Genomic DNA, 72,089 nt, shown 5'->3' with positions numbered 1-72,089 from the left:
TGTGTGTGTGTGTGTGTGTGACAGAGTTCAGTGAGACCATGGAGGAGAAGAGGGGAGAGGGGGCAGAATCGGGAGGGAGTTAAGCTTCCTGACAGCCTGATGGATGAAGCTGTCCTTCAGTCTGCTGGTCCTGGCCTGGAGACTCCGCAGTCTCCTCCCTGACGGCAGCAGCTTGAAGAAGCTTTGCATTGGGTGCGTGGGATCAGCCGCTATGCAAAGGGCTTTTTTAGTGAGACGGGTGCTGTAAATGTCCTGGAGGGAGGGGAGAGAGACACCAATGATCCTCTCTGCAGCTCTCACTATGCGTTGGAGGGTTCTATGACAGGACGCATTGCAGGCTCCAAACCACACAGTGATGCAGCTCGACAGGATGCTCTCGATGGTGCCTCTGTAGAAAGTGTACATGATGGGGGCTGGTGCTCCTGCTCTTCTTAGTTTGCGGAGAAAGAAGAGACGCTGCTGTGATTTCTTGGCCAGTGCTGTGGTGTTGTACGTCCAGGAGAGATCCTCTGTGATGTGCACACCCAAGAACTTGGTGCTGCTCACTCTCTCCACAGACGCTCCGTCAATGGTCAGAGGAGCATGTTGGGTGTGCATTCTCCTGAAGTCCACAACAATCTCCTTCGTCTTCTCCACATTCAGAGAGAGATTGTTGTCAACACACCACGTGGCCAGGCGTCTCACCTCACTTCTGTAGTCGGTCTCATCCCTGTTGCTAATGAGACCCACCACCGTTGTGTCGTCCGCAAACTTGATGAAGAGGTTGGAGCTATATGATGGAGTGCAGTCATGGGTCAGCAGAGTGAAGAGGAGGGGGCTCAGCACACATCCCTGCGGGGCCCCCGTGTTTAAAATGATGGTGCTGGATGTATTACTGCCGACCCGTACTGCTTGAGGTCTTCCGGTGAGGAAATCCAACAGCCAGTTGCACAGTGAGGTGTTGAGCCCCAGCTGGACCAGTTTTTGAGTGAGCTGTTAGGGGATTATAGTGTTGAATGCTGAACTGAAATCTATGAACAGCATTCGAACATACGAGTCTCATGTGTCTGAGCGAACGCACAAACTCCCTGAGCAATCCCTTGGACCACTGTGAGCAACAGCAGACTTGTGCACTGTGGTCACGCCAGCATCGAATCCATCCAAGTTACATGGTTTATTAAAATAATCAAATTACAGCATTTACATTTATGTTAGACTACTTTTAATTAACTGTTTTAGCCCACTTACAATGAAAAGTTAAAAAAATCTTGTTCATGACCTGTGTAGTATGTTAACACTACTGGAAGTAAAAATAACTTGAACTCCAATTTTGAAAACAAAACTTTCTTTCTTTCTTTCTTTTTTTTTAAATTTCTTTATTATTTTATATAAAGATCTGACTTGTACCATGAGTCTGTGGTCTGGGAGAGAGTCCTGTAACTCTGTCTGCAAAATACAGAATATAGAAGCTAAGCTCGTTGCAACATGGCAACTGCCTCAATGCTACCCGAAATGGAACCTCCCCCAACCTCATTCAGATCTGGCGTTTGGAACTATCTTGGTTTTCATGTGAAGCATGACCCTGATGGTAAGCGCGTCATGGACAAAAGTAAAACAGTGTGTCGGATGTGCCACGCAATGCTCAATTGATGGGAACCAATGCGTTAGCGCAGTTAGCTTGTTAAGGTGTTGATGCCGTCCAGCCCAACGCATGGGGGCGATCCGTGGTAACTTGTTAACGGAGATTTGTCGCGTTATGGCGTTAACGTCATTTTAACGAGATTAACGCTGACAGCACTAGTGTGAACACAACGAATATGACTGCACATTTACGCCGACATCATCCTAGTGCAAAGATAAATGGAAGCAGACAAAAACAACAACCACGCATGCTACACCCTTCACCCGAGTCATTTAGACAGCCGTTAGCACATGAGTCTCCTTATGGGGACCTGATATGTTTAATATGCTGCTGAGAATATAGCCCAGAAGAAGCGTATAGTATAGTTTTTATTTTGGAAAGAGCCGTTTCTCTGTAATAAACTCTCTTTTCCAAAGATGAGTGATTTCTCGATCAGATTGATTTATTTTTATCACTATTATTTTGTTGTTTCAGCAACATTAAATTTAAAAAAATTTATTTTTGAGTTAAAATCTATATTTATAATTTTAATAAATGACAAACTAAAAAGGCATGAACATTTTTTTGTATCGAAAAAATATCAAACCGTGACACCAAAGTATCGAACCGAACCATACCGAGAATTTTTTGTATCGTTGCACCCCTATTAATTATAGTTACAAGTTACTTCTTCAAAAAAGTAACTGAGTTAATAACTGAGTTACAATATTCTAAAAGTAATTAATTACTTGAAAAGTAACTATTGTGTTTGGTGACACAATACTTTTGTCTTTTATTTCTGTATGGGATATATAGATATGTCAAGATTTTGGCACGATAAAGTTGGGCTCACATCATTACACATCTGAAGTAAAAATCAATCATTTGTTTGTGTTGTGAAGAACAAGATGAGGAGACCAGGATTGCCACCAGGAGATTTACACCCCAGAAAATATTCTGTATGAGAACCATTTTGTTGTCCTTTGTGCTATTTGAATCACATTGTTGTTGAATTGTGCTATACAAATAAACTTGCCTTGCCTTGCCTATTTGTTAAAGAGGCATAATCTAATGATTGCACAGTTTATTTTTCTCTTTTTGCTCTCAGTGACTATCAAGACTGACTCAATTTACTGTGAACTTTTGAAGGGACCCGCTCAGCCAGAACTGGAGGTCATCGAGTCAGAAGGACCCCCACGTCTAGCGCGCCCTCCACGCCGCCCACGTCTAGCGCGTCCACGTCAGCGACCGGCGCTTCATAGGCCATGTGCCACTCCTCGATATTGCTCACCGGAGCCGCGCTGTTGCCGTCGGACCCGGGGCAAGCCGCCGGAGGAGCAGCGCCGCCGCCACCGGACCTGTGGCAGGCCATCGGAGCAGCAGCGTCGCCGCCGCCACTGGACCCGGGGCCCGCCGCCGGAGGAGCAGCAGCGCCGCCACTGGATCAGTGGCAGGCCCCCAGAACCGTTTCGCTGCTGATGCCGGACCCATGGCCGTCCGCCGGAGCTGCAACGTTACCGCCATTGGACTCGAGGTAGGCCTCCTGAACTCTTTTGTTGTAATGATGGGCCGCCTGAGACTGTTTTGTGGCATTTTTCTTTTTTGCTCCGCTGCGGGATGCGCAGTCGGACTTTGGGACTGTGACCTTGGGGGGTTGTTCTTTTGTGGTTTTTGCTTGTTTCGGTTCTGGCCCGCCGCCCGCCCTGGGTTGGTTGTACTGTACTTTTTGGTTTGTGTTTATGTTTTAGGGTCGTCAGGAGCCGACCCTTGGGGGGGGGGGGGGGGGTACTGTCAGGGTCCTGGGACTGGGCGACCCAGGACCCCTGGGCAGTCATGAACCTGTTATATTATTATGCATTTTTGGTGTTGCTCCCCCTTCTTCTCTATGCTTGTACATGTGTTTGGGTGGCTGTGTGTCGGAGCACTCGTTTATAGGCGCCGTCAGGCCTGGTGGGTGTGGCCCTGCTAGGGGACTGGCCACACCCGAAGCCACACACCTGCTGCTGATCAGGCCTCGTCGGGAGAGCTACTTAAGAGTCTTGGAGCTCCCACCGGTGCGGGATCATTGCTTGAGACTCTACGTTAGTCACCCAGTTTAGGTTTCGTCGTTAAGTGCATGCCTGCCATTGTTTAGTGTCCTGACAGCTGCCGCTATTGTTTCCCGCAGGAGGAGCGTGGAAGGCCTGAAGAGCAGCGAGCACCGGGAGTACAGACACGGGAGCAGAGAGCACTAGGAGGACACGACACGGGAGTCTGGGGAAAACATGGGGACTTATTGTTGTTTTGTACCACACACTGTAAATAAACGCACTGTTCGCACACAGAGCACCGCGCCTGAGTCCTCCTTCCCTACAACCTCCATGGTCTGCCATGCCAAACCGTGACAATTTCTTGGTATATTTTATATACATTTTAAATGAAATGAACTTTTTATTTACTTAAATTAAAAATACTAACATTATTTCTAAAAAAATAAAATATTATGCGATGCATCTGTAACACACCCAAAGAAAGATTGTAGGTCTGACGGCCAACCGTCTCTGTCGTGGGCAAAAAGATGACAGTCAATAAAATTCTAAAAGATAATTTGACAAAAAAATATATCAAGAGATAAAAGATAAAACAGTCCAGTGTCCCATTTATGAATTATATAAAAAAAACACACAATCCCAAGGCCAGAGCCAGCTATGCCACATGGCCAGTTGCACTCCACGTGTTGCCTGTAACAGGGTTAGAAGTTGTCCTTGGAGACCCACCACCCTGCAAGCATATAGCCAGTGGTCACTCCAGCCTCTGCAACTCTGCTACCTTTAGGCTGTGGCATATAATAGGCCCTAGCCTGCACAGAGAGACAAAACGACACTTTCAATATAGAATTCATAGCACAAAATCCATCCATCCCAAACATATCTGATTTCATCACATTACATACCTGCACAGAGAGACAAAACGACACAGCAGTGTTTGTAGTGTGGGCTATAAGTAGACCAGTGTATCAGTGCAATCAAGTACACCTGCCTCTAATTAGTCCAACCCCATTCCAGCCATTGGCTCACCAAAAATGTGACACACACACACACACACACACAAAACCACTCCCAACCCAGTGCAACTTCACACAATAATATGGAGCTGAATTAACACAGGCACATTAGTCTACCATGTTACACATCCACAACACATTTATGCATTTTTACACAAATACCAGTTCAAATGTTAAATTGTGGCTCAGAACCACTTCAAGAGATAGACCAGTTTATTTACAATTGTCAAAAAGTCTTTAAGTGCTGTATGAAAGTGTGTTAGTAAATATGAACATGCTCAGAGTAGAAGAGTTCTATACCGATGCATTTATCTGCTGAATTTACGCATAATAGGCTGCTTCTCCTCAGTAAAAAGGCCTGCATATGTTTTTTTATCAATATGAATTTTGTGCTTAAAAAATGCTCCAAAAATTGTTCTTTTCTTCATAAAGTCTGTTCAAATTATAATATAATGTTGGAATTCACTAAATGGTTGTTTGTTTTTATTTCCTTTTTTAATTGGGTTATTGTTGGGGTTCTTTTTTTATATAGGTGTTCAAGCATTTGAAGCATCAGAGGTAAATTGGGCTTCACTGGTACTGATAAAGCCCTGTGGCATTTTGTGCTGAAGTATGGAAATAGAATTAGTGGAATTTAAAATTGATGATTTCCAATCTATCCTCATCTATCATTGGTTTTGGAGGGTGGGGGTGACATCATACATCATGTAATCTGCAGTCTCTGGTGATATGTTATCACAGAATTGATAACATATCATTGATGACATCCAGTGTGATTGGATAAGGGAGCTGCCAAGTTAAAACTTCCTGTTGTTGTGAGACTTAAAATGAGAAAGCACTGTTGTGTAGTTAACCCAAACCTGTTTGGGTTTAGATGTCACGGTTCTGGGTCAGTTTCCACCCAGTATTTTGATGTTATTATGTTTTGGTTAACTTTTGCATCAGGGATTGCTTTCTTGTTCTCTTGTTGTGTTAATGATGATGATTATGATGTTTATTATTAGAGTTTCATGTTTCTGTTTGTGTTTAGGATTTGTTCTTCGGTTGGGTCTGCTTAGTATATGTCTAGTTCCATGTGTCATTTTCTGTCTGTCTCTCAATGTCGAGTCTGCGTCTTACTGTGATGGTTTCTTGTTCCTGTTTTATTGTGAAGGTCTGCGTCTCATGTGAGTGTGTTCAGTTTTACTTCGCGTCTCGGTAATGACTCCCAGCTGTGTCTCCCACCTGTGTGTAATCTCCCTGTGATTCTCTGAGTGTATTTAAGGCGTGTCTTCTGTGTTTGTAGTTGCTGGACCGTCTGTGTTTCCACCCTGCTTCATCTGTGTGTTTCCCTGCAGTCAACCATCATCTGGTTCCGCCCGCTCTCATTCATGTCCAGGTTCGTGTTCTGTAGTTAGTTTGTTCCCAGTTTAGTTTAGTCATTGCTCCGTTCGCCGTTTGTCCATTTCCTTTTTGTGTTTAATAAACCACCCTCACACCTGTACAAGTGCCTGCGTTTGGATCCTCCTTTATTTTCCACACTGCTCATCTCACTCGCCGTGACATTAGAAGGGTTATACCAGTTTCTTTTTTTTTTTTTTACAACTGTTAAACACGGTTAACATTTTCAGCATTTTTTCAGCATATCTTCAGCTACATCTTGAAACGTTTTGTAATTTAATATTTCTTTAATATGTCTTCACAGAATGCTTCAATCAAACTAACACATTTTATTATAGGTGGTTTTGACACAGTCAAAAGGCCTGTAGCAGTTGGTGTGGTTATGCTGATAATCTATTTACTAGCTGTTTTTGCAAGTTTGGTCAATATCATCTTCATTGTTTCTGACAAGCAGTTACACAAACCAATGTATCTTCTGATTTGCAATCTTGCTGTTGTTGACCTACTTTATACCTCTAGTGCCACTCCAACAATGATCAGGGTTCTGCTTGCTGGTGTTAATACCATATCATATGTGGAGTGTATAATTCAAATGTATGTTTACCAGGTGGGAGCAACAATGGAGATGTTGTCTTTAACAATTATGGCATTTGATCGGTTAATTGCTATAATCTATCCTCTTCAGTATCATAGTTATTTAACAATTACACGTACACTAGTATTTAGGCAAGGCAAGTTTATTTGTATAGCACAATTCAACAACAAGGTGATTCAAAGTGCTTTACAGAGACATTAGAAACAAGAACAAATAAAAAGCATGATTTAAAATTGAATAAAACAAGCAAATAAACTAACTAATTAACAAACAAACAAACAACAGTATATAAAATCAAAACAGATGAAATCAGAACAGTAGATAAAATCAGTAGTTAAATGTAAGTTTTGAAATTTAAGCTTAAAGTGTGGATTTGGTGCTTTATTCAAATGCAGCTGAGAACAGGTGAGTCTTCAACCTGGATTTAAATAAACTGAGTGTTTCAGCTGATCTGAGGCTTTCTGGGAGTTTGTTCCAGATATAAGGAGCATAAAAGCTGAATGCAGCTTCTCCGTGTCTGGTTCTGACTCTGGGAACTGATAAAAGACCGGATCCAGATGACCTGAGGGATCTGGATGGTTCATACTGGGTCAGGAGGTCATTGATGTATTTTGGTCCTAAACCATTCAGAGCTTTATAGGCCAGCATCAGAACTTTAAAGTCTATCCTCTGACGGACAGGCAGCCAGTGTAAGGACCTCAGAGCTGGACTGATGTGGTCCACTTTTTTGGTCTTAGTGAGGACTCGAGCAGCAGAGTTCTGAATGAGCTGTAGTTGTCTGACTGATTTTTTAGGTAGACCTGTAAAGATGCTGTTACAGTAATCAAGCCTACTAAAGATGAATGCATGGACTAGTTTTTCCAGGTCCTGTTGAGACATCAGATCTTTTATCCTTGATATATTCTTGAGGTGATAGTAAGCTGACTTTGTTATTGTCTTAATGTGTTTTTCTAAGTTTAGGTCTGCATCCATCACTACACCCAAATTTCTCGCCTGGTTTGTGGTTTTTAGATGTATAGATTGAAGTTCTCTGGTGACCTGTAATCGTTTTTCTTTGGCGCCAAAGACTATTACCTCAGTTTTGTTTTTGTTTAGCTGGAGAAAATTGTGGCACAACCAGTCATTGATTTCCTCAATGCATTTACCAAGAGCCTGTACAGGGCCTCGGTCTCCTGGTGACATTGTGATATATATTTGTGTGTCATCTGCATAGCTGTGATAGTTTATTTTGTTGTTGTTTATAATCTGTGCCAGTGGGAGCATGTAGATGTTAAACAGAAGGGGTCCCAAGATGGAACCTTGGGGAACTCCACATGTGATACTTGTCTGCTCGGATGTGAAGTTACCTATTGATACAAAGTATTTCCTGTTTTCTACGTATGTTTTGAACCAGTTTAGTACAGTTCCTGAAAGACCTGTCCAGTTCTCCAGTCGTTTGAGTAATATGTTGTGGTCAACTGTATCAAATGCTGCACTGAGATCCAGTAAAACTAAGACTGACATTTTTCCACTGTCTGTATTCAGACATATGTCATTGAACACTTTGGTCAGAGCGGTTTCAGTGCTGTGATTCTGTCTAAAACCTGACTGGAAGGCATCGTAGCAATTATTCTGTTTTAAGAAGTAACTGAGCTGTTGAGAAACTGCTTTTTCAATGATCTTACTTAAAAATGGGAGATTTGAGATCGGCCTGTAGTTGTTCATTTGTGTCTTGTCAAGATTGTCCTTTTTCAGTATAGGTTTGATTACAGCAGTTTTTAGTGATTCTGGAAACACACCTGATAATAAAGAAAAGTTGACGATCTGTAACAGGTCTGACTCTAGAGTCTTTGAGACCTTTTTGAAAAAACTTGTTGGCAGGACATCTAAACAGCAGGAGGAGGAGTTCAGTTGACCTAAGATGTCCTCCAGGTCTTTGCTGTTAATAGGTTGAAACTGTTTCATGGTGTTTAAACAGTTTTTTGGTGGACACAGTACATATCCTGGATCTGCTGTTGATGTACCAATTGCTTGTCTAATTTTTTGGATTTTTTCAGTGAAGAATTTGGCAAAGTCATTGCAGGCCATGGTCGAATGAAGTTCAGCTGCCACTGACACAGGGGGGTTTGTTAGCCTGTCAACTGTAGAAAATAAGACCCGAGCATTATGGCTGTTTTTAGTGATGATGTCAGAGAAGTAGGACCTCCTTGCATTCCTCAGTTGTAAATTATAATTGTGAAGTTTCTCTTTATAAATGTCATAATGAACCTGGAGGTTTGTTTTTCTCCATCTGCGCTCAGCTTTCCTACACTCTCTTTTTTCATTTTTCACCAGTGTGGAGTTTCTCCATGGAGACTTTTTCCTTCCAGAGATAACCTTCACCTTAATGGGAGCAATAGTGTCCATTACATTTAACATGTTAGCATTGAAGCTATTGACGAGCTCATTGACTGACCCTCTGGGCAGGTCAGGTGTTAATGGGAAGACCTGGTTAAAAATTGCACTACTGTGTTCAGTTATACACCGTTTTGTGATCACTGTTGTTGATATATTTGTGTGGGCTGAGATTTTACTTTCAAAGAAAACAAAGTAATGATCAGACAGGCCCACATCAGACACAGTAACCTTTGAAATGCTCAGGCCTTTGGAGATCAGTAGGTCAGTAGTGAAAATAAAACACTAGTACAAACAGAATCAGACGGCAAGCCGTACACACTGGCGCCATCTTTTTTTTTTCTTTTTTTTTTCCAGGTCTGATATATAATTTTTATTCGTTTATCAAGAATAGCATAAAACAACACAACCAAACAGAGAAGAAGAAAAAAAAAACACCCCAAAAAAACCCCACATCCACACAGACAAACAAAAAAACATATTTTCACTCAATTACCCACAGATATAGAAAGAGAAAAAGATAAACTCCAAGAATGAATTGTCCTTTACACTTGCTTCCTATTTAACTGAGAACATCTTAATCGCAACCACCCCCCCTCAACAGTTGGGACAAATCATTTGGCAAATAAGAAAGCAAAGGGGACCAAACATTGAGAAAGAGACCCTCATTTCCTCCTAAAATAGCAGCAGTTCTTTCGTGAGGAATAACTTTAAATAATTCTCTGTACCACAACGTCACAGAGGGAGGTTTATCCTTAACCCAATTAATGGGAATACATTTCCTAGCTACCAGCAATAGTTTGTGACATAATTTGCGCTGCAAGTGATTCAATGTTAATTCTTTTGAGGGTAGGCCAAGAAGAAAGTACCCGGGGTCCCTTTGAATCAGGTTGTTAAAAATATTACTTAGTTCTTGAGATATGAAGCTCCAAAATCTTTTGATTAATTTACATTCCCAAAAGTAATGAAAAAAAGTGCCAGTTTCTTTTTGACATTTACTACAAAGATGGGAAATATGAGGTGCAATCTTATGCAAGACATTAGGAGCTATATAAAGGCGATGTATGATTTTTTTATTGGGTTTCTCACAAGCGGTTACAAGTAAAAGTGGAACTACTCATGTTAATGGCTCCTTTCCACTCCTCTTCGGTATATTGATTATTAAGATCTCTCTCCCATTTATAAATAGCGCTCAGTGTGTTGCTACTAAGAGTATATAGGAGAGAGTAAAAAGCTGAGATAAAATGAGTTCTGTCTTTTCGCTTAATAAGAAATGTCTCAATATCATCATATATAACTATTTCTGAAGACTGTGGAATTCTAGAATGAACGAAGTTACAAACCTGGAGAAAGCCAAAAAAGTGGTCTCTAGGAATATTAAAATTTGACTGCAATTGCTCAAAGTTCATCAGTGTGTTGTTTTGATACAAATCGCCAATTACCCTTAATCCCTTTTTGTGCCACTTATCGAACATGCTACAAGACATTCCTGGAACAAAATCTTTGTTTCTCAGTAAAGGAGTCAAGAATGAAGTGCAATCTTCTCTACCCAACCTTTTACGCATTTCCCCCCAGACCCTTATTGTATTATAAATGATTGGGTTATTCTTAATCCCCATTTTTAATATTGTTTTTTTTGTCACAGACAGCTAAGCTCCAAAGGGAATAAGGTAAAGTGGACCAAGAGTCTAGGTGAGAGTGAGAATTTAGATAAGCATGTAGCCACTCTCATAAGATACGGCTATGACATGCCCAATTATAAAAAATTAAATTTGGTAAGCCTAAGCCTCCCCTATCTATAGGCAATTGTAGAGTTCCAATCCTTAATCTAGGTTTCTTGCCACGCCAGATAAATTTTGAAAAGGCTTTTTCTATATCACAAGAAACCCTCTGAGTGATCAATAAAGGTAGCATTTGTAGGGGATATAATAAACGCCGGAGAATACTCATTTTGATTAAATTCACACGCCCCATAAGAGAAAGCGGCAGGTTTTTTTTTTAAATTTTTATTATAACGGGTGATAAATTCAGTTTCCATAAATCTTTAAGAACTGGTGGAATGTTTAGCCCAAGGTATGAAAAGCCGCTGGGGGACCATTGAAAGGGATTAGAGATATCTGGCAAAGAGTTAATCTGATCACCCAGCGGCATAACTTCTGATTTCCCAAAATTAATTCTGTAACCAGAGAATGAGCTGAACTCATGTATGGTAGACATAATAGCTGGTATTGATTGTTCTGGTTTTGATAAGAACAGCAGAATATCGTCAGCGTACAATGATATCTTATGATTTGTTCCACCCACTGTTATACCATGCAAATGGTAAAACAGTGGAAATTTGTAGATAGTTTTAATCCATGCAATAAAACCCTCGCCTAAGCCAAATCTCTCTAATACATTAAATAGATATGTCCACTCGATTCTGTCAAATGCTTTTTCGGCATCTAAAGATATAACATAGGCTTTATGATTTGTCAGATTCGAGTATTGTATAATATTTAATAGTCGTCTAATATTTGTAGATGAGAAACGATTTTGGATAAAGCCTGTTTGATCAGGGTTTATGAGCAGTGGGAGAATGCCCTCAAGCCTCCTTACTAATAGCTTGGAGAGTAATTTAGCATCGACATTGATGAGACTGATCGGTCTGTATGATTCACACCTATCTGGAGATTTATTTTTCTTTAGAATTAACAAAATATTAGCCTGTCTGAGTGTTGGGGGCAATTGTTCATTCTTAAAAGAGTCTAAAAACATATCAGTCAATGGTCCTACAAGAAGGTGACTTAGTTTTTTATAAAACTCTGGGCAGAAACCATCAGGCCCTGGTGCTTTTCCTCCTTTAAGGGAGTTAATAGCAAGGCGCACTTCCTCCTCTGTCACAGGGTTATTTAACTCTTTTCTGTGACTTTCTGATAACGATACAACAGGCACCTTCTCTAGAAATTCCCGCATCTTCCCATCTGTATTACTACACTCTGATGAGTATAAGTGTATATAAAACTGCTTCATAATTCGATTAATATCCATTGTTTTATAATGCTTAACATGTTTATTATCAAACAGTGATTGTATAAAGTTTGTATCTGTCCTGCCTTGTCCTCTTTTAAAAAACAGTTAAAAACTCTTCTGTTCAAACAAGCCTTTTGTTGATCTACTTATTTTATTTTATTTTTTTTACATTATTTACATTTGATCTTTTACATTGTATATAATGTCTATTGATTTTATTGTTTATTTTAATATTTTAATATTTGTGTACAGCGCTTTGTGATTGCCTGTCTGCGAAAAGCGCTTAATAAATAAAGTTTACTTTACTTACTTACTTTTGCTATTTTGCTAAGAGACGGCCAGGTTTATTCCCAGATTCATATAATTTATGCTTAGCAAAGAAAATTGCTGCCTTTGCTCTTTCAGTCAGTAATTGATTTAAAGCTAAGCGGGCTGCTTCTAACTTCTTAAGTATAGTTTTGGACCTGGAGATTTTAAACTGCACTTCTAGTTTTTGTATTATGTGCTCTAAATCGAGTTGTTCTTTCATTGACGCCTTTTTCTGCGCTATAGTGTATGAGATAATACTACCCCTAAGATAGGCTTTAGCAGTTTCCCACAATAAAGATGGGCTTACATCTTCCGTTTTATTAGTGGCCATAAAAACATTCCACTCTTTAGTGATATATTCAATAAATAAGGGGTTACTCAATAAATGAGGATTCATCCTCCATCGGCGGGAATTTGGCTCGAAATAAGGTGGGTGAATATTTATACTTACTACTGAATGATCAGATAATGGACAAGACCTTATTGAGCACTCTTCCATCCTATCCAACACCGTCCTGGATGACAGGAGCAAATCTATTCTTGAGAAGCTCTGTGGGGTGAGCTACTCGCCAGGAATCAAAAATTTCTAGATCAGAACAGAACTCTTTCAATCTAATGCTTCTTGGCGACAATTCACTCCCTGGTGGAGATTTATCAACCCTAGGATCAGGAACACAATTAAATCACCTCCCAACACCAAATATGGGGAAGCTATGGCTGAAACATGGGTTAAGAGATTGGGAAAAAAAGAGACATCTTCTGAATTTGGACCATAAACACATCCTATAGAAACAGATTCTCTAAATAAGAAACCAGATATAAGAATGTAGCGTCCTTCCTTATCTTTTATGACTTTTTCTATGGATAAGGATGGCTACTCCTCTGCTTTTTGTGTTATATGATGAGTAAAAAACTTGGCCAACCCAATTTCTTTTTAGTTTTGAGTGTTCCAAATCATTTAAATGAGTTTCTGAAAGTAAAGCAATTTGTGTTTTTTCCTTTTTCAAGAATGAAAGAAGTTTTTGTCTTTTAACAACATTATTCAGCCCTTTAACATTTAAAGAAATTATTTTAAGGTCAGTCATATCAGCTCAATCTCTTTTGTTATAGTTTCTTTTCCCCCTCTATTATAACATGATGTGTGGGAAACCATTTCTCGGAGTGCGCTACTGCAATTAAGCAAACAGATGTTTCCATAGGAAGAAATGTGGGTAATTTTAGATACATTATATAGACAAAAACATGAAAAAAATAAATTAAAAATAAATAAACAACAAAAACAATAACCACGCATATTAATGATAAAAAAAAGGAAAAAAACAACCCCTAAAATCCCCCTTCCCTCCCCCCACAAAAACGATCCTACGATCCATCAAAAAAGAAAACTTGGTCTCGTGAAACCGAGCAAAAGTCACTGACAGAGAGGCAAAAAGGAAAAGAAAAAGAAACAAAACTTCCTCTCCAAACTCCCGCATGCCACCGAGAGAACCAGCCAACCTCATTTATATTTCTGAGTTAAACATGTTTTACTTTATAAAGTTTGTAAGAAAAAACAAATAAGAAGGGACGGGACAGTTAAATAATTCCTTAATAAGTGTACAACTTCCAGTTCCAATATACCTTAACATGGACTGGGTATCCTTAAATTAAGAGTATGACTAATATTTAAGTGCCGTAATAGAACTAATCATATTCAATCAATTGCTGTCGGTGTTCAATTTAACTCAAATTGTTCAAAAAAGCAAGAGCATCTTCAGATTTACGGAAGGAGTAATTGTTCCCTCCGTGAGAAAAGTTAAGTGTAGCAGGATAGCGCATATAAAAGTGCATATTTTTCTGGATACGTTTTTGGCACATTCCGTTGAACGCACGTCGCATCTCTTTTACTCCTGTTGCCAAATCTTGTCGAATATGAATGATCTGTCCATCATAAGTCAGGGGGCCATTATCTTTAGCTGCAGTGAGGATCCTAATCTTGTCTACCGGATTATGCACCTTAATAATCATTGCACGAGGGTGATTAGGTCTTGATAATCCAATGGACCGATGGGCTCTGTCAATTTTGATTTTCCCCTGTTTAGTTTGAATACTCAACAAAGTCGGTATCCAGCCTTCGAGGAATTTCACCGGTTCACGACCTTCAGTGCCTTCCTTTAAGTTCAGAGTTACAATGTTGTCTCTTCGGCTCCGGCCCTCCAAGTCTAGACATTTTTCCATAAGAGTATTCACTTTAGTCTCCATATCAGCCAGTCTAGTTTCCATACCTGACAGCGAGTCTTCTGCAGTTGAAATGCGATTCTCCGTGTCAGAGATCCGTTGAGAATTTAATTCCAGTTGTGCTGATATACTTTTTGATAATGAGAGCTCGTTGAATTTATTCTCCATCATAGTAGATATTTTGTCCACGACTGTCTTTGATATTTCCGCAGCGAGCGCGTCGGTGTCCACAGGTGTACTTGGAGTGGTAGCTGTGCTCGTCGACATACCCTCTTTTGCTTCTAATTCTTCAGGAGATTTGTTGGATGCAGATTTTGCAGCTCTTGTAGGAGGCATTTTAACAGACTCTTGTTTAAAGTCTTTATCCCTCAAGGTTGTACAGAACGTATCGATAATAAAGCAGGATATGCTCAGTGGCGGCGGGAGCTCAGGAAGACCTCCACTCAGTCTGACACCATCACGTGACCACACTGGCGCCATCTTGAATTACTGCAAAAAAAAAAAAATTGTGGGCTGGTATCAGTTTAGTCAGAGTCCATTAACTTTTATAATTCTCACTATATAAACTTGAGTACACAAACCCACTTCCTCCCCATAGTAGGGTGGTGGAGCTACTGCACCCCAACAGTAGCCGCACAAGGGTGGTTCTGATGCCTTAGCTTTACATTGGGCTTTGTTATAGAACAACAAGCTATTTACGAGCTAAATACAGTTCTTAAGTAGTGAGATGATATTACATTTCAAGTTTTAGGGTTATCTGCTAAGGTATGCATTTCAGAGTTATATGAGAGAATAAAATCCTTCTGGTAGGGAGTGTGGTGAGGGGAGTCCTTCTGGTTTAAGACTTTGTTTTTCAGAGAATCCAGAGTCATACAAAGCGAGGATGTAACAATATTAAAAAGATCATAGACTTCTTTGCAGTTTTAGGTAGCTGCTCTTTAACAAATTGTGCAATAATGATTGTTTCATGAAGTTGCACATGATCGGTTACACAAGCAACTTTATGACACAATCACACATCAAATGCTTGAGAGTCCTGCACAGTATCTTTGCTATTCCTACAATTCTTCTGGATAGGAGTCTTGGATGTTGTTCCTGGGATCTGCTGGAGCCACTCACCTAGCTTGGAGGTCATTGCACAATTGCTCTCTTTACCACTAGGACCACTGTTGCCTTCACCCTCCACATCTTCTCAAGCGCTTCTCTCAGGCTTTGGTACTTCTTGAGTATGACAACAATGAGGACCCGCACACACACGGCATTGCACCTTGCTATGCATTTTTATAGATACAGGCTTTTACACACTCAGCATGAGCAGCATTCCTGTCGTCACAGCACTCTTTCCACTCTCAAGAAATCCATAAAAAGGGAGACATGATTGGATGATGGAGGTCAGGTTGCATTTAATAGCCATTCACTTTTGACCTTTATGTTCTTGCTGCTTTCAAATTACCCAGCCTACCAATGGTACCGCTGAATTGGGACACAGGCACAGTGGCCCTCAGTACATTTTTTGATAGCCATGTCAATGTGGCACAAGTTATTTTCCTTCATAAAATTGTCTCTCCAACTTCTGCGTCTGTAACATTTCCAGCACATAGCAATGCTGTAAAAGTGTTTACTGGCAAAAAGATAAGGGAGGATTCTAATGCAGAAAGCATGTGGAGAAGCAGGTGTGAAGTGAAAGTTACTTAATGTACACAAGATGAAAGACTAACACGATGAATAATCGGGAACTTAAAGTGAGCGTGCCTTCCACACACACTAAACAACTGTCTCAATTTCTAGCTCTTTTGAGGAAATTACAAAACCAAGGATTAACTCAGAAACTTAAACGATTATCTAAATATTCAGGCATAACCTAGCACATGAACCCTTGACTCAAAATGCAGAATTTCCTAAGCACAATAAACACTAACATCTCTCACCACGGTTAACGTTATGAACACTAATTGTCTGAGCAACACTAAGAGAATGATGCCCTGCGTGTTGCGAGCCAAAACACACTAAAACTAAACAGTCTGAAACAGGAGAAACAACCGAATTTATTGAATACTGCAAGGTGTCCATGAGGCTTGGGCCTGTCATGGACGGGGAAGAGAACACAACACTGGGCATTTTCCAGTGTAGGAACTCTGGGGATGAGAAATATAGGTGAGGGAGCATCACTGTGAAGAGTAGGGGAACAATACTGATTAACGGCTTGTCCAAAATAATAACTAAAGACTTAGTGATGTTCGATTCATGAACGAATCGTTCAATACTCGAGAATCACTTTACTGACTCGTGAATCATGATTCACAAGCCCAACTGACTCACTGACTCATCCCTGTTGCTGTTAGCAAACTAATTCCATTAGTAGAAATATATCTAGCTTATAATTAAAATTGTGGGGGGAAAAACAACAGCCAGTTTCGTAACAAAAGCATTTCTGCTCTGAACTGGAAGAAAAAACCCTGAGTAGAAGCTCACATCAAGAAAATAGCTCCTCGGTTCAGAGTAGCATCGCGCTGCTAACATGCTAACAACACATTTGAGCTACTCACCCCCTCCCTTCCTGTGCTGAATCATAGAGCGAACGAATCACTCACTCACTCACTAACTCCCTCCCTCCTCTGCTGAATCAAAGAGCGAACGAATCACTCACTCACTCACTCACTAACTCCCTCCCTCCTGTGCTGAATCAAAGAGCGAACGAATCACTCAGGACTCACTAACCCCCTCCCTCCTGTGCTGAATCAAAGAGCGAACGAATCACTCAGGACTCGCTCACCCCCTCCCTCCTGTGCTGAATCAAAGAGCGAAGGAATCACTCAGGACTCACTAACCCCCTCCCTCCTGTGCTGAATCAAAGAGCGAGCGAACGAATCACTCACTCACTCACCCCCTCCCTCCTGTGCTGAATCATAGAGCGAGCGAACAAATCACTCACTCACCCCCTCCCTCCTGGCTCACAGCTTCTTCTTCTTCTTGGTTGGCAACCAATGTTAAGGCGCATTACCGCCCCCTGGCTCACAGCGCAGTGGACATTTAGATGAAAAAATATATATTTGACACACTTAAGGAAAATACTAATAAAATACAAATAAACAAAATAAATGTTTATTAAGCAATTTTGATAGGAAATTGCTTAATTTTAGAAATGTTTTTGCTCTTTTTTTTCTCTATAAAATATATATATTTTTTGAATCATTCATCTTAGCAGTGGGATTTACATGAAAAGGGAAACAAATTAAGTTTGAGTGAAAATGTAAAATTTTTGCACTCTCTGGTCAACTGACTCAGTGAATCAAATGACTCAAAAACCCGATTCACTTTGGCAAGTGACTCATTAACACTCGATTCAGTAAAAAGAATCAAATTTACCATCACTATAAAGACTCAAGTCGAGTCGAGTCAAGTCGAGTCGAGTCAACTTTATTTGTCAATTCTGCCACATGTACAGGACATACACAGAATAGAAATTGCGTTACTCTCAAACCCTAGTGAATAGAAAAATGCAAATAAAATAATTAAAAAGTAAAAATTTAAATAAATACAATACAATTTTACGTATAACAAGGTAATGCCACAATCTCTCTTAAGCAGGAGTGGAGGCTAAGCCATGGAGGGGTGGTCCAGATGGCAGTGGAGCAGCTGGGCAGGGAGGCAGTCAGGTGAGCGAGGAGACGGCCGAAACAGTTCAGTATAAAAATTCAAAAGTTCACAGTAAATTGAGTCCGTCTTGATAGTCACTGAGAGCAAAAAGAGAAAAATAAACTGCGCAGTCATTAGATTATGCTTCTTTAACAAATAGCACAAAGGACAACAAAATGGTTCACATACAGAATATTTTCTGGGGTGTAAATCTCCTGGTGGCAATCCTGGTCTCCTCATCTTGTTCTTCACAACACAAACAAATGAGTGATTTTTACTTCAGATGTGTAATGATGTGAGCCCAACTTTATCGTGCCAAAATCTTGACATATCTATATATCCCATACAGAAATAAAAGACAAAAGTATTGTGTCACCAAACACAATAGTTACTTTTCAAGTAATTAATTACTTTTAGAATATTGTAACTCAGTTATTAACTCAGTTACTTTTTTGAAGAAGCAACTTGTAACTATAATTAATAGGGGTGCAACGATACACAAAATTCACGGTTCGGTTCGGTTCGATACTCTGGTGTCACGGTTCGATATTTTTTCGATACAAAAAAATGTTCATGCCTTTTTAATTTCTCATTTATTAAAATTATAAATATAGATTTTAACTCAAAAGTACATTTTTTAAATTTAATGTTGCTGAAACAACAAAATAATAATAATAAAAATAAATCTATCTGAATCGAGAAATCACTCATCTTTGGAAAAGACAGTTTATTACAGAGAAAGGGCTTTTTCCAAAATAAAAGCTATACTATACGCTTCTTCTGGGCTATATTCTCAGCAGCATATTAAACATATCAGGTCCCCATAAGGAGACTCATGTGCTAACGGCTGTCTAAATGACTCGGGTGAAGGGTGTAGCATGTGTGCTTGTTGTTTTTGTCTGCTTCCATTTATCTTTGCACTAGGATGATGTCGGTGTAAATGTGCAGTCATATTCGTTGTGGTCACACTAGTGCTGTCAGAGTTAATCTCGTTAAAATGACATTAACGCCATAACGTGGCAAATCTCCGTTAACAAGTTACCGCGGATCGCCCCGTGCGTGGGGCTGGACGGCATCAACACCTTAACAAGCTAACTGCGCTAACGCACTAGTTCCCATCAATTGAGCATTGCGTGGCACATCCGACATACTGTTTTACTTTTGTCCTTGTGCTGTGCTCAGTGGATCTGCACTCGACAGTGCAGCCTAGGCGGAGTAGTCGAACGCAGATCCACCGAGCGCTCAACACAGACAGCATCGTCAGAAGAAAAGTTGATAAAATAAATAAAAAAATTTGTATTGTTCAATACATATTCGTACCGAACCGAAAGCACTGTATCGAATGGTTCAATATCGATATGAGTATTGTTGCACCCCTAATAATTAATTACTTTTTCAAAGTAATTTGCCCAACACTGGTAATGATGTGGGCCCAACTTTATCAAGCCCAAATCTTGATATATCTATTTATCAAATACAGAAATAAAAGACACAAGTATTGTTTCACCAAACCCTGTGAAGTTCATTAGTGGAGCTAGGTACTGATTATAATTCACTCAAGAGGGGTGAGTATGACACATCTTTCCTATCAGCCCTTTGTAAACAATGAAGTCATTAACCTAATGAGCAAACGTAAGAAGTAATACAGTGAAAGTTGTGTCTTGTTTTGTAAGAAAGTTTACTTGGACAAAAGATTAACTCTATTTCTTGGTATATTTTATATATATTTTAAATGAAATGAAATTATCTTTTTATTTACTTAAATTAAAAATACTAACATTATTTCTAAAAAATAAAATATTATGTGATGCATCCACAACACATTTATGCATTTTTACACAAATACCAGTTCAAATGTTAAATTGTGGCTCAGAACCACTTCAAGAGATAGACCAGTTTATTTACAATTGTCAAAAAGTCTTTAAGTGCTGTATGAAAGTGTGTTAGTAAATATGAACATGCTCAGAGTAGAAGAGTGCTATACCAATGCATTTATCTGCTGAATTTACGCATAATAGGCTGCATCTCCTCAGTAAAAAGGCCTGCATATGTTTTTTTTATCAATATGAATTTTGTGCTTAAAAACTGCTCCAAAAATTGTTCTTTTCTTCATAAAGTCTGTCCAAATTATAATATAATGTTGGAATTCACTAAATGGTTGTTTGTTTTTATTTCCTTTTTTCATTTGGTTGTTGTTGGGGTTCTTTTTTTATATAGGTGTTCAAGCATTTGAAGCATCAGAGGTAAATTGGGCTTCACTGGTACTGATAAAGCCCTGTGGCATTTTGTGCTGAAGTATGGAAATAGAATTAGTGGAATTTAAAATTGATGATTTCCAATCTATCCTCATCTATCATTGGTTTTGGAGGGTGGGGGTGACATCATACTAGACTTGTAGTCTGCAGTCCCTGGTGATATGTAAACACAAAGAATTGACATCCAGTGTGATTGGATAAGGGAGCTGCCAAGTTAAAACTTCCTGTTGTTGTGAGACTTAAAATGAGAAAGCACTGTTGTGTAGTTAACCCAAACCTGTTTGGGTTTAGAAGGGTTATACCAGTTTCTTTTTTTACAACTGTTAAACACGGTTAACATTTTCAGCATATTTTTTCAGCATATCTTCAGCTACATCTTGAAATGTTTTGTAATTTAATATTTGTTAAATATGTCTTTACAGAATGCTTCAATCAAACTAACACATTTTATTATAGGTGGTTTTGACACAGTCAAAAGGCCTGTAGCAGTTGGTGTGGTTATGCTGATAATTTATTTACTAGCTGTTTTTGGCAGTTTGGTCAATATCATCTTCATTGTTTCTGACAAGCAGTTACATAAACCAATGTATCTTCTGATTTGCAATCTTGCTGTTGTTGACATACTTTTTACCTCTAGTGCCACTCCAACAATGATCGGGGTTCTACTTGCTGGTGTTAATACCATATCATATGTGGAGTGTATAATTCAAATGTATGTTTACCAGGTGGGAGCAACAATGGAGATGTTGTCTTTAACAATTATGGCATTTGATCGGTTAATTGCTATAATCTATCCTCTTCAGTATCATAGTTATTTAACAATTACACGTACAGTAGTATTTACATACATTCTGTGGATTGTTGCCTGTAGTTTGGTGCTTTTTACACTTGTAACAGCTACACCGCTCCCTCACTGCAATTCAAGGCTTAGGTACAGTTTCTGTGACTATGCTGCAGTTATGCGAACCACTTGTGTTAACCCAGAGAAATACTTCAACCAAACTGCCATTATATCATTTTTTGTGTCATTTTTCACAATCACTTTCATTTGTCTTTCATATTGTGGGATCTTATTTTTTGTGAAAAAAATATCAAATAATGACAAAAAGAAAATGGGAAGCACTCTTGTGAGTCACCTGATTTGTGTATCATGCTTATACTGTCCTCAGTTTGTCATTGTTATCTTGACCAGATTTGGTGTGGTGTTAACTCTCGAAGAACGCCAGGGTTCGTTAATTTGCACCATCCTCGGCCCATCTCTTGTAAATCCTTTTGTGTATTGTCTCAGGACAAAGGAAATTAAAAGTAAGATTATTAAGATATTCAGGAAGGTTAACACAGCTGATTAGAGCCTTGTGAACTATGAATACACTTACGTACTGGACACAAATACCTTACAAAACTGAATTGCATTGAAATATTAAAATATTCATATATGGACTTTCTAAACCTTGTGTGGTGATTTGTGAACTTTTGAACCCTATTTAGGTGAGAAGTCACATTTAATGCAAAAATGTTGAAGATAATTTTCTTACACAGTTAAATTCTGAAACACAAAATGTTCCAATTCACTCTGGGACTTTCTGAGTTTTTATTAAAATCCAGAGACCACAAGTTTACAATTAATTGTAATTAATTGTTACATTTTTCAACCAATAGGAACGAGCAGGGTTTTTTTGGTTTTGTTTTTGCTCACAGGCGGAGAGTGCTTTCAAGCGTTTTCTTTATAAAATGGCCTTTTTAGCATTTCTTCCCGCAGTAAATACAGGGAGTGCATAATTATTAAGCAACGTCCTTTCCTTTGGCAAAATGGGTCAAAAGAAGGACTTGACAGGCTCAGAAAAGTCAAAAATAGTGAGATATCTTGCAGAGGGATGCAGCAGTCTCAAAATTGCAAAGCTTCTGAAGCGTGATCAAGCGTTTCATTCAAAATAGTCAACAGGGTCGCAAGAAGCGTGTGGAAAAACCAAGGCGCCAAATAACTGCCCATGAAAGTCAAGCGTGCAGCTGCCAAGATGCCACTTGCCACCAGTTTGGCCATATTTCAGAGCTGCAACATCACTGGAGTGCCCAAAAGCACAAGGTGTGCAATACTCAGAGACATGGCCAAGGTAAGAAAGGCTGAAAGACGACCACCACTGAACAAGACACACAAGCTGAAACGTCAAGACTGGGCAAAGAAATATCTCAAGACTGGTTTTTTTTTTTTTTGGCCTGTCCCGTTTGGCTCTTTTGCCATCAGAATTGTTGTCTAAAGGCAAAGAAAGATGCCCAACGGATTTACTTTACCAAACTGACCATCCCAGCCTTGCCGTAATGGTCCATTTGATTCACCTTTTATTGTTTATTTTATTTTCACTTAATGAATACGGGACAGACTTGACTGGGGGAAAGAAGGGGAGAAAGAAAGAGGGAAAGAGAAACAGCTGAGAAGAGGGACGGGGGAGAAGGGCAAAAGACAAAAACCAACAGAACGGGCAGAGAAAAAAAATGCATATATCAATCACCTGGATCACCTGCTGAGAAAGAAAAAAGAAAGCAAGCAGAAGAGAACAAGAGTAATAGAATAAACAACATCACAATGATATATGGGAATATGACAGTAAATACTAAATGTTAAACATTATTGTGCAGCACATAAGATCAACAGAACACAGTGTGCTTTGAGGTAGGAGCCAAAAAGGGTGTAGTTTGTGGGTGTGATCACCCGTGTGTACACCTGTGAGCATGGACGCGCTTGTTTTTTGTTTTTTTTAAAAGGTTCCTTCATGTAATAATCTGCTAGAGGGTGTGGGGGGGCCACAGCCCCGTCCTCCAGGGCGTGAAGCAGGTGTGGAGGAGATCAAAACTCCAGACATCCAGAGGCCCCCAGAACACAAGAGACCAAGGAAGACCAACAGAGGGGCAGCCGCGCCACTGTCCCAGAAAGAGCTGAGGAGAGTCCCAGATGAGGGCTCACTCAGCAGAAGACTGGTTTTTCTAAGGTTTTATGGACTGATGAAATGAGAGGGAGTCTTGATGGGCCAGATGGATGGGCCCGTGGCTGGATTGGTAAAGGGCAGAGAGCTCCAGTCTGACTCAGACGCCAGCAAGGTGGAGGTGGAGTACTGGTTTGGGCTGGTATCATCAAAGATGAGCTTGTGCGACCTTTTCGGGTTGAGGATGGAGTCAAGCTCAACTCCCAGTCCTACTGCCAGTTTCTGGAAGACACCTTCTTCAAGCAGTGGTACAGGAAGAAGTCTGCATCCTTCAAGAAAAACATGATTTTCATGCAGGACAATGCTCCATCACACGCGTCCAAGTACTCCACAGCGTGGCTGGCAAGAAAGGGTATAAAAGAAGAAAAACTAATGACATGGCCACCTTGTTCACCTGATCTGAACCCCATTGAGAACCTGTGGTCCATCATCAAATGTCAGATTTACAAGGAGGGAAAACAGTACACCTCTCTGAACAGTGTCTGGGAGGCTGTGGTTCCTGCTGCACGCAATGTTGATGGTGAACAGATCAAAACACTGACAGAATCCATGGATGGCAGGCTTTTGAGTGTCCTTGCAAAGAAAGGTGGCTATATTGGTCGCTGATTTGTTTTTGTTTTGTTTTTGAATGTCAGAAATGTATATTTGTGAATGTGGAGATGTTATATTGGTGTCACTGGTAAAAATAAATAATTGAAATGGGTATATATTTGTTTTTTAAGTTGCCTAATAATTATGCACAGTAATAGTCACCTGCACACACAGCTATCCCCCTAAAATAGCTAAAACTAAAAACAAACTAAAAACTACTTCCAAAAACATTCAGCTTTGATATTAATGAGTTTTTTGGGTTCATTGAGAACATGGTTGTTGTTCAATAATAAAATTATTCCTCAAAAATACAACTTGCCTAATAATTCTGCACTCCCTGTATAAACAACGATAGTATTCAGGAAGAAAACCAAACATTGTATATATTTTTATCATAACTCTGGTTTTATGTGGCCTATCAACACAATTTAAAAACTGGTATAAAGTCCACACTTTTTCCGTCAATTGTTCCGTCTGTCCTGCTCACATCTCCAATGGTTAAACACATTGTCATTAACATGGCTTCACTCCACATCAGCCTCGCTGCTTTGCTAGTTAAAACACCGGTTTTATTTTCATATTTTCTGAACATTTTGTCACAAAATGTTTGAAACACCACTCTGGGACTGGGACAGAAGTGAGAATTATTCTATTTTGTGGGTTTTACACAACATATTTGCCTTACCTGCTCCTCCCCCTTTGTGAGTGTGGACGCTTCATCTCTTTGCTCTTTAAATGCTTTGCTTCTTTTATTGATTTTTATTGATTTTTATGCTGATTTTTTCCCTTTTTTCCGTATGAGCTTACCTGCGATAGCTTCTGGAAACTTATAGATCATTAGGACTAAAGTGTTCTTAACAGAAACAGCAACATTTTTATAGTTACCTTATCCTCAGCGCTCCGTGTGTCTGTGGCCTAGACACAGCTGAAGCCTGATTACAACGTCTGGGCACCGAGCAGCCTCAATACACCTCTTCACATGTTGCCTCCTGTGAGATTCCTGACACCCTTCACTCAATACCAGGTTGAGATGCAAATGAGGAGACTTCACTCAGGCAAGTCTGCTGGACCAGACGGAGTGAGTCCCCTTGTCCTCAAGACCTGTGCCCCCCAGCTGTGTGGAGTCTTTCATAAACTGTTTATGCTGAGTCTGAGTCTGCAGAGGGTCCCGGTGATGTGGAAGACATCATGCCTCGTCCCTGTACCAAAGACGCCTCGTCCCAGTGGCCCCCAGGATTACAGGCCCGTGGCACTGACCTCCCACATCATGAAGACCCTGGAAAGGCTCATCCTGGACCAGCTGCGACCCATAGTAAGACCACATCTGGATCCCCTTCAGTTCGCTTATCAGCCTCGTCTCGGAACAGAGGACGCCATCATCTACCTGCTTAATCGTGTCTACACCCATCTGGACCAGCCGGCGAGCACTGTGAGGGTCATGTTTTTTGACTTTTCCAGTGCTTTCAACACCATCAGGCCGACCCTCCTGGGTGATAAGTTAGCAGCGAGGCAGGTGGATGCTTCTCTGGTGTCCTGGATTGTTGATTACCTGACAGGAAGACCACAATATGTACGTCTCCCACAGTGTGTGTCTGACAAGGTGATTAGCAACACAGGGGCACCACAGGGGACTGTCCTCTCCCCCTTCCTCTTCACCCTCTACACCACAGACTTCAGCCACTGCACAGAGACCTGCCATCTTCAGAAGTTTTCTGATGACTCTGCGGTGGTTGGATGCATCAGCAGGGATGATGAGGCAGAGTACCGGGCTGTGGTCGACTCCTTTGTCACGTGGTGTGAGCAGAATCATCTGCAGCTCAACGTGGCAAAGACCAAGGAACTGATCGTGGACTTCAGGAAGACCAGGAAACACTTGACCCCTGTTTCAATCCAGGGGGTCAGTGTTGACATTGTGGAGGACTATAAATACCTTGGAGTACACATTGACAATAAACTGGACTGGGCTAAAAACACCACAGCACTTTACAGGAAGGGCCAGAGTCGTCTCTATTTTTTGAGGTGACTGAGGTCCTTCAACATCTGCCAGAAAATGCTAAGGATTTTCTATGAGTCTGTTGTGGCCAGTGCGATCCTCTATGCTGTTGCATGCTGGGGGAGCAGGCTGAGGGTCGCAGATGCCAACAGACTTAATAAACTGATCCGTAAGACCAGCAATGTTGTGGGGATGGAGCTGGACTCCCTCAAGGTGGTGTCGGAGAGGTGGATGCTGTCCAAGATAAAGACAATGTTGGATAACACCTCCCACCCACTCCATGACATGTTGGTCAGTCACAGGAGCTCGTTCAGTGAGAGACTGAGATTACCGAAAAGCACCACTGAACGACACAGGAAATCATTCCTGCCTGTGGCCATCTCCCTGTACAACGCATCCACTTAACACACTGTTTGCTGCTACAGCTACACATGTTTCTTTTCCAACTATTTATTTATAAGTGACTTATGTATGTATGTATGTATGTATGTATATATATGTATATATTGTACTATTCTTAGTTAGCGTATTGTCTGTCTTGTCTTAATGTTGGTTTAAAATGGAGCACTGTAACAAAAAATAATTTCCCCCAGGGATCAATAAAGTATTCTGATTCTGATTCTGATACCCTGGAAAGGTGCTAACTGCTAGGCTAACTAGCAACAAGATGCCTTCCCTCTAGCCACAGATGACTACCACAGCCTCCTGCAGAAGATTGCAGTACTGGAGACAAAAATTCATCGCTTAGAAGTAAACGTGGAGGTAAATGGACTGTGTGGAAATGAAACAACCTTGCCTTTGATTCAAAACAATGGCGATGAGCAAGCTAGTACACAGCTAACGAGCACAGATAACATGACCAAGAAAGTAGACTTTGTGCACTATTATAAATCCTCAAGCGATAATCCCCCCTTGGACTGTCTTGGTGCAAAACCAAGACATAAATCATGTCTCCTAGAAGGGGGAGGACGTATCACAGGCAGGGCACAGCGAGATGAAATCTCTGAAACCGACTGGCCTTCACTTCCTACGAGACAGAGAAGCTCTTCTACCCCTGTATACGAGAGGAAACAGGACTGGACAACCGTGAATAGGAAGGTTAACAACAAACCTTCAAAACAACTGAATGTGAAACTGCACAACAGATTTGCTCCACTATCAAAGGACCCTGGATCTATATCGGACAACCATCCATCTAAAAGTAGCGAAGGTCCGAAAATCTTTTCAAAAGTAAAAGGCCACTGGGAAAGCTAAAGGCTAGGCCTGAAACTCTGATTGTGGGTGACTCTACCGTAAAGGATGTACAAAGGATGTGCGGTAAGAACACTAAAGTCCTCTGCTTTCCTAACGATATGGTCAACAACCTGAAGGAGAGAATTCTTCAAATTGCAGAGGAATATCCAACTGTGACAAACATTGTTCTGCATACAGGGTCAAACGATGTGTCCAAACAACAGTCGGAGGTTCTGAAATGGGACTTTACTGGATTATTATTATTTTATTTTATTTTTTATTTTTTTTGCGTCCCGTTTGGATCTTTAGCCATCAGAATTGTTGTCTTGAGACCAAGAAAGATGCCAAGCGGATTTATTTTACCAAGTGGATCATCATGGCCTTGCCATATTGGTCCATTTGATTGACCTTTATTATAATTTTGAATTTATTTTATTTTCAGTTGCTACAAACGGGACAGACATGACTGGGGGATAGGACAGGAAGAAAGAATGAAAGAAAGAGGGAGAGAAAGAAAACCAAAGGGGAGAAGAGACGGTGAGAAGGGGAGGAAGAAAGAAAAAAAACAAACAAACAAAAAAACAAAACACCTGGGTCACCTGTATGGAGAAAAAAAACAGAAGAGAAAGCAAACAACAAAGAGCAACATAATAAAAAAAACAGCACCATCACAATAAACTAGCTAGCAGTAGATATCAGTAGATACTAAATAATAAAAAATATTGTGCAGCACGCAAGATAGACAGCGCACAATGTGCTTTGAGGCAGCAGCCAAGAAAGGTGTAGTCCGCGTCTGTGAATACCCGTGTGTACACCTGTGTGCATACCTGTGTGGATCAGCATGCTTGCATTCCAAAGGTTTCTCCATGTAACGATCTGCTAGGGAGTGTGGGGAGCCACAGCCCCGTCCTCCAGGGTATGAAGCAGGTATGGAGGAGATCAAAACTCCAGACATCCAGAGGCCCCCAGAACACAAGAGACCAAGGAAGACCAACAGAGGGTCAGCCGCGCCACTGTCCCAGAAAGAGCTGAGGAGAGTCCCAGATGAGGGCTCACTCAGCAGCCGCGGAGCAGAAGCCAGGGGGAGTTGCAGTGACGCGCCCGTGAGCTCCGCCGGCAGCCAGCTGTGCCTGAGTGACCGAGCCCCAGGCCGAGAGGCCGGGGGCACCCCACCTCTGAAGTGGCCCGAGCGAGCCACAGGCTCCAGGCCCCGATAAGCGGCCGCCAAGGAGTGAGCCGGTGTGTACCCGGACGCCCACCCCCAGACACAAAGAACCACCAACGCACTGACACCTGAGGGAGTCTGCCACTGGCAGGGGAAGTGGTGGTGGGTGGAGATAGGCCTCCAAATCTTGGAGGGCCTGAGATGTCCCCAGAGAGGTGGCGTCTGATACCCAACCTGACATATAGACACAGACATACAGGCACACACAGACACAAACATCCATTCCCACCCTCATGCTCTCATATGCACTTACTCCACACTCAACCAACGTGGAGACAGACATAAAGAGACGCTGTACACACGATCACACTCCCCAAGCGTACTCTACGAACCGGGTCTAGGTACCCTTGCCCCTGGAGGGGGGAACTGCACCCAGACCCAGGTGGTGTTACCCTTTTCCCTGCGGTGGGGAGAGGCAGACCGCCCCGACTCCGCAGCAGCAGGGAGGCCCCACACTCCAGACCGCAGTCGGACGGCCAACTCCTCATAGCCCCCCCGCTCCAGCAGGCCGCAGAGAACGGGGGTGAGAGAAGACTCCAAACCTCCCTCCACCCGCTCATTGTAGTGTTGATGCATGTGTGTTCTAAGGTGCAATTAAAACCCAGGAGGGCATGGAGCCACCTGCCAGACAGCAGCAGGTAAGCGCATAGTCCCTCCTGCTAGCCCTCAATGTCTACGTGTATTTAAAATTGAGAGGTGGGCAACGACGCCAGGAGTGAGGTGTACACCCTGATGGTAATTTGGACTCTGTGTATCGTGCCCACCCCCAAGATCCTATATGTATGTGTAATGAGAGTGTGAGTAATGTGAATGTCTAAGTTGTGGGATAAAATTGAGGCAGAGGCAGCCAGAAGGGGACAGAGGGGGGGGGGGGGGGGTAGCCTCCTCTGCACCCTGGTGACATACCCCTACTCCAAGGCCCTGCATGTGTGGGTGGTTGTGGTGGAGCGGGAAGAGGGAGGCAGCTGGAGATGGGGAGGGAAGGAAGGGAGGGGCAGGTGACCCCTCCCTGGGGCCAGCTCCCCCGCTGACCCCAGTAGGCACTCCCATACTCCGCGACCCGCCAGGGAAAGGGGGCCCAGGCCCATCCAGACCGGGGCTCAGCGCAGCAGCACCCCCCAGCCCCACAGAGCCCGGGACAGTCCACCCAACCCCACCACAGAGAAAACTGCACCCACCCCACCATCCACTCATCTTCCAGACTACATGAGACAATAGACGCCCTGGCTGAGATCTTCCTCCACCTCTCCTGTATCTCCCCCTCCTGCAGAGAGTTCCTGAGGAGAGGAAAGCTCCTGCAAGGTGTGACAATCTCCCCCACCAGTTGAAGAGCCCCCCAGGTGGCTCGACGCACCGGCGGCACCCTGCGCCAGGGATGGGCCCCCATGCACCCACCCGCCCACAACCCCGGCAACACACAAACCAGGACCCGAGACCCGGCCAGGGCCCCAGCCCAGAGACGGAGCGCCCCCAGAACCTCACGCCCATCCCGGACCCACCCAGGGGCAGACAGGCTACCAGGTCAGTAACCCACGTCCATCAGCACAGACCCTCCCCTAGCCCCGCTGCACGCAGCCACGAGGAAACAGTCACCTGAGAGCCAAAAGAGCCCCCAACCAGACATGACCGCTACCCCGGGTTGAGCCCCCCAAGGAAGATGCCTCCGGGGAACCCCCCGACGCCCTAAGCCTGTCCCTACCCCCACACCAATCACAACAGTGAAGGCGGGACCAAACTATGACCCCCCACCCCCACTAGGTGATGGAGCTGATCAAAGGAGCCCAGAGCAATTGATCTGATGTGGTGGCAGAGGCTGTATCAAGACTAATGTAATCTAATAGATAATTTCTATATTGGTTAGAATTAAGATTGTTTTTATTTTTCCAGTTCATGAGGACTGTTTTCTTGGCTATGCATAGGGCAGTGAAAACCATATGGGCGATATTCTTTTCTGAAGTGACATTATCTAAGCTGCCCAACAAACACACTAAGGGGGAAGTTGGAATGTTACATTTCAGACACTTTGATAAGTCTTCACATATCTCGCGCCAAAACTTCTGAACTGGTGGACAGAACCAAAGAGCGTGAATGTAATTGTCTGGTGTATTGCCTTGACAGTGTGAGCAGTTGTTGGAAGATGTAAAGCCCATCTTGAACATCCGATGACCTGTATAGTGCACTCTATGTAGTATTTTGTATTGTATTAATTGCAGACTGGGATTTTTAATCAATTTAAAGGTTTTTAAGCATACCTGAGACCAGAAGTTTTGGTCTAAACTGACTGATAAATCTGCTTCCCACTTTGCAATAGGAAGGGATATTGATTCATCTAATTTAGAAAGTGTTCTGTATATTTTAGATAATAATTTGGGGGATTTAAGAGTAAGGAAATGTGCCGCACTTGGTGGTGTTTGTAATTCAACTTGACTGAGGTTAAATTTCTTTTTTACTATGGATTTAATTTGTTGATATTCTAAAAATGTTTTCTTGTTGATCCCATATTGTGCAACTAGTCTGTCAAATGGAATAAATTCTGTTCCCTCTAATATATGTTCTAAGTATTTAATTCCTTTACAACTCCATTCTGGGAAATTAATCATATTATTGTTTTGTAATATGTCAGGGTTATTCCAGATAGGTGTACGTTTGCATGGGATTAATGAAGACTCCGTTATTTTTAGAAACTCCCACCATGCTGTCAGAGAGAAGCTGATGTTGATACTTTTAAAGCATTCATGTCTTTTGATGTTTGAGCTAATAAATGGTAGGTCTTGTGGAGCAGGGAAATTATTTTACTGCTATTGTTAAATAATTGTCATCATTACCATTGCATTAATAATAAAATCTGGAGTTTATATTGCATTCAGGGGTTAAACAGTGTCTCTTTCAGAAAGACTGAGTTGCAGGCTGACAGGAAGTTGTATGCAGAAGTGAAAGCAGATAGTTATTTTGAGCCGCAGGCTAAGACGAGGCTTTAACAATGTAACAGATAGCTTTAAGAAGGCCTTAAGCAGTTATGACTATTTTATACACAATGCATATCTGTGCTTATTAAAGAGTTGGAGCTCGGTCAATTAATTGGGGGTCGGAAGCTTTGTTCGGCGCGATGTTCGGACAATCTATTGTGCAAGTGACTTGGAGCCATAGAAGGAATTGCAATACATGCTTACAAAACACTTATATATCAGATCATTTTATATTAAGGTTTTAGTAGAGGTTCTTGGTTAAAACATTTATTTAGTAGAAGACATACACATAGTCTCAGTGAGCTTCTGGTCTGGTAAAAGGTCAGAAGTGCAACAGGTGAATTGAGAAAGAGCATTTGAGGACGAGACACAGACAGTAGGTGAAGAGGTGACACAAAGAGCATGTGAGGTCGTGACACACACACATAGAGTTAAATTTATTTAGAGGAACCGTCCTTGTTGTCTCGGCAAGAAAGAGGAACAATTCATTTTAAGATAAGAACGGAAAGTACCAAGCCATGAAAATAGAAGATGATTTTCTGGGTGAAAAGTCATGATGATGTTGATCTGATCTATGTATAAAATGTACCGGTGACGCATGAAGGGGCGTCAGTAAATAAACCCTGATGCTATAAAATATCTGTTCATGCTTTGATTAAGTCGAAGACTACTTCCTGTCTGCGTACAGAGTTGTCTTCCCACACGTGTGTTCATTAAAATCATTGTTTGACCAAAGACCTACTGGACCATGGGTGGTGTGTACTCTCCTTCCTCAACTTTGAACCTTAACATTTGGGGGCTTCGTCCGGTGGTTGAGGAGGGAGGATTGGAGGTGTAGATGGAGAAATTTGGTCTTAGGTGGTCTGACGGGCAGACATGAATTCCAGTGGTCGAAGTGAGTGGGCATAAGCCGGCTTATCCAAAAGGTAAGGCACTACCTGTTGAATTATTTCCAAAGTGTGCCAAATTGGACATGATAAAATTTAAGTCTACTCACTGAAGTTACTGGTGGATGTCTGTTTTGATTTTGATGAAAATTTCATGAGTTGAAGCAGTTAGAGTTCTGCTAAGAAGAAATGAAAGCAGTTAAGAGTCTGATAAGAAAAGTTTAAATACTGGGTTGAAGTCCCAAAGAAATTGAGTTAGAGTCTCAAGTAGTTTGGTAGGGAATTGGTTATTGTGTTGGTTAGAGTCCAAATTTGGTTATAAGAGTGGACCTGAGTGGTCATTTTGTGAGTTGGAGTCTCCATTGACCACTAGGTTGCACCTGCCTCAGTTATACACTTGTTTTGGGTGTTGATTGTTGTTTCAAAGTATTATAAATTATTCTAGGACGGCAGTTCGAGTCTGCTAGGAAGCGCAGTTCTCGGAGGTAATGCTCCCTCCCGGCCAAGGACGCTTGGCCCTGACCTATCGGCGAATAGGGTTAGTACGGTTGGCAACCGGGGAGAACTTGGGAACCTCCAAAATAGCTAGGAGTTAGAGTCTCCTTACCGTTTGGAACGGTATCTGCGCTTTTTTGGGCAGCAAAGGTTGGACCTTGGGTGTTGGACACTTTTAAATTGAGTTAGGGATTTTAGAAATGAGGCCAGAAACAGTTAAAGTCTTGATACTGGTTAATTGGTCGCAAAAAACTCAGGGAGTTTATCCGCTGGGCGGTTATTTTAAATTTGTCTAAAATTGTGTAGGCGCTAAAGCTGGCAGATCTGACAGTGGTTGTAAATATAAGACGTCGTTGTAAAATAGAATAAGAAAATTTGGTGTGAGAGATCTCTGTGTGTCGAGTCAGTAATGCACTGACTGCCTGCTGCTATTCTTAGATGAAGAGTGTGTGTGCATGCAAATGAGGCAGCTGATGCAGAGCGCATGAGCTGCCTCGGCTGCTTTCGGTTCTGTGTGTTATTCAGCTCTATAACTATTGTTTGCAAATGTGGATAAATGTCTGCGATTAAAATGCTGGCTTAGTAAATAATAACATTGTAAATATATGAATGGTGACAGCGTTTCAAAATAGAATATAAGAATTGTTTGTGTTTAAAACCAACGTTTAGGTAAGAAGATTTGAGGTGGATTTGAAGGCATAAACAAAAAATAAAAGGGTTACAGTCTGCAAGTGTTGTTAATTCATGAGCTGACTGGATGCAGAGTAAGTGGAGTGGTCATCCTGAGAGGATTGAATGATGCTCTAACTCTGTGGTCAAGTCAGACATAGGTTTTAAGTAACCATGAGCCACTAATAAGCGTGACAGATTAATGAATATGTGTAAATTGAACTTGTTAAATAGCCTTAATAGAAGTAACTCAATGAACACGCAATGAAGTGGACTTTTTAGGGGTAGTTTACCATTGATACCATAAAAAGCAACTTAATTAGTAGTTCAATAACAAATTTTAAAGATAACCTTTGTTATTTGATAAGAGAGAGAAAAATTCAGGTTACATATAGTAAATAAATAAGGGAATGTTAATCTCTGCGTCATTCCACACTGAAATTTCAATTGTAGGGGATCATCTGGAGGTGAATTGTGTAGGACACGGGGAGACAGAAGAATCTCCCCATGAGTTTTCGGTGTGCATAGAAATTGAGGAGGCTGAACTGGAAGCCTGCCTGGGTCGTTGTTTTTGTTTATTTGAGGGTCTGCTGGAAATTTGTGAGAACGACCACCTTGATATGTGGGAGCCTTCTCGGGCAGCGATTTTTTGTTAAACATGTGGCAGGTTGTGCAAAATGGAGAAAGCTTTGACATGATGAATAAAGGTGTGAGAGGTATTTCTTTGGTGATGTAAAGTAGGAGGTTTTAAAGTTTGAAAGTGTTTTTAATTTAAGAGAGGCATGAGTGATGTTATAAGAGTTTGAGTTTCTTTTTCTTTCAGTTTAAAACACATAAGTACATACACTTGGTACACCTGTTTACTCTTTGACTTTATTAAAACAGATGGTGTATTTGAGTTTGAATTTCAGTAATTGTATGTTGATATGGTAATCTCTAGATCCTTGCATAGTGCCTGTTCAACATCTAGCCAGGGCTCATCTAAGAAGGTATGTTTTGACCATTCTGAGATGAACTGAAGCCTGTTGGCTAAGAAGTATTGGTGAAAATTAGGCAGATCTAATCCTCCTCTATCCTTGGTTCTTTGTGGCGTTTTTAAGCTGATACGCAGGGGTTTATCTTTCCAAAGGAATTTGGAAATATATGAATCCAGAGATCTGAACCAATCTTGTGATGGTTTGTTAGGGATCATCAAAAATAAGTAATTTATTTTTGGCAAGATCATCATTTTTATAGTGGCGACCCTTCCCATGAGTGATATGGGTAAAGATTTCCATCTAGTCAGATCGCCTTCTACTTTCTTTAGAAGTGGGATGTGGTTTAATTTAGTTAAGTCTGAAAGCTTAGGAGAAACATTAATACCTAAATATTTAATATTTCCGGATTGCAGTGGGGCAGAAGAAGAATTATGGAAGGAGCAGTTAATGGGGAGAACTGTAGATTTTGGCCAGTTAATTGAATAATCTGAAACTCTTGAAAACCAGTTTATTAGAGTAATTACCTCAGAGAGGTTGGTTTGTGTGTTTTGCAGAAAAAGCAACACATCATCCGCATAGAGACTGATTTTATGTTCTATGTTCTTACATTTTATGCCCTTAATTGTTGTAGCCTGTCTAAATGCTGCTGCTAGAGGTTCGATAAAAATTGCAAAAAGTGAAGGGGAGAGTGGGCATCCCTGTCTGGTGCCCCTCAGGAGACAGAAGCTGGAGGATGTCTGGTCATTTGTTCTAACACAAGCTGTTGGGGAATTATATAATATTTTTAACCAGTTTATGAAAGAGTTTCCAAAACCAAATTTGTGTAAAGTTGCGAATAAAAATTTCCAGTTAACTCTGTCAAATGCTTTTTCTGCATCTAGAGATAATATTATGGTTTCGATGTTTTTATTGTATGAGTAGTCTATTAAATTAAGTAATCTACGAGTGTTTGTTGAGGAGTGCCGACCTTTTATGAAACCAGTTTGGTCAGGATGAATTAAGAGGGGGGTTATTTTTTACACCTGGTTAATAATAACATCTATGAGAGATTTCAATCTGGTTTTCGCTCATGTCACAGTACCGAAACTGCTCTACTTAAAGTCACTAACGATCTCTTAATCGGAGCTGACTCTAGTCTTCTCACCATTCTCGTCCTTTTAGATCTGAGCTCAGCCTTTGACACCATTTCTCACTCTGTCCTTCTAAGCAGACTTTCCTCTCTCGGCATCTCTGACACACCCCTCGCCTGGTTTCAATCATATCTCCTCGACCGTTCCCAGTTTAATCAACTAAGATCATTCCGCTCTCGTCTATTCCCCGTCACCTCTGGTGTACCCCAAGGCTCAGTTTTAGGCCCTCTTCTCTTTATAATATACATCCTCCCTCTAGGTACCATCTTCCGCAAATTTGATCTTCAGTTTCACTGTTTTGCTGATGACACCCAGTTATATCTCTCTTGCAAACCTGATTCCTCCCTCCCACCTTCTTCCCTTACAGAATGTCTATCCGAGTTAAAATCCTGGTTTACCTCTAATTTTCTAAAGCTCAATGAGGATAAAACTGAGATCCTCCTTATTGGCACCAAATCCAACCTTTTGAAGGCAAACCATTTCTCACTCACCATCGATAACTCCACAGTTCTCCCTTCTCCTCAGGTTAAGAGCCTTGGTGTCATCCTAGACAGTTCACTTTCTTATAAATCACACATCAATAACCTCACCCGTTCTGCCTACTTCCATCTACGTAACATTAACAGATTGCTTCCTTCTCTTTCCACCCAGTCTACGTCCATTCTTGTACATAGTCTTCTTACCTCCCGTATTGACTACTGCAATTCTCTTCTGCATGGTCTCCCCCAAAAATCCCTCCATAAGCTTCAACTGGTTCAGAACTCTGCTGCTCGCATTATCACCAGAACCCCCTCCTACCAGCACATCACCCCTGTTCTTCAGGAACTTCACTGGCTCCCTGTGAAATTCCGGATAATTTTCAAACTTCTTCTGCTCACCTTCAAGGCCCTTCATAACCTCGCTCCTTCTTACCTTTCTGACCTGTTAACCACCACTTGTTCTGCCCGTTCACTTCGTTCTTCTTCTTCTGTCCAGCTTACTGTACCTTCCTTCCGCCTCACCACCATGGGAAGCAGAGCTTTCAGCTGCTCTGCTCCCAGGTTGTGGAATTCTCTGCCCCCTGAAATAAGAAATATTGGTTCTCTCCCCCAGTTTAAATCCCAACTCAAAACTCATCTGTTCAAATCTGCATATTCACTGTGAATCCACTGTTTGTTCATTTTATCTTGTGCTTTATTTTATTGTTCTTATTCTGCCATTGTTTTACTAAGTGTTTTATCCTATTGTAAAGTGTCCTTGGGTGACTTGAAAGGCGCTCATAAATAAAATTTATTATTATTATTATTATTTTCTCTAATCTCTTTGAGAGAGCTTTGCAGATTATTTTAAGGTCTACATTTAAAAGAGAAATTGGACGATAGCTTGAGGGAAATAAAGGGTCTTTGCCTGGTTTTAGCAGGAGACTAATGTTGGCAGAATTCATATTTGGTGGTAGTCTGCCATTTTCCTCGATTTCCTGCAACATTCCGTGGAATACTGGTGCCAGAATTGTCCAGAATTCTTTGTAGAATTCTGCAGGGAAGCCGTCTGGACCTGGAGCCTTATTATTGGGCATACTTATCAGGGCTTCCTGGAGTTCACTTGGCGTCAGTGGCGAATCCAGTTCCATTGCTTGACTGTCTAGTAATTTTGGAAGAATTACGTTGTCAAGAAACAGATCAATTTCATTTTTAGATGGGTTTATTTGTGGTGAGAATAAAGTTTCATAGAAATCCCTAAAAATGTTGTTTATTCTTCCAGGGTCATATATTGTGTTCCCCGATAAATCTTTAGCAGCACATATAGTTGTTTTTTTCTTTATTTATTTTTAACTGGTTAGCTAGAAATCGACCTGATTTGTTACTGTGTTCAAAATTCTGCAAGCGAAGTCTTTGTATAAGGAATTGTGTTTTTTTATTAATAGTTTCATTTAATTCTAGTTTTGTCTTGCGTATTTTGTTCAATGTTTCCTGATCTTGGTCGCACGCGTAGGCTTCTTCTAGCGATTTGATGGTTTTTTCTAATTCCTGAATATTTTTGTTTTCTTCTTTCTTTTTGTGTGATGAGAAAGAAATTATTTTACCTCTCATCACAGCTTTCCCTGCTTCCCATAGAACAGAAGCAGATATTCCGGGAGTGTCATTAAAGTCTAAATATGAAGTCCATTCCTTTTTAAAATATTTAATAAAGTCTTCATCTTTAAGCAATGATGTATTAAATCTCCAGTTTTTACTTGGCGTAGTATTATTCTTGTGCATTAGTGTTAAAGATACAGGAGCATGATCGCTGACAGCTATAGGATGAATATCAGTGTCTGAAATGTAACTCAGCAGTGAGCTGCTGACCAGAAAATAATCCAGACGAGAGTAAGAGTGATGAACATGCGAGAAAAAAGTATATTCCTTACTGTTGGGGTGAAGGGAGCGCCATTCATCGCGAAGGCCAAAGTCGCTCATATACTGTTTGATTATATTTGTGGATTGCCAATTGCGCTGAGTTTCTGTTGTGTTGAGCCTATCCATTTCTTCATTTAGTCCAAGGTTGAGGTCACCGCCAAGAATGAGTGTGCAATCGAGGTGTTCAGAGAGTGCACTAAAAATCCGTGGAAGAATGAGGGTTCATCAACATTTGGACCATATATACTTACAATACATAGTTTTTTGTTCAATATTGATAGTTTAATAATTAGAAATCTACCCTCTGGATCTATAACTGTATCGAGTACTGTAAAATTAACATTTTTATGTATTAAAATTGCTACTCCCCGTTGTCCATCCATCCATCTTCATCCGCTTTGTCCGGGACCGGGTCGCGGGGGCAGCAGCCTAAGCAAAGAGGCCCAGACCTCCCTCTCCCCAGCCACCTCCTCCAGCTTGTCCGGGGGAATACCAAGGCGTTCCCAGGCCAGCCGAGAGATATAATCTCTCCAGCGTGTCCTGGGTCTGCCCCGGGGCCTCCTCCCGGTGGGACATGCCTGGAACACCTCACCCAGGAGGCGCCCAGGGGGCATCCTTGTCAGATGCCCGAACCACCTCAGCTGGCTCCTTTCGATGTGGAGCAGCAGCTGCTCTACTCTGAGCCCCTCCCGGATGGCCGAACTTCTCACCCTATCTCTAAGGGAGAGGCCAGCCACCCTTCGGAGGAAGCTCATTTCTGCCGCTTGTATCCGCGATCTCATTCTTTCGGTCACTACCCACAGCTCGTGGCCATAGGTGAGGGTAGGGACGTAGATCGACCGGTAAATTGAGAGCTTCGCTTTTACACTCAGCTCCCTCTTCACCACGATGGACCGGTGCAGCGTCCGCATTACTGCAGCTGCAGCTCCAATCCGTCTGTCGATCTCCGGCTCCCTTCTCCCATCACTCGCGAACAAGACCCCGAGATACTTGAACTCCTCCACTTGGGGCAGGAACTCATCCCCGACCCGGAGTGGGCACTCCACCCTTTTCCGGCTGAGAACCATGGCCTCAGATTTGGAGGTGCTGATCCTCATTCCCGCTGCTTCACACTCGGCTGCGAACCGTTCCAGTGCGAGCTGGAGGCCTTCACCCGATGAAGCCAACAGAACCACATCATCTGCAAAAATCAGAGATGAGATTCTGAGGCCACCAAAGCGAAAGCCCTCCGCAACTTGGCTGCGCCTAGAAATCCTGTCCATAAAAATTATGAACAGAACCGGAGACAAAGGGCAGCCCTGGCGAAGCCCATCACCCACCGGGAACGAGTCCGACTTATTGCCGGCAATGCGAACCAAGCTCTTGCAACGGTTGTATAGGGATCGAATGGCCCGTAGCAATGGGCCAGACACCCCATATTCCCGCAACACCTCCCACAGGACACCCCGAGGGACACAGTCGAATGCCTTCTCCAAGTCCACAAAACACATGTAGACTGGTTGGGCAAACTCCCATGCACCCTCAAGTATCCTGGAGAGGATAAAGAGCTGGTCCAGTGTTCCGCGACCAGGACGAAAACCGCATTGTTCCTCCTGTATCCGAGGTTCGACTAACGGACGAACTCTCCTTTCCAGCACCCTGGCATAGACTTTCCCAGGGAGGCTGAGGAGTGTGATCCCCCTGTAGTTGGAACACACCCTCCGGTCCCCTTTCTTAAACATGGGGACCACCACCCCGGTCTGCCAGTCCACAGGTACTGCCCCTGATCTCCACGCAACATTGCAGAGGCGTGTCAACCAGGACAGCCCTACAACGTCCAGAGCCTTCAGGAACTCGGGGCGGACCTCATCAACACCAGGGGCTCTGCCACCAAGGAGTTGTTTAACTGCCTCAGTGACCTCGCCCCCGGAAATTGGCGGGTCATTCCCCTCATCCCCAGACTCTGCTTCCTCCTCGGAAGACGTGTCAGTGGGATTAAGGAGGTCCTCGAAGTATTCCTTCCACCGCCTGACAATTTTCTCAGTCGACGTCAGCATCGCTCCGCCAGCACTATACACAGTGCAGGTAGAGCACCGCTTTCCCCTCCTGAGACGTCTGACGGTTTGCCAGAATCTCTTCGAGGCAGTCCGAAAGTCTTTTTCCATGGCCTCTCCGAACTCCTCCCACACCCGAGTTTTTGCTTCAGCCACTGCCTGAGCCGCATTCCGCTTGGCCTGTCGATACCTGTCGGCTGCCTCCGGAGTCCCACAGGCTAACCAAGCCCGATAGGACTCCTTCTTCAGCCTGGTGGCTCCCTTCACCTCTGGTGTCCACCATTTGGTTCGAGGATTACCACCACGGCAGGCACCCACCACCTTGCGGCCGCAGCTCAATGCAGCAGCTTCGGCAATGGAGACGCTGAACATGGTCCATTCGGACTCAATGTCCCCAGTCTCCCTCGGAATGCTGTTGAAGCTCTGCCGGAGGTGTGCGTTGAAGATCTCGCAGACTGGGGCCTCTGCTAGACGTTCCCAGCACACCCTCACTACGCGTTTAGGTGCACCAGGTCTGTCCAGCGTCCTCCCCCGCCACCTGATCCAACTCACCACCAGGTGGTGATCAGTTGACAGCTCAGCCCCTCTCTTTACCCGAGTGTCCAGAACATATGGTCGCAGGTCTGCTGATACGATTACAAAATCGATCATCGACCTACGGCCTAGAGCATCCTGGTGCCACGTGCACTTATGGACACTCTTATGTTCGAACAGGGTGTTCGTTATGGCCAAACTGTGGTTAGCACAGAAGTCCAATAACAGAGCACCGCTCGGGTTCAGATCAACTCCCCGTTGTCTAGAATTATAACAGGCTGCAAACACGTTAGGAAACTCAGGTGTTTTAAGTTCGTTTAAACCTGTGACAGGTCTGTGAGTTTCTTGTAATAAAACAACATCTGCCTGTAGTTTTTTAAGCTGGTTCAATATCTTTAACCTCTTTCCTCTGGTGCCAGCTCCATTTACATTCCATGTGACAAACCTCAGCATGCCCATAATTGTGTGTGTATGTCTAATGATGTACGCTGGGTGTTTCGTTTAGACAGGTGGAGAGAATGTGGAAACATCCCTTGTTTGTAAATAGAAAGAGAGAGAGAAGAAAAAAAAGTGTGGTGAGAGGCTCCATAAGTCTGACTATGTGTGTGAATATTCACTAATATGAACAAGCGTGGCTTGTGTTATGTGTCCTGCAAGTCTGTGCGTGCTGTGAGGCTGTTGTGAATGTGCTGCCGTTGAGCGGATGTGTTTGCGTGATCGTGGTGTGAAAATATGGAGAAATAGAGGGTGTTGTTTGTAGGTGAGTGGGGAAGTAGGTGATCACAGCAGTGAAAGACAAGAGAAAGAAAGAAACCACATGAACTGTGAGCAACAAAAAAAAAAAACGAAACGGAAACATTCCAATTAAAGTAATGACGGAGGGTGACGGTGTTATATCTGCTATGACATCATATTGATATTACTAGGTTAAACCCATGTTAAAGGAGAAAGTGTGAATGAATAAGAAAAGAGTGTAGCGGGTTCTTATCTGGAGTGCAGTCAATATAACCACGGTGTGGTGCCGGGGTCGCGGTAGAGCTGTCCGTCCACGTAGAGCCTGTCCACGGTGATGACAGCACGGGAGCCTTTCTGGATGAAGCTACGTCGAACTGGGAACAGGACCTTGCGTCGTTCCAGGATCTCTTTGGGGAACTGGTCGTTCACGCTGAAGTCCGTTCCTTTCAGCTCTCTGCCGCGACTCTTCACCTGTTCCTTCTGTTTGAATTGACCGAATTTGGCCACAATAGGCCGTGGTCTCCCGGTCCGCGACCTCACGCCCCCCAAGCGATGTACTCTATCGAAGTTGATGCTCTTTACGGTGTCCTCCGGCAGCTTCAGGTGGATTTTGATGAAGCTTTTCACCGTTGCCTCCGCGTCCTCTCCGGCAGATTCTGGAATACCAGAAAACACAAGATTATCTCTCATGCTACGGGCTTGTAGATCGATAACGGACTCTTTTATGTTTTTATTTTCAATGTTTAGCTGGGTCACGCTATCGGTGAGAGATTTGACCGACTCCCGTAGCGTGGTATTTTCAGCGGCAAGCGTTTCCACCTGCTGCTGGCTGAATTCCAGGGATTCTCTCAGAGATTTAAATTCCCGGTGTAAAATCTCCACCAGGGACAGCCTCGCATCGAAACTGGACAATCGCTTGTCGATTGACTCCAGGATGTCTGCGATGTCTTTGCCGGCAGGCAATGTTGTACTGGGGGAGTCTGCCGGGCGACATCTCTTCGATGACGGCGTCTCAATTTTGGCCGGGGAGGATGCACTCTGGGCCTTCTTCATTACTAAATCTTGAAAACAGCGGTCGATGTAATCTTGGAGAGCGTCTAAACTCTCCCCGTTGTCCTCCAGGGTGTTAGAGATGATAGAACAGATGTTGTTAGTTATATGACAATTGATTAGTATATTTGGTAATACTGAAGTTTGAAAAACCTTTGTTAAACTTTATGCTACCATTTGCTTTTTTTTCCGCCAATTCTCCGGCGTCTGACGTCACCTACAACATGGGTCGCTTACCTTACTCGTCACTTACCGTCCTCGGTGAGATCTGAAACCTGCACTTTACTGGATTATTAAATACTGCAAACTCTCTGAATGCAGCTGTATTCATCAGTGGACCTGTACCGCCGGTCAGAGGAGGAGACAAGAGATTCAGCAGGTTGTTTACACTGAATAAATGGCTTATATCAGCATGTGCTGACCACTCAGTGCATTTTATCAACAACTTTAATATTTTTTGGGAACGCAGGCATCTGTTTAAAGCAAATGGATTTAATTTTAACAAGTCAGGGGTGAAACTGTTCACCTCCAACTTGTTTTATTCCATACGTCATCCATCTGTGCTTGGTGCCAAGGCTGAGATAAACGAGGAGTTATCTCATAAAGAGGAACAAACAGTACTCCAAGAACAGACAAAGCCCAGCAGAAACCTTGAGGAGGAGCTCCATCTGCCCCCACCCAGGAAGAGCCTCAGAAAGGAGAGACATCTGAGGCAAGAAGAGGGGTCCCTATTTGCCTCCAACTCTCTCAACAACACCAATGACCAGGACCAGGACCAGGGACCACGATCTTCCCCAGTTCCCCAAACTCCTGACAGGCCATCACCCCCATCACCCTCCTCCCCCTCCCTTTCTCCCTCCTCCCCACACCTGAAATTCACTGAGGAGATGATGGAGCGGGTCAATGCTGGGCTCAGATCTACCCCCCGGCCCAATCCCTTTTTGTCCCCCATAAACCCCCCACCAGAGCAGCCAAAGGTTCGCCATCGAGCCCCACCCTCAACAGAGCAATCAAAGTCACATTGCTCAGCCTCGCCCCCCTTAGTTCCTCCTTACCACCTTCATGCTCTGTCTCCGAAGTCTGATGTGTGATGTGTGGAGGGTCCGGGCTGCGAGGATTATGGCAGTGGTGACTTTTCCCAGGAGAAGCTGGGACCCTGTTTACTAGAAGGTTTTAAAATCTCTGTACTTTTAGGTGACAGAAGGAGACGTGGCCTGGTCAAAACACAGAGAAATGCACTCTAAAAGATCTTTAAATATAGTAAACATACCTTGTGTGCCACAGACTGCTCCCAAACACGAGGGGACAAGTAATACCTCTAAAACACTTAAGTTGGCTTTGTTAAACGTTAGATCTTTAGCTGGGAAAACATTTTTAATTAATGATTTAATCACTGAGCACAGCCTTGATTTTATGTTTTTAACTGAAACTTGGTTGGACCAAAGTAACAGTGGAGCTGTTCTCATCGAGACGACCCCTCCTAACTACAGTTTTATCAGTGAGGCCAGGGTGAGCAGGAGAGGAGGAGGGGTTGCTGTCCTATTTAATGAATCATTTCAATGTAAGCAGCTATCCCCTGGAAGTTTTCAGTCTTTTGAATATGTGGCTTTACAGCTGAAGGCCCCATCCAAAGTTGTGTTTCTTAATGTTTACAGGCCTCCCAAATACTGCACAGACTTTTTTAATGACCTCAGTGAACTGCTATCTGTGATCTGTGTTGATTTCGACTGTGCACTCAAAAAAATAACTCTTTAAATGAACATAAAAAAATCATGGAAAGAATTTCCACGTGATTAAATTGCTTTATTTTAGCATTATGCAATTCTGTTACTCCAACTTAATGCACTCAAGTTGGACCAACTTAATTAAAGATTGATGAATCAACGTATTTACTGCATTTTGATCCAATATATTTTAATAGTGTTGATACAACTTAAAGAGTTTTGTTCCAACTCAATTCAGTAGGTTTTCTCCAACTAATTTACTAAATTTGGTCCCAGCTTAAGTTAATTGAGTTGAACCAACTCATACAAATTAAGTTATTCCAACACAAGTCTTTAATGCTAATAGAAAGCAATTTAATCACGTGGAAATTCTTTCCATGATTATTTTAAGTTAATTTAAAGAGTAATTTTTTGGAGCATTTAACAAAGTCTAGAGTCTGGTTAACATACATTTCACTATTACATCTAAAAGGTAAATAAAAATTTGTCATACACATCTTTTTGTTTTCTCCAATTTATTGAATTTATAGCAAATTTCACATAATGTATAAAGAATACATGAAATGCAAGTACAAGTTACATAACAGAAAAAAAAGTAGTGGACAAAGTGGAAAGTTAACCTGTTAAAACAATTTTTTAACAACAATGAATGGCTGAATCAGGTGATTTTCCGATGACTAATACAGCTACTTTGAAGGTCAACAGATGCACTTTCAAAAAAGAAAATATCTGCAATTATTTTAGGTTCATGGTCCAGATACATGGTATAGCTGTTGTAATGGAAACATTTCTCAACGAGAAAATAGTGTTTTGAGAACCTGTACTTTGTGTGCTGTTGGATAGTTCGTGTGCATCTAATTCCATAAGAATCTTCTGCAGGACCTCAAAGGTGTACCTGAGTTCCAGAGGGTAGCTCAGGTTCAGTGAATAGACCAGACCAAGCAACATTGTCACTGCAAAAACTACATTGCCCAACTCACCCATCACTTCCACCCCCTCTAGAACAATCACAACATCCTGAGGGTCATCGCCAGGCTCCGCACCCTCTGACCGAATGACACAGATTCCAAAGACTGTCTCTGCTATGGCAGTGGCGATGCTTTTTATCAACTTCCTGTGACAATAAAACAAACAAAAAAAAGATAATGATTTCTCACTAATGTCCATTGCAAACAGTTTTAAAAGTAAATATCTGTTTTACATTAATGTAAAATACCTAAAAGCTTTATTCATTCAAGCCTTATAATAATGTAAATGTAATCAAAAATGACTGCCCGATATTTTTCCTGACTCAAGAGAAGTTCATTCAATACCTCAACAATGTCTTTCAAAATCTTGAGTTGTGATAGGGGTGACTGTGGCACAGGAGGTAGAGCAAGTTGTCTACTGGTTTGATCCCTGGCTTCTCTAATCTGATACTAAAACTATCAATGGGTAACATACTGAACCCCAAGTTGCTCCTGATACATCCATTGAAGTGTAAATGTTACATAAAAATCTTGTATGAATGTGTGTATGAATGAGGTTATTATAATGATATTATAATAATGATAGTATAAAACACTCAAGAATGGTGTGTGTAGTATCCAGTGAGAAACTTAAAGCTCTTACTTTTCCTATTTTAAAAGGTATTTTTTACAGCCACCGGTAATTTACAGGAAAACCCCATCCCCTGAAACTCTTTGATGTAGTTCAAGCTTATCTTTGATCATCTCCTTAGTTAAGGATACAGGCAAGTTAACATACCAGGTAATTCTTCACCAGCTTCTCAGGATCTTCATTCAGGTACACGCAAAGACCTTGGGCGATGTATTCTCTTCTGATTTCAACAGCATCAGTCTTTATACACAGAGGGGGGAAAAAAACAAATATATACGGAAATCCATCTCAACGACCTAGCAGTGGGATTAAAGAACTTTTAGTTGAATTACCAGGAATTTGTGAGAAATACAGAGGCTATTGTTTTACAGTCTTAATCTTTTCAAATAGTATTTATGCATTTTAGACAAGTCTGTCATTTTAATATTGTTTTGTAATTTGTGTATTAATTTAATCATGCCATACCCCCAATTCAAGAAAGTTTAGATGATGTGTACATAAAATCAGAATGCAATGTTTTCTTAGTCTCAAAACTATATGTCACTTACAAATGAATATATTACATTTTTAACATGGGAATGTGATAATTTTTAAGAAAAATATTAGCTCACCATGAATTTGATGAACTGGCCTGCCAGCTCTCCAGACCTTTCACCACCTGATAAGATTAAACATTTATTATCTTTAAAGGAGGGAACTGCAAGTCTCCAAGTTTATTAAGTAGAAAAATATTTAATTTCAAAAAAATTAAAAAACAGGAAAACATATCTGTTCATGTTTTGTCTTTCCTCCTCAGTGTACTAAAAACACATAAATTGTTAAATAAACCACTGTCCATCAGTTGCAACTTACAAACTTACAAATTTCAACAACCCACACGTAAAATGTAAATTGATCACAACAGTCTCTGTGGTAGAGCCAAACTAGCTTATGTGCAGAGGTTAAGTTATAAACAATATCTATATTTGGAGTAGCTAAGTCTTTCATATTAGGCTATCATGCTAGCATGACATTGTGCTATATTCTTGCACTAACGTGTTAGCTAGCTAGAATGGCATAAACAAACAGATATTAAAAAAAACAAAAAACAAAAAAACAAATGTGAATAAATAGAACTGAAAAGAATCGACAAACTAATGATACCTTTGTGCAAAAAGTATTTTCATCAAGATGGATGAAGATAGATTCACTCTTACCTTTCCAAGATGACCGTGAAGCAAACCATGTGCTTTCCTGCCTCTTGTTGTTTAGAATCTCACGTGATCTTGTGATATCGCGAGTCTTTAAGGCAGCTAACCACTCTTGTTAGATTTTATCATGTCATATCAACAAGAATAAATTTAAGAGGCGCTAAGTTGGTAAATTTCTTGTAGATCTTATATGATTTTATTACGTTCACTTTAGAAACATAAATTCATTGTGTTCAAATTACATGTTAGAGTCTTGTAAATGCAATAACCACCAAATTTCACTTTTTTGAGTGTGTAATTATTGTTGGGGATTTTAACATCCATGTGGACAACCCTCAGGACAAAGGGACTAAAGACCTGAGTAACACTCTGGGCAACTTTGGGCTGACTCAGCATGTAACAGAGGCCACACATAATAGAGGACACACTCTTGACCTACTGATCTCCAAGGGCCTGAGCATTTCAAACATTACTGTGTCTGATGTGGGCCTGTCTGATCATTACTGTGTTTTCTTTGAAAGTAAAATCTCAGCCCACACAAATATATCAACAGCAGTGATCACAAAACGGTGTATAACTGAAGACAGTAGTGAGATATTTAACCAGGTCTTCCCATTAACCTGACCTGTCCAGAGGTTCAGTCAATGAGCTCGTCAATAGCTTCAATTTAAAAATGTTAAATGTAATGGATACAATTGCTCCCATTAAGGTGAAGGTTATCTCTGGAAGGAAAAAGTCTTCATGGAGAAACTCCACACTAGTGAAAAATGAAAAAAGAGAGTGTAGGAAAGCTGAGCGCAGATGGAGAAAAACAAACCTCCAGGTTCACTATGACATCTATAAAGAGAAACTTCACAATTATAATTTACAACTGAGGAGTGCAAGGAGGTCCTACTTCTCGGACATCATCACTAAAAACAGTCATAATGCTCGGGTCTTATTTTCCACAGTTGACAGGCTAACAAACCCTCCTGTGCCAGTGGCAGCTGAACTTCATTCAACCATGGCCTGCAATGACTTTGCCAAATTCTTTACAGAAAAAATCCAAAAGATTAGACAAGCAATTGGTACATCAACAGCAGATCCAGGATATGTACTGTGTCCACCGAAAAACTGTTTAAACACCATAAAACAGTTTCACCCTATTAACAGCAAAGACCTGGAGGACATCTTAGGTCAACTGAACTCCTCCTCTTGCTGTTTAGATGTCCTGCCAACAAGTTTTTTCAAAAAGGTGTCAAAGACTTTGGAGTCAGACCTGTTACAGATCGTCAATTTTTCTTTAATGTCAGGTGTGTTTCCAGAACGACTAAAAACTGCTGTAATAAAACCTATACTGAAAAAGGACAATCTTGACAAGACACAAATGAACAACTACAGGCCGATCTCAAATCTCCCATTTTTAAGTAAGATCATTGAAAAAGCAGTTTCTCAACAGCTCAATTACTTCTTAAAACAGAATAACTGCTATGATGCCTTCCAGTCAGGTTTTAGACAGAACCACAGCACTGAAACTGCTCTGACCAAAGTGTTCAATGACATATGTCTGAATACAGACAGTGGAAAAATGTCAGTCTTAGTTTTACTGGATCTCAGTGCAGCATTTGATACAGTTGACCACAACATATTACTCAAACGACTGGAGAACTGGGCAGGTCTTTCAGGAACTGTACTAAACTGGTTCAAAACATACTTAGAAAACAGGAAATACTTTGTATCAATAGGTAACTTCACATCTGAGCAGACAAGTATCACATGTGGAGTTCCCCAAGGTTCCATCTTGGGACCCCCTCTGTTTAACATGTACATGTTCCCACTGGCACAGATTATAAAGAACAACAAAATAAACTATCATAGCTATGCAGATGACACACAAATATATATCACAATGTCACCAGGAGACCAAGGCCCTGTACAGGCTCTTGGTAAATGCACTGAGGAAATTAATGACTGGTTGTGCCACAATTTTCTCCAGCTAAACAAAAACAAAACTGAGGTAATAGTCTTTGGCGCCAAAGAAAAACGATTACAGGTCACCAGAGAACTTCAATCTATACACCTAAAAACCACAGACCAGGCGAGAAATTTGGGTGTAGTGATGGATGCAGACCTAAACTTAGAAAAACACATTAAGACAATAACAAAATCAGCTTACTGTCACCTCAAAAATATTTAGAGGATAAAAGATCTGATGTCTCAACAGGACCTGGAAAAACTAGTCCACGCATTCATCTTTAGTAGGCTTGATTACTGTAACAGCATCTTTACAGGTCTACCTAAAAAATCAGTCAGACAACTACAGCTCATTCAGAACTCTGCTGCTCGAGTCCTCACTAAGACCAAAAAAGTGGACCACATCAGTCCAGCTCTGAGGTCTTTACACTGGCTGCCTGTCCGTCAGAGGATAGACTTTAAAGTTCTGATGCTGGTCTATAAAGCTCTGAATGGTTTAGGACCAAAATACATCAGTGACCTCCTGACCCAGTATGAACCTTCCAGATCCCTCAGGTCATCTGGATCCGGTCTTTTATCAGTTCCCAGAGTCAGAACCAGACACGGAGAAGCTGCATTCAGCTTTTATGCTCCTTATATCTGGAACAAACTCCCAGAAAGCCTCAGATCAGCTGAAACACTCAGTTTATTTAAATCCAGGTTGAAGACTCACCTGTTCTCAGCTGCATTTGAATAAAGCACCAAATCCACACTTTTAAGCTTAAACTTCAAAACTTACATTTTAACTACTGATTTTATCTATTGTTCTGATTTTATCTGTTTTGATTTTACATACTGTTTTGTTTGTTTGTTTGTTTGTTTGTTTGTTTGATTGTTTTAATCAATTTTAAATCGTGCTTTTTATTTGTTTTTGTTTCTAATGTCTCTGTAAAGCACTTTGAACCACCTTGTTGTTGAATTGTGCTATACAAATAAACTTGCCTTGCCTTGCCTTACCTTAACTATTCAATTCAATTTATACAAAATTTAGGAAAAAAAGATTGATTGTTTTTTAATATTCAGTGGAACTGTGTGTCTGTGAACAACACTATGCCTTTTTCCTGCTATGCTGTAAATATTCATATTTTCCATCCATCCATCCATTTGCTTCCGCTTATCCTTTTCAGGGTCGCGGGGGGCGCTGGAGCCTATCCCAGCTGTCATAGGGCGAGAGGCAGGGTACACCCTGGACAGGTCGCCAGTCCGTCGCAGGGCCAACACACAGGGACAGACAACCATTCGCACTCACATTCATTCGCACATTCACACCTAGTGGCAATTTGGATTAATCAATTAACCTATCCCCTCAAGTTGCATGTCTTTGGACGGTGGGAGGAAGCCGGAGTACCCGGAGGGAACCCACGCAAACACGGGGAGAACATGCAAACTCCACACAGAAAGACCCCGGCCTGATGTTGGAATTGAACTCAGGACCTTCTTGCTGTGCGGCAACAGTGCTAACCACCGTGCCACCGTATTCATATTTTATTAAACAAAAACTAATCAACTTTAGTAATTATTTATTTGAACTGCCTCAATAATTATTTTGTTTATTTACAGACCTTTAGTTATATCTGATCAGATGTTTGGAACCCAAGGATAGTATTGGCTGTATCAAGACATGAGGACTAAACCCCAATTCAACCAGACCCAGAACTGATCCAGAATTAAAACAGGACTACAACAGTTCAATATCAGGACTACTTGGAATTTAACCAAGACAGAACCAGAATCAGAACTATGATAGTAGCACTAAAAATCATCATATACCTGCACTACACTTGTTTTTTTTTTAATTCTACCAAAGTCAACTATTTAGATTAAGAAAAGTTTATATAATTATTTAGCCTTGTTGTGCAAACAAGCCTGCATAACGTAATAAATGTAGAATTTGAAAAATAGCAAACCTAAAAAGAAACACTAGGTACAAGATACATGAGTACCTATGATATGGTGATACTTTTGGTAAACGACCATTTGACTAACATGTGTGTCTCACCTGCTCTTGTTCCATCTCTGTTCTGTCCTCATTCTCCATCTCCCTCTCTGTTCCTCTCTCTCCCTCTTTCTGCTGACAATCATCAAATATACAGTTGAAACCAGATATTTACATACTCTTCAGATCAAAACACAAACACTTTTTTTAAATTGTAACATCAAATCAGACTAAATAATTTTTTTTAGATTGATAAATATAAAAAACATATTTGTTAACTTTAAGAGTAAAGAGAGAAACTATCTGTATTTCTTAATTGCAAATGGCACCAAATTGTATTCAAAATTGAGCCACACTTATGGAGCTCCACAGTTTTTTTTCTGGTGTTTTGGTTGACATCTCTTGATTTTCCCATTTCAAAGAAACAGGCTCTGTGTTTTGCCTTATATGCATCCACAGCTGTGCTACCAATTTACTCACATGGACTCTACTAACCTATCAGAAGCTTCTTCAGCTCAGAATGGAATTGTCTGGAGTTTTCTTATTAATTAACAATAAACTTAGTGTATATGTATTCCTAAATTTGATGAAAGTGATAAAAATAGACAGATCTCTCTCTCTTTATTCTGACATTTAACTAATTCAAAAGATATTTCAATATTTATCTAAAACAAAAGTTTACTCTAAATTGATGTTGTACAGTAAAAATGTTTTATGTTTTCTCCCTCAAGTGTATGTAAATATCTGGTTACAAATGTGAATATCCTGCTGTGTACTGAAATCCCTCTTGTTTTGCATAGAAATATACTGAACAACATACAAAGCATAATATATAAAATAACATTTACCTGAGTTTTTTCTTTGAAAGAACCCTCTAATGTCCATTCTTATATTTGGGAGACCGGGGATAGTTGTAACGTGGGTCAGTTGTAACACTTCCAGTTTCTCCAATCAGGGCTAAGTTTCAAATGATGTGACTCATCCTGTGCATGCCCAATTCAGTTCTGCTATCACATGTGAAAAATAAGCACATTCTGTCAAATACAGACAATTTAACACGAAAAAAAGTAATTTGTATGCCAAAAAGTAAGTTTTTCTACTTTATTTCAATTTCTAATAGCATTATCTGCTTTGCAGTTAAACTCATCAAACCTAAATTATGTTATTTGTATGTCTATGGGGATATATTCTGTGTAGGTCTTTAGTGCTAATGTTTTAGCCGTTGACTGTAATGTTAGCTAGTTCATGGCTATAGGAGTCTGGGTTAGTTGTAACAATAATGCAGATGTTACAACTTACCATACTATTACTTTAACTTATATTAAACAAGTTTGTGAACGACATCAGCAGAGAGAGGTTCACTGGTCGCTTTTGTATATGCGGTTAATGCCATTGGCAACACAATTCCTCCACTGTTTGTGTTCCCACACATACATGATGCAGACCACTGTGTCAGAGATGGACCAGCAGGAAGTATTGGTAGTGGAAATAAATCAGGATGGGTGCAAGAAACAGATTTCCTCATCTTTCTGAAGCACTTTGCAAACCACACCAAGGTAAGCCATGATAAAAAGTAATGTTATTGCGATGCTGGTGAACAACGACATTTTTTCAGCTTCATTGTTATGTTCAAAATTGGTGCAAGAGTTGTAGGTTATAATGCCCACTGAGCCAATGAGGCCAAACTCAAGGAAGACCAACGAAAATGAATGAAATATTCAGTTGCAGAAATTCCATAATTTGTCTTTTTTGGGGGGTTGGAATATGTTCAAAAGCTAGATTTCTGCATTCTGTCACACACACACAGAGCTATATAAATGGATCTAAGTGCATTCATGTGTTGAATAAACAAAGATTATATGGTAATAATAATAATAATAATAATAATAATGGATTGGATTTATATAGCGCTTTTCAAGGCACCCAAAGCGCTTTACAATACCACTAATGTTTTGTTAGTACCCTTTTTTCATTGTGTTACATTTCACCCCAGGATATGTTACAACTAACCCAGACTATGGGGTTAATTGTAACATTTCACTCTTTGTGTTTGAGACCATACCATGCAATGGGTAATTGTGCTGCAGAGAAAATAGCTGCACTATTTAATAGCCGAGACATGTAAATACTTTGCATTACATTTTGAATCCACTACCTTAAAAGAGCTCCAATTTACAGACAGAATTGTCAAAAATGTTACAACTATCCCCGGTCTCCCTACATAACTGAAACCGATTTAGTTGGGGAGGGTAAGAACTGAAAATATGAAATAAACACACGTAAGCTACGACTCTAAAAAAAATAGCATTTGTTCGGCTTTTCATTTCGCCATTTGTTGATTCACTTAAAGAGCAAGTAACGTAATATGGGTCAAGTGATCAGTTTGATATCAATCTTTCGTGATGCACCGTCATATTTACATTATTTGTACGCTACTGTGGTGGACCACTAGAGGGCTCCACTCACACCCAGTGTAGAGGAAGTGTGTTCCTGTGTTTTGTGGCGCGATATGCGCAGTTGATGTTGGAGACGAATAAAGAAGGAGTGAGAACTGAGAGCTGTGTCGTTGATGCTTACCTCTACATTGGTGACCCCTGACTCGAGCATGCAACGGGCCGTAGATAACGCACACTCCGCTATGGATGCATCAGCGGCCGCCGGACCTCCGCCTCCTGTTGCAGCTACGTTCGCTGTGGCGCTGAAACTGCCGGACTTTTGGCTCCATGACCCCCCGTCATGGTTCGTACACGTGGAGGCTCAGTTCGCCCTTCGCGGCATCTCGGCTGACGACACGAAGTATCACCATGTGGTGGCCTCGCTCGACCCGCTGGCCACCCGTCGCGCGATGGCGCTCCTCCGGGACCCACCCGCCCAAGGGAAATACGCCGCCCTCAAAGAGCTGCTTCTTCGGCGCTATGCCCTCTCCGACGCCGAACGAGCCGAAAAGCTCCTCAACCTGTCAGGCTTGGGTGGCGGTACCGCGCTCGAGCTCATGGAGAACATGCTATCGTTGCTCGGGCCGGATGACGGTGGTTTCCTCTTCGTGCACCTCTTCCTTCGCCAACTACCGGCCGCCGTGAGAGCTGTTTGCTTAAGCCCCAGGTCCTGGACTAGTTCTGCTGGGTGTTCGGGGGGGGGGGGGGGGGGGGGCATGTGTGGTGGACCACTAGAGGGCTCCACTCACACCCAGTGTAGAGGAAGTGTGTTCCTGTGTTTTGTGGCGCGATATGCGCAGTTGATGTTGGAGACGAATAAAGAAGGAGTGAGAACTGAGAGCTGTGTCGTTGATGCTTACCTCCACACTACGAATGATTTGCTTTGGTACCTGGTCAAACTTAGGCTCTCCTTAGTACGGCTGGCTCCATTTCTCCAACAGCGCACTCACAGGCAGAAGCTGCCCCGCCCCCTCGCTCAGTTGCTTAGTGCCTGAGCTCGGATCATACCAATATCAGGGGGGATTCACGCACAGTCGTAAATTCCCACAGTGTGCACTATGTGCTTCGAATATTGTGTGCACTTTTTGTTTTATACAGTTGTCAGCCAGGCATCTAACTATGAAAAAAATTACACTCCAAAAGACCCCGGGCTTCTGACAAAACAACCGGGGCTTAAGCCCAGTAAGCCACCCCCACGCTCCGCCCCTGTGCTGCACAGTCAGAATAAAAACAAGCAAAGTCATAAGAATAAAAAAAATATTGTCAAGTGGGTAGTACATGTTGTGACTAAGCCAATTAAATTCAATTCAACCCAGCTGTCTGGGGTCTTTCTGGGTAAACTTTTCCCTGTGCCTGGGGGGGCTGTTAATTCTTTATGGTACTGCAGCTTTCTCCCACAGTCAAGAAAGTTTGCATGGAAAGTTGATTGTTAAATGGCCTGGTAAATGGCCTGTATTTGATTCTAAATTATCCACACATATGAACATGAATATGTAGTTGTCTTTCTCTGTGTGTCAGCCACTTTGACTGGCAACCAGCCCAGGGGATTCTTCGCCCTATTGTGGCTGGGATAGGCTTCAGATTTTCCACAGCTTATAGATAGCAAATGGAAAGAAATGGAAGGATGGAGTTGAAGTATTCTAATGTAAATCAAGGTGCACATAATCAAGCTGCCTTTGTGAGTTTTATTTACCTTTGCAAAGTAGTCAAACAACAGTACAGAGTACAGAAGTATTTTGCATGTAATGTAATTCTTAAGGCCCTTTTTGTCATGTGCTAGCCGTGTGAAGCAGGCAGGAGAGGACCCAAACGCAGAGTCACAGAGGCGAACATGAATTCAAAAGGCAGCTTTATTGCTGAACATCAGGAAATACAAAACTAACTAAACTTGGAATGTACATGAAACTAACCAGGCAGGTAGGCAGAACATACAAAGGGGAATGAGGGAGAATGCAACACTGGACTGAGGGAGACAGAGGCTTAAATACAGAAAACATATGAGGAACGCAGCTGAGACAATTAGATATGATGAGATCAGGGTAACAAAACTAAACACACTGAACATGGAACATAAGACCTTCACAATACAACAGGAAATGAAGGAACACAAGACTGAGACATGAGTTTGACAGAGGAGTGGAGGAAAGTAGTGATTCTCGAGTATTGAACGAACATCACTACTACGTTCAATACTCGAGAATCACTTTACTGACTCGTGAATCATGATTCACAAGCCCAACTGACTCACTGACTCATCCCTGTTTCTGTTAGCAAACTAATTCGCTTAGTAGAAATATATCTAGCTTATAATTAAAATTGTGGGGGGGGGGGACAACAGCCAGTTTCTTAACAAAAGCATTTCTGCTCTGAACTGGAAGAAAAAACCCTGAGTAGAAGCTCACATCAAGAAAATAGCTCCTCGCTTCACAGTAGCATCGCTCTGCTAACATGCTAACAGCACATTTGAGCTACTCACCCCCTCCCTTCCTGTGATGAATCGTAGAGCGAACGAATCACTCACTCACTCACTAACCCCCTCCATCCTGTGCTGAATCATAGAGCGAACGAATCACTCACTCACTCACTAACTCACTAACCCCCTCCCTCCTGTGCTGAATCGTAAGCGGAAGCGAATCACTCAGGACTCACTAACCCCCTCCCTCCTGTGCTGAATCATAGAGCGAACAAATCACTCAGGACTCACTAACCCCCTCCCTCCTGTGCTGAATCGTAAGCGTAAGCGAATCACTCAGGACTCGGTCACCCCCTCCCTCCTGTGCTGAATCATAGAGCGAACGAACGAATCACTCACTCGCTCACCCCCTCCCTCCTGTGCTGAATCATAGAGCGAGCGAATGAATCACTCACTCACTGGCTCTGTCCCAATTCAGGGTCTGCACGCTTGAAGTACGCATTTCAAGTGCGGTTACGTCACTGCCACGCGACGACGGCTGTCCCAATTCGAAGTGTACTTCAAATGCATACTCCAAATGCGCCGTCGATTTCCCCAAATATCAAGCGTGGTCCGGTGCACGCTTGTGGTCCCATATATCTCACAATTCATAGCGCGGCGGTGGGTATGGATAACTTTGCTGCAAAATACGGCAGAAGGGAGCGGCCGAAGAGGTTTTCTTTTTTTTCTCCAAACTTTATTGAACTTATAAAGCGAACAGTCAGTCATTCCAGTTCAGTTTGTACAGTAGACATACAAGGCAAATAAGAGTAACAATATACAGTACAATGAAATAAGAAGGATAAATAAATAAAGGATAGAAAAGAAAAAAAGAAAAAAAGGGGGGGAATGTGACAGACTTCATAACAACTTTGTACTTGAAAGTTGTGACAGCTCATTCGTTAAACATTTCTGAATGAATTTCAATCAATGATAAACCTTTTTTTATTGGAAGTTAATTTAAGAGAGTTTGAGTAATATTCAATTTCAATCAAAAACAAATTAAATGATGGGGTTGGGTTTTGAAATTTACATTTATGTATATGGAATTTCCCTAATAAGATGGAGCGTCCGAAGAGCGAACTGTCAAAAGTACTGAATATGATGTAACTTATGTATGTGCAAATGTTTATTAATTAAAGTCAGTCATATATCCACAAACACAACAAGCTGAAAGTCAGTGATATATGTATATGTGTGTGTATATATATATATCATAATAATCTGACAATACTATAATATTGGCCATATTATATTTACATTACCACAGTGAGATGACTTTAGTCTCATGAACAACATTAACTAATTGTTATTTAGTAACTAATCTTAAATGACTGTTCAGCACAGAAATGAAGCCCAACAATCATGTTTTACAGTCCCGTGGTCTCAGCCTCAGATACTCAACTAATCAAAGTGATGTCATGACAAAAATGGATGACCAACAAAACATTTTTCTCCTTCATTTCTGTCAAACAAAGCTGTATGTAACGTGTCTCGCGGTTAGTATCATGGTTGCTAGGCAACCTGAACAGCGCGACGAAGCGTATTTCACAAGCCTCTCACTTCCGCACTTCTCGTACTTATAGTACACACCGTACGTAGTACGCGTAGTGCGCGTACTTCAAGCGTGCAGACCCTGAATTGGGACACAGCTAATCACCCCCTGACTCATTTTTAAAAATAATTGTTATTTAGGTTTAACATGACTTAAGCTTTATTTTAGTTAATGTTAAAATAATTTTTACTGTGATACCACCAGTTTTGCCCTTTAGTGGCTGAACCAGTTTTCATAAATATTGTGGCGAGCTCAGACAAGGAGGAGACGGAGGTATCGTTTGGTCTTGCTTCCCGTGAGCTAGCCAGGGAGCACAGCCGTCTATTAACATTTGCAGAAGAACACTGCCGCTAGCTAACTGCTCAGCGCGGCAACAACAACAACAACAGACAGGGACCTTGTCACCAGGCATGAAAACCCCCCCTTGGCACTTGGTGTTGTAGGCTCTTTTCTGTCAAACTCCGGCGCTGGCCTGGGCCTGGCGGGTGTAGTCATGAACCACCTGCAGCCGCTCCCTCAGCCTCCTGTAGTAGTCCATTTCTGGCCCACCATCAATCTCCGGCTCGGGGGGGGACCCGAACACCAGATCCACAGGCGTCCGGAGCTCCCGTCCAAACATCAGAGCGGCAGGTGTACACTGGCTGTACTCCTGCACTGCAGTCCGATACGACCAAAGAACCAGGGGCAGATGTCGGTCCCAATCCCGCTGGTGGCGGCTGGTGAGAATGGCAGGCTGGGTGGCCAGCGTGCGGTTGAAGCGCTCAACCAAGCCATCGCTTTGCGGGTGGAGCGGTGTGGTTCTCGTCTTCTCCACCCCCAGTCGCCGGCAGATCTCCCCGAAGACCTTCGATTTGAAGTTAGGCCCCTGGTCACTGTGGAGCTCAGCCGGGACCCCAAAACGGGTGAACATCTCCTCCACCAGCTTCTCGGCCTTCGTCATTGCGCTCTGGTCGTACCGTGTAGGCCTCTGGCCACTTCGTGAAATAGTCCATAGCCACCAACACATACCGGTTCCCTGACTCTGTGACGGGGAAAGGCCCTAGGACGTCCACTCCCACTCTTTCCATTGGGGCCCCCACCAGGTACTGCTGAAGGGGGGCAGTGGAGCGTTGAGTTGGGCCCTTCTGTGCCGTGCAGGTGTCACAGCAGTGCACATGAAGTTCCACATCCCGTCGACAGCCAGGCCAGTAGAACAGTCCCCTGAGGCGGCGGAGAGTTTTGGCGTTCCCATAGTGTCCTGCCCCCACGGAGCCGTGGAACAGCTCAAGCACCTGCGACCGAGGCACCAACAGCTGCAGGAGATCTCTGCCCTGACCGGGGGCCCGCCATCTCCGGTACAGGAGGCCGTCGTGGGTCTCCAGATTGTTGTGCTGGGAGTAGTAGGCCTTCACCTCGGGCTCCTGTCCCGACACCCCCGTCCAGGCGGGGCGTTGCGCCGCCTCCAGCCAGGCCCCCACCTGAACCAACGTTGCGTCGGCCTCCTGCTCCCGCTTCAGCTGCTGCGTTGTCAATGGGAGCCACCCCCCTCCGCCGGCTGTGGCCTGAGCAGTAGCCACCCCCAGCACCTCCTGGGCCCGCTCCCCCTGTCGCAGGCAGTAGCGGCACTCGACGGCTACGCAGGGCCGTCTGGAGAGGACATCAGTGTTGCCATGCTGTCCAACTGCCCGATGCTGGATCTCGGTTGAAGGAGGTTTGTCAGGCTGAGAGGCTGAGAGGCTGAGGCTGAGGCGAGTGGAGATGACCTGGAGCCACCGGCATCCGAAATCTGCTGAGCGGCAGCTGCCCAACGCCTGTCTCGTCTGGTCCCCGCTCCCTGCTTTTGGCCGCGCTGGAGAGCAAAAGTCTCTGCGCCAAGAGTGATAGCCAGCTTTGCGGTGTCGACGCAGGCCCCCCAGCGGCTCAGCAGATAAAGGCCAATGATGCACTGGTCTTGAATGTCGGCGAGCCAGAAGTCGTGCACCAGCTCTAGATCCTTCACTCGGATCTGCAACAGTTTCTTCCCCCGCATAACAGTTTTCTCCCCCGTCACTGTCATCAGCTGGGTGTCTGTGGGCAACCAACCCTTCATCAGTGGCCCAGATGTTTCAGGGAGCACGCCAGGTCGTATCAGGGAAATGGTAGACCCCGTGTCCACCAGGGCCTGGCATGGCTGGCCCCCAACACAGCAGCTCAGGTAGAGTCCCTTGAGGTGCCCAACTCGGCCCACCACTGTGCACCGTCCTTGGAGGGGGGCAGGAAGCTGGAGCGGTGGTCCCCTCGCTACACCGCTCCCTCCTCGTTTCCCTGAGGCTGCGTAGTTCTGGTCTTTGGGGCTGGTGCTGGGCAGTCACGCGCCACGTGGCCAGGCTCATCGCACCGGTAGCAGCGGTCGGTCGGTCGACGAGGATGCCTCCGGGACACCGAGGGTTGCAGCTGGGACATCTCGGCAACCTCCCCCTCCCCGTCGCAGTCTGGAGCTCTGATTTGGGGGTAGTTTCGGGGGGGCACCTGCTGGTTAGGTCGCGAGGTGAGGACCGGCTCAGCCCTTTCTGCCTCAAGGAGCGCCTCACGGAGGGTCTGAGGCATGGCCAGGCGGACGTGTTGGCGTAGTCGCTCTGGGAAAAGTCCTCGCAGAAAAGCATGCAGGCTAAGCTCCTCACGGGCTGCTGCTGGAAACTCCGGGTAGCCACGACGAGCATACGTCTGCTGCAAAGGTGCCCAGGCTCTCCCCCGGTCGACGGCTCCGGTTGGTCAGCTGCTCTCTGCTCTGATCAGTGGAGTGCCGCTGCCCGAATCGCCTCTCGAGTGCCGCGGTGAGGGCCTGGAGCTCATGCTGCTCTGCCGGGGCTCGGTCAAGGAGTATCTGCAGTGCATCTCCCTCTAATGCTAGCGCTAGGTGTGTAGCAGTCTCCTCTTCACTCCAGCCACTATGTCTGGCGACCAGCCGCACTTGTGAGAGGTAGGGCTCTAGCGGGGTTAGCCCGTTGTATTTCGGTACCTTAACTGGCGTGGTAAGCATAACTGCTCGCGGTTGGGGGCTTGGCGTGTGGGTCAACAGAGGTAGCCCATGAAGCATTGCCCTAGCATCTGTCGCGACGGGCCGCCGCCGTGGTGCGCTCGTGCCATTGGGACGCGTCGGGGGACTTACATAGCCGCTCACATCCTCTCTCTTCAATCGCCAGTTTCCCAAGCGGGGAATGCTCTCCTCGACAGCTTGCTCCGGCCTCTGAATGTCTCTCTCCATTACGGCGAGGGTGAGCTATCCCACTTCTGACACCAATGTGGCGAGCTCAGACAAGGAGGAGACGGAGGTATCGTTTGGTCTTACTTCCCGTGAGCTAGCCAGGGAGCACAGCCGTTTATTAACATTTGCAGAAGAACACTGCCGCTAGCTAACTGCTCAGCATGGCAACAACAACAACAACACACAGGGCGCCCTCTGACCCCGGAAGGACACACCGTCGCATCGAGAGGGCGTCACCTGTCACCAGTGTTGGGAAGGTTACTTTTAAAATGTATTCCATTACAGATTACAGAATACATGTCCCAAAATGTATTTTGTAATGTATTCCGTTACATTACTCAATGAGCGTAACGTATTCTGAATACTTTGGATTATTTAATATATTATCATGCTGTTTACAACTACATGAATGTACTATTGCTGTGATTTATTACTGTTACTGAAGGTCTGCGGCTCCGAACCGTTGTAAAAGGACCTTTGGCTAATACGGTGGGTTCTGTGTCGGGCTTGTAGCCGAAAAATAGCTTTACTTTGTTGTCTGGGTCAACTTTGCTAGCGAGAGACAGAGAGAGGCGTTGAAAGACTGCTCCAACGGAACTTATTGTTTCGGAGGAAAACACGAACACAGCGTACAGTCGAGTTTTAATAGCTTACTTACAACTGGGCTCGTCAGGCACTCTTCTTGGCTGCAGTGGTTATTATTATATTTACATGCTTCCAGCTCCCGTTTTTGCTCGATGACAGCTCGTACTTTTCCTTTTTCTCCCTCCTCGCTCACAGACACATAACGTGTATGGCAGTCCATTCTCCCTGCAGCACGGACTACACTGCCTATGATGCTACATTCTTTAGAGCTATACCTGTAGCATTCTGCCTATTAGCTTAGCACAACAACAACAAAAAGGCGCTCTCTCTCACCCAGGAAACACGCAGAGAGAGAGAGAGAGCGTCACCCTGTAACCATGGCAACCATAACGCTGCCGCCTGGAACAGAACGTAGCTGTCAAACAAAACCCAAACAGTCCTGACCCGCGACGATATGAAACAGGGAAGTACGCCGTGTAATCCATTTATTTCAACAAAGTAACTGTATTCTAAATACCACCTTTTTAAACGGTAACTGTAACGGAATACAGTTACTCATATTTTGTATTTTAAATACGTAACGGCGGTACATGTATTCCGTTACTCCCCAACACTGCCTGTCACTATGGCAACATAAACAAAACATAACTGTACAAACAGAACCCCGAACAGCCCTGACCCGCTACAATATTATAGTTAGCTGTCTGTGTCTCTCTGGGTATTACACAGCTGTGACTGCTAACTAGCTAATTAGCGAAAGTCAGCGATGTGGATAACTGGGAAAAGTGAGAACTTCATGGTTCTAGAAATTATTCTAGGACTCTAATAAGTACTGTATCAATACCTGTGTTTTACAGTTGGCTCTACTGTACACTTTAAACGGTTTCAGGCAAAGTTACACTAACCCTAGTTTAACCCTCAGACCTTCCCGGCCGACGCTAGCAAATGCTAATGTTAGCCTCTGATTTGGGCTGCTAAAGTAAATACGTTTAGCTAGCTGACCAGCATAGATTATTTTGGTGGTTAACAGACTGTAGTGGTAATATTATTGAAAGTATAGTTTCACCTCAGCACATTTACAATTATGTCTATTTTGTAGCACAAAGAAATGTTTAGTTAATATTTACAGACAGACATATTTTTCCTGTAACTGTGTTTTTACTCCAACATTTGTTGAAAATGTAATTTATGAAATGCTGAGCAGCATTTCTAGTATGTGGAATATTTTTGTCACCCCACTGCGCTAATGTGATTAAATACTAATAATTATTACTAAAAAAATTCAATAATAAATCAATAACTATTTCTTGATTGAACTATAATGTAAGCGCAGTGCTGGTGTGCAGGGGCTCTATATACCTTGTCTATATCAAGCTTTTAGCCAAATATAAGTAGAGATATTTGTATCTTTCTTAAAAATCCAGATCCTTACAGATTATTTGAGAAATGGATTAACAGCTATCACTACAGTCCTGCAGTGGAAAAAATATCCCTTATTTCACCTTTGATCACACAGTTTGGTTTTCCAGTGCAGAGCAATGGCCAAGAAAAGGAAAGACTTCACCGGGTGAAAAAAAAGATGAAGATACAAGCTGGTGATGATCCAGAGCAGCATGTTACTTTAATTATAAACTGCTTTTGTTACAACAGAATGGTGTTATGTGTATGCAACTCTACGTGAATTATAATCCTTTGTAGGGCTGTGTGATATGACCAAAATCTCATATCCCAATATAAGACATATCTCTCCTGATAACGATATATATCACAAAATAGTACATTTTCTGTAAATTCTGTGATTCTCGGGCAATTCGACTTATGTGAAGTGTTTTCAGTTGGGCGTTGTGTACCTGGAGTCACATGAAACTACATTTTTAGACATGAGTTTAAACGGCCGCCATTTTCTTTCTGAGTATTTATTACACAGTGTGCTGCGAGGAAAAGCCTGTTCTAACGTTTGAGTCTAAGGATTATTTTGAGCACCTGATGGCTCTTTTTTGCTTTTCATTCGTAAACTCTCTCGAAACTCTTTCATGTGATTCCTGTGTAGGTGGTTAAAGAGGTTTGTCGTGTTTGAGTGGTGGTGGGGACCAGTTTGTGGCATAATTTGCATAGTACAGTTTTCTGGGGCATGTCAGACTTTTCATAACCAAACCATGCCCATGCTACAGATGGACCAAACAATAAGGTCCTCGATTTCTTTTGACTGGTCCTTCTGTTTGGAGCTAGGTGGTTCTCCCTATCCTTGCTGGCCATGCTGGTATTCTCTGTGCCTTCATCTGCGTGGTGACTGTAAGCACCATTTATAGTTACTTGATGTTTTTATTTGAGGTCATTTGTTTGATGCATATTCAGAAATTTTATGTTTGAGAATAATGTATATCATTTCAGTTTATTTTTTTCAACAGAAACTTGAGCTTTATTGTGAAAGGTTTATGTGGAAAATAAACAAGTGGACGGCGGAGCCAAACAATGGTTTTACCGTCATTGTTGGTAACGAACGTACGCGTAAAAACAGTCACTTGTCCGTCCATAGTGTGGTTATTGTAAGTATAGGAGAAAGAGAGAACTAATATAGCAACTACAGTGACCATCAAAATCATGAAAAAAATATTGCCTTAAACAGTTTATTTTGCAACACCACAAAACAAACAATAGGGTATAATATGAAACGATAGACATTTTTATATCGTCATCTGATATATATTGTCATATCGCACAGCCCTAATCCTTTTTTTGTTTATGTTCTAGGTACAGATGGCACGATAACACTTTTTTATGTCCGATACCGATATCAGAAATTTGGATATCTGCCGATACCGATATGAATCCGATATAGTGCGTTTTTTAATCAATAAAACTGTTTTTTTAATATTTTGCTGCATTTTGTATAAGTTCATACTCAAGTTTAAATAAACAACAACACTAAAGCTATTCTGTTATACCTGCATGTAAAAAAACACACTGCACCCAAAATATTTCATAGTTCAGCAATACTGATCAATCTAATAAACTTAAACCTACTCCATCCTCCCTATTCTGGTATTTTAAAGAGTACTTAGCAGAAATATTAAGCAACCTAAATAATAGGGTTGCAAACTCCCAGCAAAAGAAAATAGGGAACCACCCCCCACCTCATGATGCTTAATCGACGTAATCAACTTTAATTTGATGCAGTGTGAAAAAAAATGCACAGAAATAAATTCTTTTTCAAGAATAATTAAATAGATTGAACATCTTTCTTCAACAGAATTGCAGAATTCACAGATGGTACTTTCCCAAAGAAAAAAGTACTATAGCTTACTAGGGTATATTAGACTTAACAGTTACTATATACAGTAATGGACTTCTATACATTTTACATCAGATTAAAACTTTGAGTGTAAGATTCAGATAATTATTTATTAAAAGCTCGACATTTTAAATGAGAATAAGAAAGAAAAGTATGTCTTTGTGCCCCCCTTTTCCCTGTTCATGCCCTCTCGGCCCCCCTGGCTAAACTTTGCTAGATCCGCCCCTGCACAGTTACCAGCTGTCAGCTACGTAGAAAAAGATCCTGGTGTCGAAAGTAATATTAAATAAATTCTAACAACAGCTTATCAAGCTTAAACGTGCTGCTGTTGTTCAGCCGCTGGTTTACTCTTTCTGGTGCAAAGTGGGCCAAAAACAAGAAGAAAAACTCGCGAGAGAAAAGCCGATCAGCTGATCATTAAGCAGTTTCACGATTGAAGTAGCAGCAGGAGAGAGAGGCAGTCGTGCCATATATCAGTTGTTAAGCTTAACATGGGAATGCTTTACAAACATTCAGAGATGAACTTACACACTTGCTTTACTTCTCTCTGGGATAACTTCCTCGGGGATGAAATGCTGGTTTGGTAGAAGGCTAAAAATACACACAGCCGCTCTATCACGTGAGCACACTGCTCTGACGTGCTACGGTTTTGAGCCGAGTTACCCCGTGTCGCAAGTTTTGTGAGGTGCTTTTTTGATATTTAATGGCTCGGATTACATTTTTTATTTCTCGCCGATATCCAATCCGGTAATTTAGGTCAGTATCGGACCGATAGGTAATATCGGATCGGTCCATCTCTAGTTCTAGGTAAAAAAAATTATAAAAATACAAACTTTTTAAAAATGTCTTGTTGTTTCTCTTTTTTTCCTCAGAATAAATTGCGACTAGTCTCAATGGCTGACATGGAGGAGCAACACAGCGACACGTTAACCCCGACTGCTGCAGTTCCTGTATGAACTGAGGAACTCTGAAAATCCAAGGAAAAGTTGAGTGTATTTTATTTAAAGCTCAGATGGACCTTGATGGACATGCAGGCTGCATTCAGGACTTTGTCACACTGGTATATGAAGAGTGGTAACAAGACTTTGTAGTAATTTGTCTTACTATTGTCTTATTTGTTGTGATTTAGGGTCTGTGCGCACAAGCAGAGGTTTTTGTTTGTAAACGTAACCTTGTTTTCAGAGCCTTGTCTAACATTTAATGGTCATGAAATATGTCAGACTTTTTCCTCTACTTAAACAGCTAAGAGCATTTGAACACAGTGGAGAGAACGGTGTGCATTAAGGATTTTGAACTATGATGATTAAGTGTTGTCACTGCTGAGGATTTGTGGACACAGATCCTTATTCACTACGCTGCTGTTTACAGTTTAACATTTCATCAGAACAAGCACTTCTAATTGTACTTTGCTCCTCACTGACAAAACAAGTCCAGTAAATACACTTTTATCTTTAAGTTTGGGACAGTAATCTGTCTTAATTTATTTTGTGTTTTAGTTATCATATGGGGAAAAGTCCTGTGGTTATCCATCCGTCCTGTTCGAATAAACCCAAAGTTCAGGAACATCTTCTTTAGATCTGTTCAGTTTTATTCATGTGGCACCACTTAAACAGTCAACAAATTTTGATTCAAGTATGTTATATTGTAAGGTAAAGACCCCAAAGACTTAATCTCAGACAAATGTTCACACAAATGTGAATTACATTCACTTCATTAATGAAGTGAATGCAATTCAGTAATCAAAGGTGAGTGGCTATAACTGACTACATGTGTATACTGTATCATAAGTGGACAGACAGGGATGTAAACCACACCTTAACCATTTGGCTGAGGCAAAACTACCACAAGGCAGTGATTATAACTAAAAGGTACTCTGGATATTATTATGTGAACATATTGTTAAATATGACATTTTTTGTTTGTCAGGTGTCCTGTTTGAAGAAAACACTTGGTAGCCACTTGAATGAATGTAAATAAACACATTTACATGAGGGCAACCTGATTTCAAGGAAATAAAAATGCTCAAATTTGAAAGCTTGTGAGTTATTTTGTTCATGTATCAGTTGTTTAGTTGTTTTATGACACGACGGATGCTGTCGTTATATTTTAGTATAGTGTTTGAGTTAAGGAGAATAAAAGAATGTTTAACATTAATTGTACCAATGTTGTTGTGTTCGAAGCACAAATTAATTTAAGTTTTAATTTATGAATTTTTGAGTACATGGTGTACTAGGTTGTAATTGCATAGAAATGTACGTTTAAGGATATAAGGAGCTATATTTAATGAGTTACAGTGAAAAGAAGTGCTTGGAAATAGTAATATAAACAGAAATTTCAACTTTTCTATCAACGGAAAATATCAGTTAATGATACAGAAAATATACTGTAGGAGTGTTTAGCTTATTTTAGAGTTTAGAAATGTGTTAACATAGAATGTAGAACTATTGTAGAGTTACTGACACTGCCCTTAATATAATAAAGGCCTCACTGTGTCGTGAACTTAGGAGTAGATTGTAGGAGACCTCTCCCCCACTTGAACTGTGAAAGTAAAACAGAGAGGAGTTAATGCTGAGTGGAAATTCCCCAGAGAATGTTTGGGTGGGGGTCTCAACATTTGTAACTGGATAACTGTGGTCTGGAAGGGAGATGGGTTTTATAACCTAGGGAGTCACCTACACCCACAGTGTTTTAACTGTCATGCACACACATCCACACGCACACTCACTCATGTGCACACACATACACACAGGTATGCGTACACAGTCACTCACGAGCACTCACATAGACACGTGGGAACGCGCACATGTAGGCATTCATGTGCTCGTGCACATAGACACAGACAGAGTTTGCAGCACACCGTGGGGGTTTTATGATAGGGTCGCCCCTACAAAACTGTGTTTCACAGACAAAGGAGTGAAGATTTGCAGAGGGACACACCGGCCTCGTCTTCCCTTCTAGAAGTGCATGCTTAAATGAAGATGAATAAAGATGAATAAAGGTTTTGTGAAATGACTACTGAGTTCCGGTGCCGTCTCTGGATGCCTCGACGAATAAAAGAACAGGGGTAAAACTGATTACGCAACAATACTTTCCGTTTTATAGCTGAAGGAAATGTCCATAAATAGTACAGAGAGTATACTGTAAATCTACAGAATTTTCTGTTTTATCATTTACAGACCCTATTTACAACATAAACTGTGATCAAAGCTACTTATGTTCACAGCATGTAATAATACTGACAGTCCAGGGCACTGTGGTCTGTTGAGCTAGGGTTAGGGTTAGGGATAGCAATTCAGACATATGTAATCAATATTAAACGTCTCTGACGTGGGCCACTGTCCGCAGTGTTGGGAAATCCATACCAGGCTGGAACGAGTCAAGGTAGGTGAGCATCCACGAGAAGACACAGCAGATGCATCCTACTAATACTGACAGGACCAGGAGACTCCAGAAACCGAGCATCTTCTCTTCAGTGCCATCCTCTCCTGTCACCCTCTCTGCCCGCAGCTCTTTGAGTATGGGGTAGATAAGGGCGCAGAGAAACCCTTAGTACTAATTTGTATTATAATTCAATTTTCATGAAATATTCATATTCAGTATTGGTCCTTTTATATTATAACCACGTATCCACCCAGGCTCATGGTGGGGCAGGGCTCTGTCCTGGGATGCTTGAGTACAAGGTAATGTACACCCTGACCAGGTATCCAGTCTGTCAAAATTGTTTTCAATATTTGGTTCAAAAACATGAGTGACAACAAAAATCCAACTAGGATTCTTGCATATGATGACTGAAGTCTGTCTTTGACTGTATTGTCCAGCTGATCCATCAAACCCCCAGCAGGTGAACCTTACTCATGACATAACACGGCAACAATGTAAAAAATGAAACAGCAACAGTCTAAATGTAAAGTGCATTCTAAAGTCCTCTTCAATAAATCATATGCAAAGAGTCATTCAGGACTGTAAAACGTGAACTACAGAACCCAGAGTCTTCATCATAAAATCTCTGGTTGCTTCATTTTTCTATCCTATATCAGATACTTTAAGGTTAGGTTAGGTAAAGTTGCATTCTCATGGTGAGGCAAAGTGCTTTATGTGTGTGTGTGCGTGTCATGAACGGCTATAAAAGGCCTATAATTAAAGAACAAAGCGGGGTTTGAGTTCGAGTTGCGGCCGACTGTCACTACTTGTAAATGGAACGCAGCCTTCCTACGGCGGACAGATAATAACAGGAATCGGACGCGGTCCACCCAAGTCCACAGCAACCACCATAGCAACCGCCTAGCATGACCTTAAAAACATATTCTGTCTTCATAACAATCAAACACGTGAAATGATTTGCAAAGTGTGAAAGGGTTACAGCTGCAGAGAGCTATGGCAGTATCTTTTGAAGCTGTTTACATAGCTAATAATATACGATGTAACCATGGAGACAGTCAGTCACGTGAGCTAGCGGTGCATGTTTACTACAGTGAATAAGGTGATTGCGTGCACACGCTGCAGAGGGTAAAGACATTACTTCAATATTGTTTTATATTGATATACAGTGGGGCAAAAAAGTATTTAGTCAGCCACCGATTGTGCAAGTTCCCCCACTTAAAATGATGACAGAGGTCAGTAATTTGCACCAGAGGTACACTTCAACTGTGAGAGACAGAATGTGAAAAAAAAATCCATGAATTCACATGGTAGGATTTGTAAAGAATTTATTCGTAAATTAGGGTGGAAAATGAGTATTTGGTCACCTCAAACAAGGAAAATCTCTGGCTCTCACAGACCTGTAACGTCTTCTGTAAGAAGCTTTTCTGTCCCCCACTCGTTACCTGTATGAATGGCACCTGTTTGAACTCATCATCTGTATAAAAGACACCTGTCCACAGCCTCAAACAGTCAGACTCCAAACTCCGCCATGGCCAAGACCAAAGAGCTTTCGAAGGACACCAGGAAAAGTATTGTAGACCTGCACCAGACTGGGAAGAGTTAATCTACAATAGGCAAGCAGCTTGGTGTGAAAAAATCAACTGTGGGAGCAATCATCAGAAAATGGAAGACATACAAGACCACTGATAATCTCCCTCGATCTGGGGCTCCACGCAAGATCTCATCCCGTGGGGTCAAAATGATCATGAGAACGGTGAGCAAAGATCCCAGAACCACACGGGGGGACCTGGTGAATGACCTGCAGAGAGCTGGGACCAAAGTAACAAAGGTCACCATCAGTAACACACTACAACGGCAGGGAATCAAATCCCGCAGTGCCAGACGTGTTCCGCTGCTGAAGCCAGTGCATGTCCAGGCCCGTCTGAAGTTTGCCAGAGAGCACATGGATGATACAGCAGAGGATTGGGAGAATGTCATGTGGTCAGATGAAACCAAAGTAGAACTTTTTGGTATAAACTCAACTCGTCGTGTTTGGAGGAAGAAGAATACTGAGTTGCATCCCAAGAACACCATACCTACTGTGAAGCATGGGGGTGGAAACATCATGCTATGGGGCTGTTTTTCTGCCAAGGGGACAGGACGACTGATCTGTGTTAAGGACAGAATGAATGGGGCCATGTATCGTGAGATTTTGAGCCAAAACCTCCTTCCATCAGTGAGAACTTTGAAGATGAAACGAGGCTGGGTCTTCCAACATGACAATGATCCAAAACACACCGCCCGGGCAACAAAGGAGTGGCTCCGTAAGAAGCATTTGAAAGTCCTGGAGTGGCCTAGCCAGTCTCCAGACCTCAACCCCATAGAAAATCTGTGGCGGGAGTTGAAAGTCCGTGTTGCTCGGCGACAGCCCCAAAACATCACTGCTCTCGAGAAGATCTGCATGGAGGAATGGGCCAAAATACCAGCTACTGTGTGTGCAAACCTGGTAAAGACCTATAGTAAACGTTTGACCTCTGTTATTGCCAACAAAGGTTATGTTACAAAGTATTGAGTTGTATTTTTGTTATTGACCAAATACTTATTTTCCACCCTGATTTATGAATAAATTCTTTACAAATCCTACTATGTGAATTCATGGATTTTTTTTTCACGTTCTGTCTCTCACAGTTGAAGTGTACCTCTGGTGCAAATTACTGACCTCTGTCATCATTTTAAGTGGGGGAACTTGCACAATCGGTGGCTGACTAAATACTTTTTTGCCCCACTGTATATTTGCCTTCTGTTGACCATCACCTCAGGTTCACCATTACAGTTTCAGCATACAGATGCACACTGTCTAAATATGAACACATTCAAAAACTCATGTCTCAGAAATAAGCACAGCTGTTCATGTTTGTCATCAGAGTTTTATTTGTAAGAAAATTATGAGCTTCATATTGTGCATTAAATAAAAGAACATTTCACAACTCTGAGTCAACAGAACCAGGTAACAGAAATGTATCTAATGTAGACATGTACAGTGTAGTGTAAGCATTAAAAGATCATAAAGGAAACACTAACATTCATGTGAAACTAATTGTAATAAAAAAAATGAACAGGTGGTTTATAGATGTAAAAGAAAGAATCTGAAAACAACACTTTTTTGGTCTAAGTGATCAAAGTAGAAAACAAAACTGATGTTCAAGAACAAACCGTAGCTGCACTAATATTACACATCTCCATTGTTGTGGTGAACAGAAATGTTGCTTTTAAAACCACATGCAGTGTGTGACCGTGACTGTTCACTGAGACCATCAACGCCGCTTCGCTGAAGCCTTCGCCTTCTTCTTCTTCTTCTAAATTGGAAGCAGAAGGAGCACAAGCTGCTTTGATCTACTGAAAGGAAAAAGCAGAACATCTGAGTTGAAACCAGTCAGCTGAAATCATTAAGACAGGAACAAATTCAATGCAGTGTCTCAGGTGGCTTAGCCTGTTACAACTGTTGATACAAGCTAAATACGGTTAACACACAGTGTCAGGGAGCTCCAGTGTGGGAACTAGTGGCTTTAGGTTTGTAGTCATTTAACTTTCATCCATTCATTCATTTAATTCAGGAGGAAGAAATGTCAGGTTGATGCAGGCTGGTTACATGCATTTGGTCCCATGCTGTCTTTAACTAAATGACTTGGTTCACTTTATGGCTGGGCTGTATGTGGGGTTATATCATGTTATTTGGGCAGGAGTACCTGTCCTCTGTTAGACTTAGAAAGTTTCTCCATAAGTAGAGCTTCTAACTCTTCTAGCACATCTGTGGCTGACAGCTTTTTGGTGGCTCTTTTTACCCCACACTGGTTGTGAGTGTGTAAATAGCCCCACTAGTTCTTTTGGGTTGCAGTTAACTTGGGAGGAAGAGGTAGGTCTGCCATGACTAGATGAATAACAATTATCTGGGATACATAAATTTCATAATGCATGCATATATCTCTATAAACCTGCCTGAGGGCTGCCATTTTTACATTCAGTTATTTCTTTGTTGAATCTAAATAATGAATGTGTTACAGTTAAAGTGACACTGATCAGTGTAAATGGCTCATTGGGACACAGAAATCTTTAAATTAAACCTGATATCGAGTGTCAAACAATATCAAAGCTGTAAAAGCTGTTTACAGTCAGAATTTATAAAACTATGATTGTAAATAAATTCAAACAAGTGAGCTTTTCTCTTTGTGCTGAACATCAACACTGTGGTTTCTTAGACTGTAAACTTTACTTCAGCACAACCAGTTGTAGAAGCTGCCACTCCAAATGTCTTTTGATAACAAGAAAAAAATACCTTTTCAGTACACGGCCTGAAGTTCTTCTCTGACATCTTCTGCAATCGGCTTTGTCTGCTGGTTTGAAGACAATAAACCACAAAAAGATGATTTAGTCACTTTGTCTGCATCATGCAGCTCG

General features: G+C 42.1%; 3 protein-coding genes and 2 long non-coding RNA genes across 5 annotated transcripts in view; 3 read left to right on the top strand and 2 right to left on the bottom strand.

Annotated features, from left to right (window-relative positions):
- The first annotated feature begins 2,754 nt into the window (after window positions 1-2,754).
- On the top strand, window positions 2,755-3,912 carry LOC146694391 (uncharacterized). The gene is made up of 2 exons (XM_085478872.1): window positions 2,755-3,134; window positions 3,768-3,912. The coding sequence occupies exons 1-2, from the start codon at window positions 2,866-2,868 to the stop codon at window positions 3,832-3,834; spliced, it is 336 nt and encodes a 111-aa protein (XP_085334998.1). The 5' UTR covers window positions 2,755-2,865; the 3' UTR covers window positions 3,835-3,912.
- A 17,008-nt stretch (window positions 3,913-20,920) lies between these two features.
- Window positions 20,921-21,769, top strand: LOC146694390 (olfactory receptor 2AT4-like). Its single transcript, XM_085478744.1, has 2 exons — window positions 20,921-21,145; window positions 21,590-21,769. Exons 1-2 carry the CDS (start codon window positions 20,921-20,923, stop codon window positions 21,767-21,769), a joined length of 405 nt encoding a protein of 134 aa, XP_085334870.1.
- A 20,794-nt stretch (window positions 21,770-42,563) lies between these two features.
- On the top strand, window positions 42,564-43,489 carry LOC146694389 (uncharacterized; the record flags this gene model as incomplete). The annotated part of the gene is made up of 1 exon (XM_085478742.1): window positions 42,564-43,489. A coding segment is annotated over one exon (819 nt), but the record flags the coding sequence as incomplete, so codon positions are not given.
- A 2,329-nt stretch (window positions 43,490-45,818) lies between these two features.
- Window positions 45,819-46,988, bottom strand: LOC146694388 (uncharacterized). Its single transcript, XR_014923886.1, has 3 exons — window positions 46,811-46,988; window positions 46,226-46,272; window positions 45,819-45,854 (listed from the first exon to the last, which is right to left on the bottom strand). It is a non-coding gene; the product is annotated as an uncharacterized LOC146694388 (long non-coding RNA).
- Window positions 46,989-71,906: 24,918 nt separating this feature from the next.
- LOC146694387 (uncharacterized) overlaps window positions 71,907-72,089 on the bottom strand; it is a 1,476-nt gene continuing 1,293 nt past the window's right edge. Inside the window, exon 3 of the long non-coding RNA XR_014923885.1 lies at window positions 71,907-72,025. This is a non-coding gene — a long non-coding RNA (uncharacterized LOC146694387). The remainder of the gene's footprint in view (window positions 72,026-72,089) is intronic.

This window comes from Copadichromis virginalis, linkage group LG14 (genome assembly GCF_057382275.1).
Source record: "Copadichromis virginalis isolate Kocher_CV1m ecotype Utaka linkage group LG14, C_Virginalis_male_GT1.1, whole genome shotgun sequence".
NCBI classification, from domain to species: domain Eukaryota; kingdom Metazoa; phylum Chordata; class Actinopteri; order Cichliformes; family Cichlidae; genus Copadichromis; species Copadichromis virginalis.
This window is presented reverse-complemented; position numbering and strand designations above follow the sequence as displayed.

Bases quoted from the DNA above. Each gene is read 5' to 3' on its own strand.
- LOC146694391 (XM_085478872.1), top strand. From the start codon at position 2,866: ATGTGCCACTCCTCGATATTGCTCACCGGAGCCGCGCTGTTGCCGTCG. The intron at 3,135-3,767 runs GTAGGCCTCCTG...TGTTTCCCGCAG, and splicing joins TTACCGCCATTGGACTCGAG to GAGGAGCGTGGAAGGCCTGA.
- LOC146694390 (XM_085478744.1), top strand. From the start codon at position 20,921: ATGCTGATAATTTATTTACTAGCTGTTTTTGGCAGTTTGGTCAATATC. The intron at 21,146-21,589 runs GTGGGAGCAACA...TACTGTCCTCAG, and splicing joins TTCAAATGTATGTTTACCAG to TTTGTCATTGTTATCTTGAC.